Source organism: Galeopterus variegatus, unplaced genomic scaffold (genome assembly GCF_000696425.1).
Source record: "Galeopterus variegatus unplaced genomic scaffold, G_variegatus-3.0.2 Scaffold3979, whole genome shotgun sequence".
Taxonomy (NCBI): domain Eukaryota; kingdom Metazoa; phylum Chordata; class Mammalia; order Dermoptera; family Cynocephalidae; genus Galeopterus; species Galeopterus variegatus.
This window is the reverse complement of record NW_007730090.1, coordinates 23,673-95,761: the sequence shown is the minus strand read 5'-3', so window position 1 is coordinate 95,761 and position 72,089 is coordinate 23,673. Positions and strand designations below refer to the sequence as shown.

The 72,089-nt window shown below is 36.3% G+C and overlaps 1 pseudogene; it reads left to right on the top strand.

The window, feature by feature from the left end:
• Nucleotides 1–29,556: 29,556 nt before the first annotated feature.
• LOC103602015 lies at nt 29,557–51,576 on the top strand (annotated as a pseudogene).
• The last annotated feature ends 20,513 nt before the right edge of the window (nt 51,577–72,089 follow it).

The window sequence follows — 72,089 nt, the reverse complement described above, 5'->3', positions numbered from 1 at the left end:
AGACGTGATGATTTCAATGAAATATGAATAGAAAGTTATATGGAGATAGGCTGAAATTAAAATATAAGACTTAAAAGAAGAGTAAGACAAAGAAGAATCAAAAAGGAAACTAATAATATAATATTAAATTTAAATTTGCAATGTCACCAAGGAAAAGTAAATACATAAATCAAAAAGAATAACTTGAAAATCTATTACTTTCTGAAAACAAATGGAAAGGCAAAGGAAAAAACTGAAAAAGGTCATACTTCTGAGGAGACTTGAAAAGAGTGAGGGACATAAACATTTATTATAGAAGGAATATTAAAGCACATACTCTAAAAAAAAGTCTAAATTGGAAAAACCTATGGATATCTAACACAGGATCATAACGTTCCAGGTCAAGAAAGTAAAAAGAGATGATATTTTATCAGGACGAGAAAAAAATTTTTTTAAATCCTGCAAGCCCCAGACAGACAAACAGGTTCCTTACAAAAATATAATCTCAGACTTTTCCTCTGTCCTAAAGTGGAGAGTAGGGACATAGTATATTCCTTTGAGAAAATGAGTTGGGACAGAAGAAACAGTCGCTAATTTAAACAGTCTTCTACTGATGAAAGCCAAAGAAATAAATACTCAGGTACACAAATGCTCAAAGAAGATCATCACAAACTTTACTCTGAAATCAGACAAAGGTACTCCAGATGACTTAGAGGTGACACAGATTTAATAACTCAAGGATACAGAAGGTTTAGAATCATTAAGAATTATTACTAGTATTACTATTAAGAAAATAGCGGCCAGCATTTATTGGGTGCTCATTTTGTGTTCAGTACTTGATGTGAATTATCTCTTGTTAACTTCACAATTACTTTTTGACATAAATACTATTTTCTCTCCCCATTTACAGTGAGTTCACTGAAGCTTAGGGGCTTTAAATATTTTCTCCAAGATTGCTACAGATAATAAATATCTTGTCTGAATTTAAGCTCACAATTTTAATCATTACACTAAGTACCTTCTTTACTAAACACATCAAGTTTAGATAAATTAATGGTAGCCTGGTGTCAAAGTGAGTTCAGCTGTTTCTTTTCTATTTTGACTCCTTTCCCAGTCCCTAACAAAGTGTTTTCCTCTACTGCATAATTCATTCAGTGTCTGTTGAAACACACAACCCCTTTTAACAATAAAGAGGCTATTCTTTTCCAGAACTTACTGGTGATGGCTAATCTGTACATAGCATTTCCCAAGTGATAGACATTTTTCTATAGTTCAAACATATGAACTCATCCATCCCCATTTTATAAATAAGAACACAAAGCACAAGGAGATCAAATAACTTGTCCAAGGTCATTCAGCTCCAAGTAGGAGAGCCTAGGTTTGATTTTAACCTCCGTGTAATATTGCTTCCATTAAAATGACTGGAACACTAAGGGATTTTTTTTTCTTTTTACAAAATCAGAATTTTGTAGATAAACTAAAGACTATTTTCATTTCCAAGGAACTTGAGAAATTATTTTTCGTATATTAAAATCTTATGTTGAATACTTAATTTTTTGATTTGTTCATTGAGAAAAACCAGTGAATCACCCAATCACAGAATAATCTTCCTCAACAAGCCCCAATGTATACTTTTTTCCACCAAAAATATACCTCTGATGACTATTCTTCACAGTCAGAACATAAAGGACAATGTCAACATGCATAGAAAAAAGAAAATTAGAAAGCACATTAAAATGTTAATAGGACATTTCTTTTTACAAAAATCTGGATATTTTCTTCCTTATCCTGCCTGTGTTTTACCACTTGAATCGTTTTCCATCTAAATTACTATAAAATTATGTATATAATAAGTAAATACAGCTTCATACAAAATGATGCATAAAAATACTGAAAAGAAAGAAACAGAATGTTAAGAGTGTTTATTCCTGGATGGTGAGGCTATACAAGGGCACTTCAAAAGGTTCATGGAAAAATGGAGTTAAAAGATAGTTCAAATATTTCCATGAACCTTTTGAAGAACCCTCATAGATGAAATTTCCTGCCTTTAATATTTTTTTCTGATTTGTTTGAATTGCTCCTAGTTAGGATACCTTATTTCTGTAATGAAAAAAAAATCATTTTTAATAAAAATAATTACAGCCTATTATTGTACGCAGACTTCATACATGTTATAGATATCCACAGACTGCTAAAGCTTTGCCTGTGTAATGCACAGCCTTTAGGTTTGCTTTCAATTCTCTGTGGTTTACTAAGACTGTAAATATTACTTATGGTGTTAAGCCTACTATTACACTAAACCACACTGAAAAATCCTCGAGGGGTTTCAAATCTCAAATATGCCATATTTTAACTTAAGCTTATTTAAATAATCTTTCCCTCATATAATCTTAACCTTTTTTAAAAAAGAAAATAATTCATCAAAAGTGATACTGAATATTACATATACATTTGTATATTTAAAATATTTATTAAATATTAAAATTACCTAGAGTAAAGCAGCTGATGTAGTCTATATTATTTCTTCTGTGTAATTTACTCAATCCACAGTGATGATAACTATTGCATTGTTTCAGTTTTTAAGTTTAAAATTATTTATCGATCATTTTTTAATGATTTCTAGGTAGCAGGTACAGGGCTAAAAGAAGAGAAACATCTTATTTGTTGGAATTCCCATAAGTGAAAAAAAGCAGAAACATTGCTTTTTAATATTAATGAAAACAAATGGAGTACACGTAATATTCTAAATAATTTTAAATGTGAATATGATATTTATTGAGGAAGTTCCAGAAAGGATATTAAATGTTTGTGTTAAAGAAAATATCAAACATAGCTTTAACCATGCACTAAACAAACATGGGTTTCTCCTTCTTTGTTATCTCACGACCATCACTTATTGGCTCAGAACTAAGATCCTAGGGGATATTCTCCATTACTCAGAATTTAGTGATCTATTTGTCATTAAATAGAAGTCTTAAGATAAAGAATCATCTAAATTTAACTTCATACAAAGTGCAAATGCCTGTATAATCATTATTAGTTACTCAAGCAATCGGCATAAGTTTGCCATACATATTGTGAATGATCTCCTGCATTACAAAGTCTATGAATAAGGCAATCTACTTAACTTCATTCTAACATAAAATAAGATTAAAAAAAATTAATGCATTGAGATTTTGAGATTAGAACATGCCTTGAATCTCGATGATGAATTTGGACATCAGGAAGGAAAAGAAAGGCAAGGGAGAAAAAACAGGGTGGAAAGAGGTAGTTGTCTGGAGGCTGGAATAAGAATAAGAAATTTTTGGTTTGACTTTATTCATTTATTTGTCCATTTAAAAATAATTTTGAAGGATCTAATATGTTGTTGGGGACTGGGGATGCCAAGGTAAACAGAGCAGCCAGGTGTCCAATCCCTGAGGAGTTAATAATCTACTTAGCAGATACATAGATTACAAGGTGTGGTTCCTTACCCCTAATTTCCTTTGCCCAAAAGTTAGAATACCTAGTTCTTTTGAGATGCCATTAAAACCATTATCCCTCAGAATAGTCCTTGCAAGCAAACTGAAGAAAGTTTTATTCCCGTTACTAACTGGGATGCAGCTCTTTTTAAATAAAATCATTCTGACACTTGCTCATTGTACAGTTCAAAGATTTGAAAATGTATTAAAAATGTTTTTAAAAATTCTGTGGAAATAGTGATCTCCTTAACTTGTCTGATGAGTTCTTCCTCAAACTCATTCTTCTTATGGTCAGAAGCAGGCTTATCTTCTAAACTAACACATCTGATAATATAGATTACCTTTAAGACCATAACAAAAAAAAATCCAGTACATTCAAATCCATTTGATCTCTACACTTTTGAACTGGTGCATGCTGAGCACTCCAGATGGGTGGTGCTACTTGGTCTCCTCCAATCACAACCTGCTCTTGTCTACTTACAGTCTTTACACAGACGTTATCTTCCCCTGATGTCGTCTCTTTCTGTATTCATCCATCAATCCTATTATCCTAGAGCCTACCTTCTCCAAGAAATCGCTAAGCCACTAAAAAGAATTAACTGCTTTCCTTATATTCCCTGGGACATGATTTGAGGCTCTGTGTCTTTTTTCCTTCCTTCTTTCTTCCTTCCCTCCCATTTCACTTAGAATAAATTCAAATTTCCTACCATGGCATATATGAATGAACCTTGTGGCAGAAATACACTAAGGTGGTCCCCAATGAGTCACACCCTTGCACAATCCTCTTCCTTAAAATATGGTGGAAACTGTGACTTGCTTCTAACCAGTAGAATTTGGCAAAGATGATAGAACAGTCACTCTGCAATTAATTACATAAGATTCCACTGTAGCAAGCTAGAGATATAGATTCTCTTGCTGGCCTTGAATAAATCAGGTAGCACGTTATGAAGGGGCCTATGAGAGGGTCATGTGGCAAGGAACTCTGGATGTCATATAAAAGCTAAGAGTGAAACGTGGCTGCCAGTATGCAAGAAAATGGAGACCTCATTCCTACAAGCATAGGGAATTGAAATCTTCCAATAGCCATGTGAGCTGAGCTCCAGAAAGGAATACACTGGCCACCAACATGATTTGTATAAAAAGGACTAACACGATCAAAATTGGTTTTAATAACTAGAAACAGAGTGCAGAATTTTAGAACATCTTATTTCTCAACTATTCTACTAAAATGCAATGCTATGCAATGATGAATTTTGAGATACATTTTTAGTAAACATTTCTTTTTTTTCCTTTTTGTAGTAAATATATATATTTATTTGTACATATTTATAGAGTATAGAGTTGACTCTCCGTATTTGTGTACAGTATGTGATGATCAAATCAATATTAGAAGCGTGTTCACTACAAATCATAATTACTTTTTGTGTACCCCTATCCAATTCCCACCTCCAGTAATATAGATCTGTTTGCTCCTTCAGAAAATTCAATGTTTTATTACAGTTTCTTTCTTTCCTTGTTTCTTAGGTCCGATTTATGAGTGAAAAACGTAGTATTTGGGTGTTTTCTTTCTGTGTTTGGCTTATTACCCATAATATAATTTTCTCCAAGCTAATCCATTTTTCTACAAATGACATGATTTCATTCTTTTTCATAGCAGAGTAGTATTCCATTGTGTATTTTCTTTATCCAGTCATCTGTTGATGGAAATTTAGGTTGGTCCCATATCTCAGCTATTATAAATAGAGCTTCAATGAACATGGGAGGGCAGGTATCCCTTCAACATGATTATTTCCATTGCTTTAGGTATATACTCAGAAGTGAGGTTGCTGGATCGTATGGTAGTTCTATCTGTAGTTTTTTGAGAAACTCCATACTGTTTTCGATAATGGCTGCACTAATTTGCAGTCCTTCCAACAGTGTAGAAGGGTTCCCTTTTCTCCACATCCTCATCAGCATTTGTTATTCTCAGGCTTTTTGATAATAGCCAGTCTAGCTAGGGTGAGATGATATCTCAGTGTTGTTTTGATTTGCATTTCCCTGATGATTAGTGATGTTGAGCATTTTTCATGTACCTGTTGGCCATGTGTATGTTCTCCTTTGAAACATGTCTATTCAGCTCCTTTGCCCATTTTTTAACTAGATTATTTGTTTTTATACTGTGAAGTTGTTTGAGTTCCTTGTATATTCTAGATATTAATCCCTTGTTGGATATACAGTTTGCAAATATTTTTTCCTATTCAATAGGTTGTCTTCTCATTCTGTTGATTATTTTTGTTGTACAGAAGCTTTTTAGTTTGATATAATCCCATTTATTTTTTCTTTTGTTGCTTCTGCTTTGGGGGTCTTATTCATAAGATCTTTGCTCAGTCCTACATCCTGAAGCGTTTCCCCCAAGCTTTTTTCTAAGAGTTTTATAGTTTCAGGTCTTATACTTAAGTCTTTAATCTATTTTGAGTTGATTTTCATACATGGTGAGAAGTATGGGTCTAGTTTCATTCTTCTACACATAGATATCCAGTTTTCCCAGAACTGTTTACTGAAGAGGTTGTCTTTTCCCCAATGTATGTTCTTGGTGCTTTTGTTGAAGATTGGTGGTCTGTAAGTACCTGGGTTGATTTCTGGGTTCTCTGTTCTGTTCTGTTCCATTGGTCCATATGTCTGTTTTTATGCCAGCACCATGCTGGTTTGGTTACTATAGCTTTGTAGTATAACTTGAAGTCAGGTAGTGTAAGCCTCCAGTTTTATTTATTTTTTACTCAGGACCGCTTTGGCTATTTGGGATCTTTTGTTGTTCCGTAGGTATATGTGTACATATATACTAAAATTAATGATTTTTTTCTATTTCTGCAAAGAATGCCATTGGTATTTTGATGGGGATTGTGTTGAATCTGTAGACTCCTTTGGGTACTATGGACATTTTCACAATGTTAATTCTTGAAATGTCTTTCCACCCTTTGGCGTCCTCTTTAATTTCTTTCAGCAGTGTTTTATAGTTCTTATTATAGAGATTTTTCATCTCTTTTGTTAAATTTATTCCTAGGCATTTTATTCTTTTTGTAGTTAATGGGCTTGCTTTCTTTTTCTTTTCTTGTTCATTGTCACTGTATAAGAATACTACCGATTTTTGTGTATTGATTTTGTATCCTGTAACTTTACTGTCTTTGTTTATGAGCTCTAGGAGTTTTTTGGCAGAAGTTATGGATTTTTCTATATGTAGGATCATGTCATCTGCAAATAGAGAGAGTTTGACTTCATCTTTTCCAATTTGGATGCCCTTTATTTCCTTCTCTTGCCTGATGTTGAATAGAAGAGGTAAGAGTGGGCATCCTTGTCTTGTTCCTGTTCTTAAAGGTAAAGTTTTCAGCTAATTAACTACAGCAGAGTCAACATTTTTTCCATGTAAATGACATCTTCCCACCCTTGAATTATAAAGTTCTTTCATGGAATCACAAATGAAGCCCCCAAAATTGCACAAGAAATCTTCAGATGAATATACCTTTGAAAGTGCAGACACATTGGAGTTGAATGATTTGGAAAATATTGCACAGGAATAATTGACAGAAATTAGCAATAATAACATTTGAGAAAGGAGGAGCTGTCAACCATGACAACAGAATTTCACCTTGGGAGACTGAGTGATTGGTGAATTCATAAACTGAGGTAGGGAATAAGGATACTGTACTGCGGAGCTGGGGAGCAGCAGAGAGATTAGTTCAATTTTAGTCATAATGGATGCCAAGAGTTTACTGGTAGAAATCACTATCTTACCTGAAATATTTTCATTTCTTGGCTCCTGAGAAGAGTAATGCATAAAGAAAGCTTTCAATATGTTTGTATATTTGAGCAGATAAGCCACTTGTAGGGAAAAGGAAAAAAAAAGGCAAGCAAAGAATCATATATATTCAAATTCAAATCTACTCACTCTTTATTGTGTAAAGCTCAAGGGACCAAAAATCCACATCACCTAAACAATATCAATAATGTATGAATGAAGCTTACTCTCAAAATAACTAGAGCCAATGGAATGTTTCAATAATATCAATGCACTACAGACATGGCCTAATAATTCACAGCTACAATCAGACTGTGATTAGCCTCAGGCTGAGCCCACAAATGCAAACCAAAGTCAAGAACTGTAAATATATACATAAAAACTAAGACAAACTAATCTTAAACATTTTGCCTCAATTATAAAATGTTTTAGACAAAAGCAGAGGCATAATAATTTTCTTCTTGTCTCCTGTAATCCATAGGCAAATAGATGACACACTTGAGATACCTAAGTTATCCAGATAACTTTATTTTCATATTTAAGCTATGGGAAATGTAGGTTATTAAAATACTTTTATTGATATGTCTAAACTGTAACACATGTTCATGTGCTATCCCTAGTGTTATACACATGTCCATGATTCTACAACTGTATATGACAGCTAATTCTACTCAGAAAACTTTCCTTTTCCTGGCCCCAAATGTACAATAATTCAGTGCAAGGGGATCTAATATGTTGAAATAAATATTTTTTAAAAGCTTGCTCAACATAACCTACTGCTCTTGGTACACTCAGGCTTGCTTAATCTGAATCACTTTGCAAATTTCATCTTCTTGTGCATTAAAATGTGTCTAAAAATTTGAAATTTAATGGTATCCTAGTTTCAACTATCTAGTTACTATTTAAATACAGCAGGCAAGAAAACTATAAAAATAGACAAACCAAACTTAGAATCCAATTGATCCTTTCTATTAAAATAAATATTTCAGATAATTTTTTTGCTCTGAAATGACACTGTGTGAAATTATTTGTAATGATTTTCAATAAAGGACTCTCCATTTTTTTAATATTAAATAACTTTATTAGAAAGTTTGGCTAGTTAGGCATAGTGACAAATTTAGAGCATTATTCACCAGTAAACTTGAAATATACATTATTTTTCCAATTCAAGAGAATATTATTAAAGATGGTAAAATTTTAGACCTAAAAAGATTATTAACTTCATGAAAGCTGATATCAAACAGGCATTGTGAAATAACTGTAGAAAATATAATGTGTAATCAACCAGTAATATCTATCCGCATGCAAATTTTATGTAAGACCCTTTTAATTAACTTCTGGATTAAACAGAAAATCCAGATAGATTACTTTTACAGAGTCAGGTACATGCTAAGAAAAAAGCATGGTGATTGGAGTCATGAGAACTGAATTCAGAAAAATAATTCTACCCTATTAGCTTAGTGTTCTATAAAACAGTAATTCTGCCATACACAGATGCTGTTCCTGTAGTGAATTATATCTTTTCAGAAATTTGCAAAAAACATAAAATAAAATGTTATGTATTAAAAAGTAATCAGCCTCTACAAATTATTACTATGTGGCATATCTGAAGGAAAGAAATGGTCCAAATGAAGATGTTTGCAATATTTTTATAAGATTTTGTCTGTCAGAAACTATTTTTTTATATCTTCCACTAAAAGATGCCTATAATGAAATGAAACATTACAGATACAGTGAAGTTATCTCAAGGTCACTTTCTCTCGGATAGACTGCTCCCTGCTGACAGCAATCAGTGACTCATAAAAGTGCTGTGCTGATTTTTACTTGATACTCCAGTGGTGATGCATCTACCTTGTTTCCATGTTCAGTAATGATGCTAATATAGAGTGTGAAAATCCACTAACAAGACCCACCTGAAGAAACAATTACTTCTCATAAAAATGTATAATTGTGTCATTAAGATATTTCAAAGTGTTTAATGGATCCCTAAACTCCTACCCTTAATGATGCTAATATAGAGTGTGAAAATCCACTAACAAGACCCACCTGAAGAAACAATTACTACTCATAAAAATGTATAATTGTGTCATTAAGATATTTCAAAGTGTTTAATGGATCCCTAAACTCCTACCCTGTAAATAGCCAAACCACCACTCATTCATTGAGTGAAAATAAGTGAAAATCATTGACACGGATGTACAAAAAACAGCTAACTTCTTTTAGATATTAAATGCTCTTGACCTTTAACTCCAACAAGTTCATAAATATTTCCTTTGGTAGATTTTTTTATATTCTCACAAATTTTTCTGTTTGTGGTTAATGGTGTAAAACTTTCACTCTTTTAAATGTCAAATTATCATTCTCTATTCATACTTCTTGACAACTGCTATGCTTGAAATATACTATTTAGAATTATTTGCAGAGTATAGCAAAATTGTGTAGCTACTATTCTATTAAAAGTTTTATACAAAGATATGTTTCCTTAAATCAATTTTTGTTCTTAGCATGGGGTACTGCATGATAACATGCTGCTAGAAGATTAGTATGAAATGTCAAAAATCTATTAGGGTCCATATTGCTTTTCATAATAATATGTATTTTTTGAGTATTGCACTGAACTGCATATTATAGCAGTGTATAGAATGTGTAGAAAAGTTCCTGACCTTGACAAACCTGTCATCTCCTGACATGCTAATTGTAAAAGCATATTCTAATTAAAAACTGATAAATAAGATGCAAATGAATAGAAATAATGGTTATTTCAATGAAAACATATTATTACAATATGTATGTTTTCCAATATCTGAGGGCAAAAAAAAAATGTTATTATTCTAAACGTAGTCAGAATTTAGTCTTTATTTTTCTAAATCACAGTAAATCTAGATCAGTCCCTAGTCACCTCATTATTGGGAATTTCAGGCAGATCTCTATAAATAAACAGATAATTTTAGAGGGAAATTTAGTTTACCAAAATTAAGTCCAGTAAGGTTGGAAAAATTAAATAGATTGATTTTTTTCATAGAAGAAATAAAACTGCAAAAGAACTACTCCAGAAAAATATTACCAGGGGCAAAGTTTCACCAAATAATTCTACCAAATATTTAGAGACAAGTTAGAACATAAAGAATGACTAAAACATTCATATTCGTTTATGAAGCAAGAATAACATAATCTGATAAAGACAGTGAACAAAGGGAATTATAGAATAATATTCCTTATATGTACTGCAAAATTTTTAAATGAAATATTAGTGAGTTGACTCCAGTGCCACCAATAATGCATCATGTCTGTTATGGACTGAATGTTTTTGCACCTCCAGAATTTATATGTGGAAGCTTTAACCCCCAAAGTGATGGTTATCTTTTTATTTATTTATTTATTTATTACGAATATTCATGAGATACAAAGCTGATTGTCCCCCCTCCCATCCATGATGTGGGGGCCAGATTCATATTGGGGACATACCCATTACCAGAAATTACTTTTGTACCCTTTGTCCCCTCCCAATTATCCCCCAACCTCCCTCCCCTTCCCCCTCTCCCCTCAACTTTAATTTGTAACCCTGGGAATGTTCCCTCCCTCTGTTGGATCACTGCACTACTGTGGTCTTTCTTCCCTGCCTTCCTTTCTCTCTTACCTCCCCCATATGAATGAGCACATGAGGTATTTATCCCTCTGTGGTTTGTTTCACTCAACATAAGTTTCTCCAGGTTCACCCATGTTGTTGCAAATGGAAGTATTTCATTCTTTTTTTATGGAAGAGTATTATTCCATAGTGTATATAGACTGATTATCGTCAAAATGATGGTGAATAACAAATGCTGGTGAGGGTGTGGAGAGAAGGGAACACTACTGCACTGTTGGTGGGACTGTAAATTAGTACAACCACTTTGGAAAACAATTTGGAGGTTTCTCAAACAACTACTGATAGATCTTCCATATGATTCAGCAGTCCCTCTTCTGGGTATATAACCAGAGGAATGGAAATCATTATGTCCAAGAGATACCTGCACTCCCATGTTTATTGCAGCTCTGTTTACAATAGCCAAGATATGGAACCAACCAAAGTGATGGTTCTCAAGATGAGGTCTTTGGGAGATAATTAGGGTTAGATGAGATCATGAGGGTGAGGCCCTGCTCTGTTAGAATTAGAGAAGAGACTTCACAATGAAACCTACCTTGCCAGCACCTTGACATTAGACTTCTCAGTCTCCACAAATGTGAGAAATACATTTCCTTTGGTTAAGCCACCCAGTCTATGGTATTTTGTTATGGCTGCCTTCACAGATTAAGAATGTCCAGGTAGGATCCACACCAGGCATGCAAGTGTGGTTCAATACTAGAAAATTAAACAACAAAATTAAACACATTAATAGATCTAAGAAGAAAAATTATGTTTGTGTCCATTGATGCTGAAAAATTTAATATCTATTTGTGATAAAAATTATTCAGAAATTATGACTTGATGGTACTTCCTCAATGTTATAAAAAACAACTGATTTAATTTTAAAGCCAGTGTCTTACTTAATGGGGAAACACTAGAGGCTTTCCCACAATGGTCAGGAGCCAGCCAAAAACCACAGTTATATCCACTACTATGTAATTTTATGTTGAAAGTATTAGAAAGAAAGAAAAAAAGCATTAGCCAATGCAACTGAAGGATTAAAAAATAAAGAAATGAAAGTTAAAAACAAAAAAAGTAAAACTCTGTTCATTTGAAAATATGACAATGCACCTTGAAAACCCAGAGAAGCAATGATAAAACTAATCCAAAATAAAAGAGAATTTAGTAAGGAAGTAGAATAGAAAATTAACAGACTTTAATTAACTAATTAACTCTTTACATACATAAACAAAAACTAGGCAGAAGAGGTAATGAAAGAGAAAATTCTTTTAACAGTAGCATCATAAAAATACTTAGAAATAATTTTAGCAAGAAATTTCAAAATTGCATGAAGAAAATTTTAAAGCCCTCTTTAAAAAGACAAAAGTAACCTTGGACAAATGAAGAGACATCCCTTGTTCTTGGATAAAATGACTCGACATTATAAGTATATGAGCTCTACCTCGTTAATTTATAAATTTAATTTAACCTACACAAGTTGATTTTTTAAAAAGCATTCAGAAATATCTAGGAAAGCATTACAAATGACATGCTATGAGAGAGAAATAGTTTCACATACTAAAACTAGCTATAGAGCCTCTTTAATTAAATAGCTTAAACAAACAGATTGAGCAATGGTAGAGAATAGAAAGTCCAGTAATAGATTAAATAAGCTAAAGGTGAAAATTTAATATTTGGCAAAGGTAGAATCAAAAATTACAACTGCGAAGATAGACCTTCTAATAAATGGTCTTTTAATAATGACCTATTAATAATGTGTCAAATGTATAGACATTTGACAAAAGAAAAAATAATATCCATACCTCAACCATACACAAGAATGAGCTCAAAATTATTAAAAAAATACAATTGTAACAAAAATAACATAAAAGTACTAGAAGAAAATGTGGGGAACTCTTTAATAAACCGGTTGTTAGAAAAGTCTTTCTAAATATGTTTCAAAATCTAAAAAGTGAAAACTTTGATTATAGAATAAAAATTAAAATCAAGAAAAAAATTATTTTTGCATGACAAAACATATAGGCAGAGTTAAAAGACAAACGACAAAGTGGGAAAAATATTAGATGATTAGAGAATATATAGTCTGTTCAATTACTCTCTTGTCTAATAGACTATAAGCTTCAGAAAGCAATGACAGTGAATATCTTGTTCACAGTGTTTTGCATAATACCTGGATCATACTCGCTAAATATTTGATGAGTTAATTTATGTTTGTATACTGTTTGAAGTAGGAGCTACAAGAGAGTGGGACACAGGAAATAATCAGTAGAGGAGCAACCTTGAAGGTAAATGGATAATATGTAAAATACAAGCAGAGAAACTATTCCTAAATCAAAAGTGAAGGTGCTTCATACCACTGTGATAGGATGGAAATAAGAAAAGAAGATGTAAATGCAGCAAAAAAATTAAATAGAATGTTAGAAAATGAAGAAAGTTTCCATCTGTTGGCTTTGTTTTCCTTTATAAAGTAGGAGGATAGGTAGCATTATGAGTGGGGAGGACGGTGCGGGAGGTAGGAACTTGGAACATAGTGGAGAAGGTTTGAAATAGTCACCAGGAAGAATCAGGAAAGTGATGACTAGGGCTGCTCGAGGCAACAGTTTATGTAAACCAAGAATATGAAGTAGCAACAATCTGCCTTCATGTAGGATTTTCCCCAGAAACCAAATGTGAGAAATGAGAAAAGGGACATTTAGTCTGACACAGGATTGAGAAGTTTGGAGGGAAGTATGATAGAAGGACAATGAGGCGGAGATTTGAGGACCAATTCTATTTTGTTAAACTCTGTATAATTTCTGACATGTGACTATTTTGAAATTGATAGTCCTGTAATTTCTAATCTGTAGGATGAGTTAGAGAGAAGAAAGCTGAAAAGGAGTTGGAGTAAAGTTTGGTGGAGCAGAGAATATCAAGTAACTGAGTTTTAAGTGTGTTATGGGTACATTCACATGAGTCGAAATTAATAGGTTTTGATGAATGAAGGAAATCAACTAAGATTGAAGCAACAAGAAAGGAAGAAGATGGTTTAACCAGTTGACATGAGTATCAAGTAGGATATTTCAATACAAGATTAAGAAATAATGGTCTGGGTCAGGGATAATTGGGTGGGGGACACGGGGTATAATCGCAGTTTGTGGTAATGGGCATGCTGCCAGTATGGATCTGGCCTTCACATCTTGGGCACGAGAGGTGACAATCAGCTTTGTACCCCATGAGTATTCATAACCAATAAAAAAAGAAAGAAAAAAAGAAATAATGGTCTGGAAGTGGCACTGGGAGAGAATGTGCCCACACTACCCCACAACACCAAATATTATAGAATATGTGAGAAGGACTGTCATCCTATATGTAGGTTGACCACTGTTGTGAGTTGAACAATGTCCCTCAAAAATTCATGTCCACCCAACTTCAGAATGTGACCTTATTTAGAATAAGGGTCTTACAGATGTAATTAAAGATCAAGGTAAGATAATACTTGATTAGGATGACCCTAAAATCTAGTGTGATACCTAAAAGGAGAGAAAGAGAAGACAGAGACACAGATAAGTAGGCAACGTGAGGATGTGAGCAGAGATTGAGATGACACATCTACAAGGAACACTGAGGATGTCAGCAACCACCAGAAGCTAGGAGAGAGATGCATGAGATGGCTTCTCCATCAGAGCGTCAGGAAAAAACACAACCCTGATGACATCTTGATTTTAGAATTCTGGCCTCCTGAACTACAGGCAAATAAACTTCTGTGGTTTCAACCACCCAATGTGCGGTAATTTGTTATGGCAGTTCAAGGAAACTAATATAGACATATATCCTGGTTTGTCAGGGGTAGTCCCGGTTTGTGCCTATTCTCCTATTGTAACTATTAATAGTGTATTCATTCACTCTCAAAAATCTCCAAGTTTAGACAATAAAACATACAATCATTTCAGCTTTGAGAGCAGTATGGGCATTGAGAAGGAGCAGGTATCAGTAAATGCAATGAAGTAGATGAAATGTTTAATGAAAAGTTTTAGGATATAAGGGATTATATTTAGCATGAAATGGAGTTCCAGAGGAATTGCGGGGAATTTTGAGAGGGAGAGAGTTGGTGGGGGGTTGGGTCAGAGGATGTCAGCATAGCACAGTGCAAGCAGGATAACACGGGTAAGTATAAGTGAAAAGATGTATAGTTTGGGCAAAAATGAGAAGCATGAGGGGCTCATCACTGATTAAGGAAGGCCCCTAATGTTAGGTGTAGATTCTCTGGTCTTAGAAAGTAGCTTACCAAGCCTGTTTGCTACTCAGGGAGTTAGACTCCAGATGAATTGGCCAGCAAATTGACATTTAAATAGATCCCAGGACTTTTGACGCATACTGTTAATAACAATGAAGGCTATAGAAAGACTTATTTGGATGGTGCTTGTGAGGAAAGCCTAGGCCAGCTGAGCAGGCCAATATCAAGCTTTGCTGAACTATCAATGCTTGTCATTAATGAAAAAGAGAAGACTTGAAACTGTATGATAAATATCTAAAAATAGTCAAAGGCATCTTATGTGGAAGAGGCCTCAAAAAGAAAAGAGGAAGCAATTCAAGAAAACTAGGAGTATATAGAGTTTGGCCTAATAAAAAGAATTTTCTAGCAGTGAGAGTCAAGAAATGGTGTAGACCACCGTCAGATTCAATAAATTTTCCACCACTTGGAAAGATTTATTTACTTTTTTCTGGTAGCCCCATCAACAAATATTCATGAAAGTGCTGACAGATGAAATAACACTTGAAGAATGGGTAGTTTAAAAGACAAGTATAGCATTCCTGACAAAAGTTACACTATCAGAAAGTGAGTAGGGGTAGAACCACTAACAAGGAGGATGTTTATGTGGAGCCAAAAAGGTGGAGGAGTCATGCAAGATGCTCGGGGGCTGGGTGACAATTTGCAAGCATGGCCAAAAAGATACATTCATCTTTATCAACACAGCTGCAGGTCACAGACCTCTTGTGTTTAGGGATCTCTGAAGTATCCAGTAGAGTCTCTAAAAAGAGAAAACAACCTGTCTTAGAGCTAACTCACATAAAACAACATGCATTAGAGCAGACCTCATAAATTGAACCCATGGTTTTCTCTAGCAGTGTTTAACTTTCTACATCATCAAGGACAACCTTGCCTTTTCAATCTACTGTATTTGAGCTTTGGAGTCCTCTTTTCCTCATTCCTCACATGTAATCCATTGTTAAGCCCTGGAATGCTACCTTTCCATATTTACTGTGATAGGAATTCCAGCCATCCCCTCATACAGCATACACACTTTTGGGCTGATCTCTGCAGCAAATGAAGAACTACCTGCTCAATAATTTATTTTCTAATACTGCCAAATGAAGTTCTCAATACTGTGTGTATCACCAAGTACTTGAGCTTTTGCTGTTAGAGTAAATAGTGCAACTGCATGTAATAAATCACACAACTTTGCCCTTGTTTCATTAACTGATTTAATCAGAGACTTATTTAGTAACTCATCCTAATGAAAGTGTCATCATTTTTTATTGGTGACCAATACCTTGTAAACAGTTGATTGTGATTCAGGAAAAAAAGAGCCCTACACAAATTTTATTCATTCATTCAATCATTCATTCAGTTTAGTTATTCATTTATTCATTCAAAAATATCTTCTTGTGGGCCGGCCCGGTGGCGCACTGGAGAGTGCGCCGCTTGGGAGCACGGCGGCACTCCCGCCGAGGGTTTGGATCCCATGTGGAGACCGGTTCCTGCTCAGTGGCTGAGCGCAGTGCGGGTGCAACACCAAGGGTTGTGATCCCGTTGCCAGTCAGAAAAAAAAAAAAAAAAAAGACAAAAAGGAAAAAAAATATATATATATATATCTTCTTGAGCATCAACCACATGCCAGCCACTATTCTAAACACTGGTAGAAAAACAAGGCCTGTGTCCTCATGGAGCTTGCATTATAGTGAAAGGAGGCGGAAAGTAAACAGAAATCATGAAAGAAGACAATTTTAACTAGTGAAAAATGCAATGAAGAAAACACTAGAGGGTAATGCATTGGAAAAGGATGGGGTAAATCTACCTTAGATTGAATGGTCCAGAAAGAGACAGCAGTATTGAGCTTAGACTTGATAATTAAAATCAAACATGTAACTGAGGATTGCAAATGCAAAAGTGCTAAATGGGAGAATTATTTGTTTTATAAAAGAACAGACTGAATGTATAAGCAGAATCAGATTACAGTGCTCCTTTAGTTTTCTGTTTCCTAAATTTTGATGACTGTAAGGGACATAGTTGATATGTCTAGTTCAGATAATGCTAATGTGTAGGACAAGTTTTAAAACTAATAAGTCCTACAAAAGAATCATGACGAATTCACTTCAGGATGATATATGGATAGCATACTAAAATGTATTGCAGATGTGAAAAGACTCCTGGTTTTGCCCCAGTGAGTATTCTCACATCTAATTAAGCAACCTGACTGCTTTTGTTATTATACAATCAGTCTGCACACATTTAAAGTATGCATCAATCCCAGACTACTCCACTTTCCCTTGAAATTAGTGCTTATTTTAAGCTGAAGCTTAGTTCTAGAAAAAGCTTGCTCCATCTCTATCACACAAAATTAAGGAACACAGTGTTTACAAAGGTAAAAGAAAGTAGAGAGCTGGTTTTATCCAGGGAACTGAGTTAGCATAAAGATCCAATCTAGATAATTTATAAGAAAAGACTAGTTTCTCAAATTGCATGTTTGATTGTCAACTCTTTATTTGTCTGTGCAGATGCAACAAGCAGTCTACACTCATTTACACTGGAATCTTTTATAGTTGTTTCTTCACAGTATTAAACAGTTGATGGATTTTTTTTAAAGTTCAATAGAAAAGTAAATAGGTTATTTACATGTATTTTGTCAAATTATGTAATGTTTAGAAATATCTAAATAACAACCTATATTTTTATATTTTATTTTCATATCTGATACCCCATATTTATAACTTTAGTGTCTTAATAACATAAAATAATGGTATAGCAATGGAGAATTTAATATCAAATACAATCTGTTAGTTTTTCCCAGTGGAGTAATGCTATTGTTGGCATAACATGACCATGCTATAATCTGATGAATACTTAGTTTATGCAATGTTTTGAAATTTTCCTAAAGGAACTGCTTTTAAAACATACTTAGGGGCCGGCCTGGTGGCGCACTCGGTAGAGTGCGGCGCTTGGGAGCGCGGTGGCGCTCCCGCCAAGGGTTCGGATCCCATATAGAGACCAGTCCGCTCACTGGTTGAGTGCGGTGCGGGCGCGACACCGAGGGTTGTGATCCCATTGCCAGTCACGAAAAAAGACAAAAAGGGAAAAAAAAAAAAAACCTACTTAGATAAAATGTATTTCAAAGACAAAAAGGAAAAAAAAAAAAACCTACTTAGATAAAATGGGTTTTCTTTTTTTCCACTGGATCTATAAGTCATAAAGTCACTTAATATTCTTTTTTCTCATTTTTAGCATGTTATTATTGAAATTTTAGCATAGAATTTTAAAAGTAGAGAGAATAGTAAAATGAACCTCTTTTCCAGTTTCCACAATAAATAATACATAGCAAATCTTGTTTTATTTAAAGCCACACACAGGTACCCTTCCAATCATACACTGAATTACTTTCAAGAAAAAAATCCTGGAAATTATAAAGTTGTGTATTTAAATTTAACATTTTTCTTAAATTCCTGAAAGTTTCAAACAGTAGATATTCAAGAAACGAATATCAAATAATTTTCCAAGTGATGCTGCACTTTTTCTCATAATATCTAAGCTGTTGAGATAGGGTTAAAAAATGAAATATATCTTAAATATCCTTTTTCTGGGTGTAGTGGAATATAAAAAGAAAACCTAAAGAACTTTGCCTCTAGCATTACAGTTTGCATTTTAATTAAAATTCTACTGATAAAGTAATCAAAGTGTATCCTAGCACAGTGCTTATGTTGAGTGTATGAAGTTTTTCTGTTGATAAATTGCTATGCAGGCAATCCATTGCTGGTAACTAAAAGTTAACTACAGTTTAAAAAAACAGTGATAAGAATTATTAATGTTTATATATTAAGAGATTGCATTGGATTTAAATGCTGCTTTACAAAGTTTTTACTTTTCTCTAACTTATGGATATGTGGTTAAATTCTTTATGCCATTCTTTTCAAAATGAAATAATGCAATAATGTTACATCTGTATAGTGTTTTATCATATCCAATGAATTTTCTTTTAGAAAATCTCAAAACAACCTCAGTAGGTAGGTTAGGGACATGAAATGATTTTCCCAAAGTCACATAGCTGATGGACGAAAGAGCTTGTGCAATGCTAACATACATGCAAATAATTTAATTTTCCTTTCAAGTTCAATATCATACAGGTCTACAGATGTTTATAGAAAGAATCTAACACTCTCTGAGGTTTAACTGTTTTCCAGAGATATGATTTTTCTGTGCTCATTTCTATAATTATGTATGGTGTTGTCTTTGTGCTAAAACAATTCACAAAATCCAGTGGTCTGCAAGAAATACAGGATTCATTTTCAAACTTTGCAAATTCCTGTTAGTACTTTCTTTTGTGGGATTCCAAAGTAGGAGCTGCCTGGATGGCAGCTTGTTTGTATTTGTAGTTACTTGAACTAACTCAAATTTCAGACATTAAACATGGACTTGGGATATGCAGACATGGTTATTAACTTTTCCATAATAACTTTGGTTATAATGGGCCACTGCAAAGTTATCAAATTTCTATTCCATGTTGCAGATAAAAAAAATGTCTTCCCATCAAATCTTAATATTTTACTTTCACTTTTTTATTCCCCTATCATCTCCAAGTTCAGTGATATTAATGTTTTGTAAAATCACTGCAATAAGAGTGTTTTGGAAAACATTAAGTGCTTTAAGTTTTCTTGGGTCATATTTCAGAAAGCTAATACCATGATATCCAGTTATGAGTTTACAATTTAATGTGCCAGACCATGGCTTTAGCAGCCTCTAACCACTTCACAGTCATTATAAAACAACCCATAGTCATGCATGAGATTTTTCTTCATTTCTTATTTTATTTTAATTTCAATAATTTTTCTCATTTTAATGAGTCTCTCAGCCTATTGGAAGCCATCAGAAAAAATATGTACTCCAATGGTGTTTTATATATATATATAAACTTTATATATGTATATAAATACTTAGTTTATGCAATATATATATATATATATAATATATAATATATATATATCTTTACTGTGTACAATGATATTGGATTTTTGCTTGTTTGTTTGTTTGTTTTCAAATAAATATACAAAATGGCTCCAGAGTTTCCCAAAGTACTACTTTGGACTTGAGTACAAATAAAATTAGCTTTTTATTTTACTATTGCAAAAGGCCTGAAATAATATGGTCAGCCTACAACTGAGAATAAGCAAAAGATCACTGCTTCTTGATTATAAGCATGACATGATTTTTTTTTAATGATAGCCTTTTTAGATAAATATTAGAATTAGTTGACATTCCCTGTCACATACATCAACTGACAGCACAGAAAATATGTGGATGAGCAATCAGAGAACCCGAAAGAAGGCAAACTTAAATTCTAAAAAACAGTTACAGGTAATCTACCTAGAGTCAAGAAAATACAATATAAAATTGTAAGAGACTGAAGGGATTATGAGCACTGCTGCTTCAATTTATCGATGGTTGAACTGAGGCCCTTTAACATGATGACTCTGTGACCAGGGACAAGTTTTCTTGTTTAATGTCATAATACAGTTTAGAATCATAGAAAATACTGAAATGTAGCATTTTTAAAATTTTAAGACTTACTCGTACATACTTATAGGGTGCAGTGTGTTGTTTCAATACATGCATATACTGCACAATGATTCATTTAGGGTGGATAGCGTAGTTTTGTACCCATTAGTCCACCACTTCTCTTCCTTCTCACCCCCCTCCTTTTCCAGCCTCTGGTAACCATTATTCTACTCTATTATTATGAGAACCACTTTTTTTCCCCCATATTCCACATGAGTGAGATCATGCAGTATTTGTCTTTTTGTCCCTGACTTACTTCACTTAACATGATGGTTTCCAGTTCCATCCATGTTGCTGCAATGATAGGATATCATTTCTTTTTATAGCTGAACAGTATTCCATTGCATATATATATACTTTTTTTTTTTTACCCATTCATCTATTGATGGGCTATTAGGTTTATTCCATCTCTTGGCTATTGTAAATAGTGTTGCAATGAACACAGGAGTGCAGATGTCTTTTTGATATATTGATTTCATTTCCTTTGGGTATATACCCAGTAGTACGATGGCTGGTGGTAAGGCAGAACAATTTTAATTCTCTGAGGAACCTCCATACTATTTTCTATAATGGCTGTACTAATTTACATTCCCACCAACAATGTATGAGAGTTCCCTTTTCTCTGCATCCTTGCCAGCCTTTTTTATTTTCTCTTGTTGATAATAGCCATTCTGACTCAGGTGAGATGATATCCCATGGTGGTTTTAATTTGCATTTCTCTGATAGTGATTTTGAGCATTTTTTCATGCGCTTATTGGCCATTTGTATGTCTTCTTTTGAGAAATGACTGTTCAGGGGCCGGCCCGGTGGCACACTGGATAGTGCGCCGCTTGGGAAGCGCGGCGGCGCTCCCGCCCGAGGGTTCGGATCCCACATACAGACCGGTTCCCGCTCACTGGCTGAGCGAGGCGCGGGAGCAACACCGAGGGTTGCAATCCCGTTGCCGGTCCCCGGTCCGGTACGGGGGCAACACTGAGGGTTGCGATCCGTTGCTGGACACGGAAAAAGACAAAAGACAAAAAAAAAAAAAAAAAAAAAAAAAAAAAAAAAAGAAATGACTGTTCAGGTCCTTTGCCCATTTTTCAACTGGGTTATTTGGTTTTGGCTGCTGTTTTAGTTTCTTATATATTCTGGACATTAGCCCTTGTCTGTGTAGTTTGCAAACACTTTCTCCCATTCTGCAGGTGTCTCTTCACTTTGTTGATAGTGTCCCTTGCTGTGCAAAAGCTTTTTGGTTTGATGTAGACCCATTTCGTGTATTTTTTAAATTTGGTCCCTAACTTGTTTATTATTTACCATGTTCCATGAATTGTGTTCTACCATTATCTTATTTATGTTCTCAGTTTTGTCCTTTCAATTGATTTTGCTTTATAATAAAAATAACAGCAACAATAGGAACAGCCTTTTAATGAGCACCTATCACACACCAGATATTTTATACATATATTTCAAATTTTTACAAATATGCTATAAGGTAGACATATTTGTTAATTCAATACAGCCAAACATGAGTTTATGAAGTTAAATAAGTGAGAAATGGAAAAGTAATGGTATAAAAAGATTCTTAGTATAATTAAAACTACAAAAATGTAGAATTGATGCCAATCACCGGGTAAATTTCAGACATGGGACAGAATGTAAGTGCTATAAACTTTGACTGTTTAAAAAAGAATAATATGATTAATATAAACTATGAGAAAAATGGAAAGAAAACATGGAAGTGAGCTTGTTGCTTCGTGTTTTCTATTTTGGAGACAATAGCGTGAGTTGGATACTTCATACTTCATACTTGAGAGACAATGGACTCCAGTTAATACTGATAAGTCAAGAAATAGAAATTTATGCATACTATTTAAAGTGAACTATATTATTCAAAGCTATGCATATTATTTAAAGTACAGAAGAACACAAGGTGATGAATAGGAAGGATTGGCTTGCTCAGCATTTATATATTTTAAGTGCCTCCCTAGATTGCAGAGAACAGACAGCTAAAATCTCCATTTCTCAGACTCCCATGTGCTGGGCTTCCAGATGTGGTTTAGGATCTATCAGACATATGCATTCACTAAGGTTCGAACATGGAAGTGAGTAAGGGAGCAGTGGAGTACAAAGCATCTGTTTTCTGATAGAGATCACATGGAAGCACTGCCTCCCAGGAAAAAACACCAGCCACAATGAGAATGGCACTTTTCCTAATGCCTGTTTCAACAGCTTTCTGTTGACATCAGTTCAGGTTTCTCAATCACGATCATGGTTCAGGCAGTGCAATCCCAGGAGCAAGAAACTCAGAAACTCTGCCCAGAGCCTGCTCTTCTAGCATTTCCAACAATTTTACGAACTAGAGTAGTTTCTGCTGTCTGAAGCTGTATCCTAACCTTTCTCTCTCTCTCTCTCTCTCTCTCTCTCTCTCTCTCTCTCAAACACACACACACACACACACACTCACACACACACGCATCCGATAGAGCAAAAGATAGTTACAAAGAAAAATATAAAATGACAGGTTTAAGATTAAGCACAATAATTATAAAATATAAGCAAATGAGATAAATTCACCATGTGAATATTTTTTAAAAATATGTAAAAAGAGATGCAACCATAACAAGGTTGCTCTAAAAGGCTAGGTAAAGACATATCCTGAGAGATAAAAACAAAGAGAAATTAAGAGTTGATAATATAGATATCAAACAAGGTTAAATTTCATTGCAAAACATATATTAATTAGGAAAATAGTGCCATTTCAAAATGATAAAAATTATCATTCCCAAAGCTATACCTGTACTCCAATGTTTATTGCAGTACTATTTACAATAGCCAAGAGTTGGAACCAGCCCAAATGTCCATCAATCAGATGAGTGGATAAAGAAACATGGTATATATACACAATGGAATACTACTCTGCTATAACAAAGAATGAAATACTACCATTAGCAATAACATGGATGGACTTAGAGAGAATTATATTAAGTGAAATAAGTCAGGCACAGAAAGAGAAATACCACATGTTCTCACTTATTTGTGGGAGCTAAAAATAAATAAACACACAAACAAATATAGAGTTGGGGGGGAAGAAGACACAACACTCACAACAATTCCTTGAACTTGTTAAGACAAGTGAATAGATACGATGTGTGTGGGGGGGGTAGAGAAGAGAGGGAGGGGGGAAAGAGGAACAGGTAAAGGGTCAAGAAAATCAACTACAATGTATATTGAGAAGGTAAAATTTTAAAAAATAAGAATAATAAAAAGATAAAAATTATATCCCACAACAAATCTTTAAGCGTCAAGTAGTGTAGAGCCAAAATGTGAATAGAGTAGTCCACCCGTTATTAGTGGGGGATATGTTCCAGGACCCTCGGTGGATGCACTTGGTGAGCTTTGTTCTTCTGTAGTTGCAGTTATATAATCTTTTCCATTGATAGTTATGCGCATGTGTTCTTTCTCCTTCTTTTTTTGCAACCCACTGAATAAATGAACTTATTCTAATTATTCTAATTTTAAAATCACTTATGTCATAACAGTAAAAACATGTGCGAGGTAAACATTCATATAAGAATTAAGTTTATTGTGTTACTTTTCTCTTCTTGTAATATGTTGAGTACAGTTTATCAACCTTTCTTATATCAGATGATTATTTTAGGGACATTTTTAAAGTTCACTCAAAAGTGGCAAAGATCTATTTGTCCATCTATCTGTAAGTACTTCAAAAAGTTCATGGAAATATTTGTATTATCTTTTAATTTATTTTTTCACAAACTTTTTGAAGTATCTTCATATATATGTATATAGAGAGATAGGTATATTTATGAATATGATGTAATTATTATGTATAATGGATAAGTTATATACATATATCTTTTGTGTGTGTAATGTGTGTGTTTACAAGTATATAAAGTATATAAAATGTAATTCTTGGTAAAGGATAGTCTTTCATTCAGGAATGTTTAAATCTATTCCAACTGTCACAATGCCTTTTGACAGTCCAGTGACTATGTATGTAATTATTTACATTGAGAAGGGGAAATGTGGTAGAAAGGTGACCAGGAAGCTCCACATGACTCAGTTGAATTAAGTAGTACAGGACAGAAATGATCTTAGATTCTCTCTTGGGCCAGAATTCCCTCTGGAAAGTTTTCCCATCAAAGTATTAAGTGGCAAAATGCAGAGCTATGATGGTCACGCTGAGTTAGCACTGCTGCAGCACTTATAAACTGTAACTTGCTCATGTAGTTTGTGAAGCAGCCTTTCCAAGAGACTTGAATGAAGGAAATGGTTAATGGACTTCTGTGAACAGCACCCAAAGACGTGTTCACTTGGTGAACTCGCAAACGAGTTAGCCAAGAAATGTCAAGGATTGCAGACAATCCTTGACAACGCTTGAAGTCGTGAGAACACTTTCTTGGGATGTTCCCAGGAGACACAATATAGATAACCAAGTGCTTCAGAAGGGAGGTAACGGCCTTCTGCTCTTGAGAATAGTATAGCAGAATTTATGCATTAATGCTTATCTTGCATGCACTAGCTTGCTAAATGTAATAAAAGCTGTAACAGCGGCTGGGTCGGTGCTATTTGCCTGAGAGAGCAGTGGCCCCCCGCTCTTCACCTGCATCTCGTCTGCTGCGTCTTCCTTCGCGTCTCCGATCATTTTAATCAACACTTGAAAAGCTTTCTGTAAGCAATTTTAGCAGTCATGTATAATCACAGTACCTTATGTAACAGATGTGCCCACTCATTTAATATGAAGAAAGAGAGGGGATTCATTGAATTCAGTTAGAGTAGCTTATGACTAAATGAGAGATTTCTACAAAACTACCCAAAATTTCTTCAAGAGAAGCTTCCCTCACCATACTTTTCCGGACTTGTGAGTAAATATAGTTTTCCTATGATGAAAAAAAAAAAAAAAAAAAGTTTGCTTATTGTTTGGTGGTGGTGGTAGCGAGTGATTCCTGGCCTGCAGGCTGACCGTGGTCTACCTCTCAAAACACCCATTTTCTTTTACCTTCCCCCATTTTGTACTAGACAGTAAGAAATCTTGTTAGAAAATGCAAATTTAGAAGTGAAAATAAGAACTAGAGAGAAAGCTCGCTATTCCTTATTTTCAAATATGGAAAAAATATATGTTAAATTGCAAATTGTCTTACAGGCTTTCAGGATTCTCAGTGCTGGGATTGTGCTCTAATGAGTGGATGAAAACAAGTTTACTCAAAATGAAGAGGTTTTGGTTAGTTGTTCTTTTTATCTCTCCTTTTCCTAAAGGCAAAGGACAATACTTCATAAACATTAGCTTATTAATCTTCACACCTTTACAACGTAGGTTTGATAAAAGAAGCCAAAATCTTTCCCAACTTTCTAGGGACAGATGAAACATAAGCATCTTTTTTTCCACAAGTAAAACTGTCTTGAAAACTACGGTCCCTCAGGGATATGGCTCTGGATCTATAAAACAAGAACAGAAAACTTTTATGTTTTTCTCTAGGGAGTAATATATACCAGAGGGGAAGACAGATAAGGCCTTTACCCTCACCCCTCCTGCAGGACGCTGACTAGAAAAGCCTATACAGACAGTGGTAGAGAGAGGATTGAGCTAAAAAATATTTTAGGAGAATTCATTGAGTAGAATACTGGAGATCCAGTGAGGACAGAAATATACTTCTTTGTATTCCTCATGTGTAGAATAGAAAATGGTAAAACAGGAAGGGACCAGAGGTCACTCCAGGATGACTGGTAGGTCGCAGCTTACAAGCTAACTCTGAGCAGTAGGCACTTAACTTCTCTGAAAGAGTGTGGCAAGGACTTCGGGACCACAACCAGCCTCGGCAGGAATAGTAAAGGCTACCTTTGGATAAGGAGACTGGAGTCGACACACATGAGCTGCTCTTGATTTTCCCAATTACTTATTTTAAAGATAAGTGCAGGAGTTTGCCCCAGGTCACAAAGCTGGTAAAATCTCATTCTTCTGATTCCTAATCTAGCATTCTTCCAAATCTGCCACTTGAAAGTAAAAAATCTATATGTAAAACAAATAGGAAAAACTGTTTACAAATAAAATATACCAATTGTACTTCCACAGAACAGAACTTAATAAGGCACAAGGAATGGTCTGCTTTCTTACTTTTACCATTTGGAATGATAGGAGCACAGTAATAATAATAATAGCAATGGTAATAATGATAACAGTAATAGAAAGAATAGTGAGTACAAATAATATCATCACTACTTAGAACAACAGAGCAACTAATAATGAAATTAATAACTAACAACAAGAAACTGCATTTACTAGGGATCGTTTGCCATGCAGAATTCTAATCATTTTACATATAGTATTGCAATGAACAAAATGAATAAATAAAAAACACAACATGTTAAATTCTTATAAATGCTGAACAGAAAAGTCAGACAAGGGAGTTCCAGTCAAGATGGTGGAATAGGTGGTCCCCAGTGTCACTCCCTCCCACAAATCAACAAATTTACAACTATAAAAATGTAACATCATCCAAGCTAGGGTGGCTGGAGCTCAGTGGAAGAGGAGGAGAGACCTAAGGAGCTCATGAAGGTGGAGAAATCACGATGAGAGAAAGAAAAAACTGCTCTCAACATTTTGGGCTGCAGTTGCTTTAATGCTGGAGCACATGGAGCAGGAGCTGGCAGAAGCTGCAGCTGTGCCCTTCAGATGAAGTTACTTGGGAAGGGGAGGGGAGAAGAGGAATTTGGTGGCCCCCAGGACAGCAATATCACTAATAGGGTTCCTGTGGACCCACACAGGCATGAGGAGCCAGAACAGCTGAAAAGGGGGAGCCATTCAGAGACTGGTGAGTCATCACAAGGGATCAGCACAGGGCCCATCCCATGGGCAGTGTCTGGAGCATGGGCGGTGGGGGAGACAGGCCCATCGGGAGAACACTGGGACACAGCAAGGACAGCCAATCCGACCTCCAATCAGTGCAGGACCACTCAGAGGAGACTGGTCAGGAATACAGAATTGCAGGTGCAGTTTGATGAAAAAACTCCGGCCCAGATCAGAGTTTTTCACAACCCAGGCGCAGTGAGTATCTGGAGAGCTGGAAGTACCTATAAGGTCAACCATTAAACCCTGAGCTGCACAAAAAGCCTTCCCTAGGCAAACAGCAGCAAAGCAGCAAGTTAGCTCAACCACAGAGCTCAAGTACTGGTCCCCACAGGAAGTTCCCCCATGTAAGAAGTAAGCAAAGGACAACAAATTAGTTCCAGCCCAGGCACACCACCAATGCCTTGGGGCCCACCAGGGGACATAAGGAATGGAGCCAGGGATAGGACCCCCACCCACAACCTCACACCACCAGCATGTTGTGGTCCCACCCATGAACCCAAAGATTGGAGCTGAGGACTGGACCCCACTCCCACATCCAGTCACACGACAAATGTGTTGGGGCCCACCCGAGGACCCAGGGCTAGCAGCAGGGGACTGGACCCCCCCTTCCCACAACCAGGCACCCTGTGCCAGTGCCTCAGGGCCTGCCTGGAGACCTAGGGTATGGAGAAGGGGACTGGACCCCCCTCCTACAACCAGGCACACCATGCCAGCGCCTCAGGACCCACTTGGGGACCCAGGACATGGAGCAGAGGATCAGACACTCTCTACAACCAGGCACACTGCCAGCACCAAGGAGCATGCCGAAATCATCTCCTCCATGTGGGTAACCCACCACAGCCAACATGATAACCATGGCTGCCACGAAGGCGGCTAGATGCCACAACCACCATGCAAATGGTTTGCCAGCCACTGGAGTGAGATGACATAAGGAGAGTCACCAGCAGAGATAAATAAAGGACGAGAATGTCTCTCTCCACAGAGCTCATTTCAGAGTGACAGAAGACACATCTGCTCTGTGATAGTATTGGGGGACCTTATCATGCCTTTCAGCATTGGAGAGATCATTTGGGCAGCAAATCAACAGAGTAACCATTATTCTTTCAGAGGTAGAGAAGAAATCTAGGGTAATTAGAGGGGGGAGGGGGAGGTATTGAACAAGGGGCATAAAGAATAATTACGATTTGTAACAATATATATACTAATAATATTGATTTGATCAACCTATCTCAATGTTGAACTCCAAAAATATGTATAATCAATTTTTATTCAATAAAACTTTAAAAAAAATTTTTTTTTAAGTCAGACAAGATGGGACCATGCCCCTGTGTGTGTGTATATGTGTGTGAGGGAGAGAGTGTGAGTATGTGTTGAGAGTTTCCAATTTAGAAAGGGTGGCCTGGACAGGCTCATATCTATCATTTTGAAACAAGCATTTATTGAGATGCTATTAAGAACAAGATACTAATGCTACAAGAATGATTAAGTCATATTCCCTACCCTCAAGGAGATCACAGTCATGGAAAACCAGAAACATAACATCATGATCATAATCCTGCACCTAACTGTGGGATTGGGGATGGGAGGCAGGAAGGCTGCAAAGTAAAGATAGATGTTATCTCAGAACTGAGATATGCACAAGAGAGCAGAAAGTCATTTCAGGCAGTGAAAATAGTATGCACTAAGAGATGTGGGCAGAAAAAAGCTATGTTTTCTGGAAACAGCAAATAGATCAATTTGGCAAAACACTGAGTGATGGGGGAGGAGAAAGTAGGAAACAAGAGGCAGGAAAAGTCGATTGGAGCCAAATCATGGCTTGTAATAACATTTAGCATTTTCTAAATACTTAATGATATCTACATCTAAGTACTTTACATGTATCAACCCATTAAACCTTTTCAATGTCCATATGAGTTTGATATTGTTGCTATCCCCTTATCGCAGGTGAGAAAATAAAGGCACAGGGAGCAAAGTGACTTGCCCAGAGTCACTTTTAGGGAGGGGCAGTGTCTGGGTTTAAACTAAGGCTAGCTGGCTCCAGAGCCCTGTCTCTTAGCATTGCATGCCATGCTGAGTCCCCATAGGATCCTTGCAATCAAACCTTCAACCTCAGAGGAAGTACAGCGTGGAGAAAAGGCCATGGACGAGAAACTAGGAATCCTGGCTCCCAGCATTCGCTTCTGCATAACGTACAGGAAACTTCATGGTGCTTAGGTTCACTATCAGTAAAGCAGAAGGATGCTAAGGTTCTTTCCAGCCTGGCTTTCTAGGTTGTATGACTCCTGTGCTCAAAGTCTCACTTGGTTGCAACTTCAAAATAAAGAAATTACTTTCTTCCATGAGTTCTGCATGGCCAAATTATGAGAATTCACCTCCCTTCAAAGTGCCCCGTACCCTGCCCCGTGGCTCTCTGAGTTTCTCTGCTCTGTGGCTCTACCTCTGTTTTCAGTCTCCTCCAGTGGTCCCAGGTCAGCTGACCCCAGTGCTCTGTCTTTTGCTGGAGACAGCCCCAAAGCGCTGCCCTCGCCTCAGGGAGGGGCACTGCTTTTTATTTCTTGTAGCAGAGCAGAGGTAAGTGGGTAACTGTGTGACGTTTCAAAAAACGTTTCTGAAGCTCTAGAGCTAAGGAAAGTATAACATAGAGAGTGGCCTTTATTGGCCAACTGAGCCCAAAGCCAGCCCTGAGTGGGCCTCTGGGCCTTCAACCCCAGTCAGAACCTCCTAGCTCGGGCCACAGAGGCGTAGGTTTCTTTTTACCACTGGGTCCTAGAGTATCTTTTCTTTGGAGCTCAACTATATTATTTTTTTTTTAGTTTTTTACTCAATATAATGTTTGTGGAGGGAAGCTCATCCTGCCATGTTTTGACAATCCCTAAATATAGTCTTTAATTCAACACTGCGCTCTAAATACTGATTATGTAGTTCAGAAGTTAGCAGCTTTATCCTTACCTCGTTTTAAAGTCTGCTGAATTAAATAACAATTCCTTCTAAAGTTATTCAAAGTCTACTGAAATAATTTTTAAATTATATTAAGCAGTATTTTTCTTCCTTTTTTTCCCTCTTAGTTTTGAAAACATTCCTGGTTCAAACTAATCTGAAAAAAAAAATATTAGGAGAAACTTAAGTGGTTTATCCAAGTCAATAAGTCATGGCAGCTCAGGCTTTTCTCTTCTGCCCCTGCTGCTGCAAATTCATCATTGTGTGTCGGTGACATCTGGACCTTTCTGCACAATGTCCAGAGAGCTGGATTGGGGGACTGTCTTTCTAGACCTTGGCTGAATCCATCTGGTCAACACAAATAGGCCAGACAATGACTATGAGCTGGGAATGTGCTTTTTGCTCTGTTGCTTCAGGCTTGGTTGGAAGTAAATAATTCATGAGTTGAGGAAATTAATATGTGAATAAAATTGGGGTGTACTTTGACCTTGGTCTCAGAGCAGAAGTTTGTCAAAATAGAAATCTAGCCAAGGAAGAATAAAATAAACAATACAGGTGCCAGTTCATTGCACCTTCTTCTGATTTATAGCAAGGAAAACTATCTACTGTGTTGTGCTCTGTCCTTTGTGAGTGTTCAGAAGACTCAAACACCTGAGCTCTTGCAATGCTGAGGACGAGCAAACACTCAAAGCTAATATTTATACAATAGTTGCATTCAGTGAATTCTCACTGGTGTGCCTTTTATGTGCTAGGCCCTGTGCAATTGCTGAGAAAATGATGGTAAGAAAAAGAGTCATGTTTTCTGCCCTCATGAAGTTACAGTTCATTGTGAGAAACAGACATAAAGAGAACAACCACACAGATGTAAAACTAACCGAGGACTTAGTTTATACAATTTGATGCCATCAGAGGAAGACGTGATCCTGTGTTCAGATCCGAGGACGAAGCTGTAACTCTACAGAGAGAATTTACATTTAATTTTTAAACGTTAAATTTTGAGTATATCAATGCAGATGGAGAAAAAGAGACGAGAAACCAGAGAAAGCAAGAATAGCACAGAGGGCATTCACTTCTGCAGACTGAGTTTTAAAGTACATATACAAAAGAGAAAACAAGAAGTCCGTACCCAATGATGAATACACGGGAGTATTATGATACTCTGAGCTCTATCTGAGAAATGTTCAAACCCAGAATAAAGTATGACTTGAAAAGAATGGCAAGGAGTTAAAAGCTTTACTTTAACTGTGTTTGGAGCAAAAAGAGACGAAAAAAAAAAAGAGTAGCCTTAGTATTTTGAACAGATGGTCTAATGCTAACAGATAATAAGGAAAACTAAAAAAATTCTACTTTTCTCTACTTAAAAGAAAATATTTTCAAGATGGAAACAATAAACCAAATAAAATAGAGAGGACACAGAGCAATGAAATGGCGAGACCATCTAGATATTTTTTTTTTCACCGAAATTTTAGATGAATTTAGATCAAAGCAAGTGATACTCCTATTTTGAAAAAGAGAGGTAAAAATTTTATAAAAATAACTTATTATAACATCAGGCAAAATTCTGAAATAAGTTATTAGTGATCATCCAGATGGACTGTGGGTATTAAGAATATAAGGGTACTTCCAAAAGTTCATGGAAAGATTTGTTTTATCCTTTAATTCTGTTTTCCATGAACTTTTGGAAGTACCCTTGTATGTTGGTCTTTAAGGGCATGACATAACAAAACAAGTTATGTCAAAATAACCATTTATTTTTACATAGCTATGACACTGGTAGATCAGAGAAAGGGATCAGCAATATCTTAAATCTTTAAATACAAGAAGAAAAAAATGAAGAAAAGAAGGGAAGAAGGGAAAGAGAGAGAAAGGGAGGGAAAAACTAAACATTATCTATTTTTCCAAAGACAAAAATAAAACTAATTAGTAGAAGTTACTCTGAGGGACACTTTGGATAAACAGAGAAGAAAACAGCATTTAAGTTTGACTCTTTAGCAGGTGTTGCACGAGGCAATTACATACATTATTTCAATCATCCCTAACAGCTTTATGAGGTAGGCATTTTATCTGCTTTTTATACATGAATGATTTGAATCCCTAAAAATTTGCCTTGTAAGTTTACATATCCAGAATGGGATAGAACCGAGATTAATAATTGTGTCTCTCCAACCCCAAAGCACCTGCATTTTGCCACCATAAGAGATGGCCCCCAGTGGAGTGATCTGCTGCCCAAGTAGGGAGACTTACTGGGAGTATTTTGCCTGGAAGACCACCTGCCTGAGATACCAAAGAAGGGCTCTATGCATTGGCTAAGGAACTGAACTAAATGCTGTAAAACAACCCTGCAACTCTCAGGTACTGTATTTCTATGATTCTGCTTTTACTGAGGCCTGTTAGCTTTCTTGCTGTCATAACACTTCTAGAATATTTACATTTTTCAAGATCAGCTTGTTAACGAAAAGAAGTGATAAAGTTTCAGTAGAGATATTTTGAGGAAGGAAAATCTGATCATCAAATTACACCACGTAGGCAGCTGCCTGCATTGCCTTCATTAAGAAATGAGTTTTGATTCCAGCTCTGCTATGGTTCTCTGTGTGACTAATGGCAACTCACTGTATCTCTATTTATTTACCTTCCTGTGATGTTTGTTACTGACTTCACAAGAATACAGATAGGCCAATAATTTAATTTGCAATTTAAAAATTGCAAATTGCACAAAAGGTTTTTCTACATATGGAATATTATTTAATATGCAAACCTATATCATCTATTGCATGTTTAATTTATAACAAGTCAGGATTTAAGTTGCTGAGTGCTGAAGCAAAAATAAATAAAATATCAGAATCTCCTAAAAGAAAGAAAAGAAAAAGTCAATAAAAGTCATGCTGCTACTACTGATGTATCTTAAAATCCCGACTTTATTTTTTAAAATGACTGTGAATTATAATTCTTCTCACCTCTTATTATATTAAAATGACAATTAACATGAACATGAACTCCATATATATGTCTTTTTCTTAGCCCAACTCATCAGGTTTTCTCAACCATATTAACCATATTTGCCTAAGCCTTCCCTCTGTTGTCTGGGGTTACTACAATTCTGTTTTCCTCTTTCATACCCAGAAGGTTGGATGAATAGACCATTGGAGAAAACACTTCTAGAAAGCAGTAAATGGCTAATTTTGCAGATGTTAAAAGAAAAATTTGAGTTATCTCAATTAGAATCCAACTGGGATCTAAAAAGATTCATTTTCCACTCTAAGTTGAAAATTCATACTTATTAAGGGGATTCTTATTCTAGTAATAAAGTGACATCAACTTCCCCTTTTTTTCATATCCTGAAATGAGGGAAAAGGAGCTAAGATTAATCAACATTGGAAAATAAACCACACAACCCTAATCACTGCTAGGCACTTTCCATACATGATCACACTTAATCATGACAATAACCCTTTGACAGATGAGGACTCTGAGTTGGGAGAAGTTAGGTTACATCTCACAATCACAAATCTAATCAGTGCTGAAATTAGAATCTGAAGTCAGGATTAAAACCCAAACCAGTGTCTTTTTTATTGCACCACTTGAAGATACTTTCATTATTCAGATCTTAGCTAAATTTAATCTACAGGTTGGGAAATATGGGATTTTTTTTCCTCTCTGAAAGCCTAGAAAAAGGTGAGAGGGTAGTAGGAATTGGATTCCTGAGTAAGGCATAAGCACAAATAAATAAAAATTTTGTTTGCTGTCAAATCTCAGCAAACAAAACCAGAGGTGCATCTGTTGGCACTAGCAATAATGAACGGGTAGGCATGCCAGTGCTGGTCAGAAAATTACCACAGCAAAGAGTTGAGCTGGTATTCCCTTGTCAGGAGCTAGAGGAGAAGACCTCAGGGTGGTGATGTCAATGGTCTAGTTCCAGAGAAAAAGACTGATAAAGGTAATCGATGCTGCAGGGCTCTGCCCACTTAACAGAGATTCAGACCATGTTTTAGGCTGGACCAAGACAAAGAACTAAAAGGGAAAGGAAATAAAAGGAGGCAAGGAAGGTTGTTACTAGAGTGGGAAGGTACCAGTTCCGCAGGTGTAGTGAACGGGAAGAGAGCTTTGCAGGAATGATCCAGAAATGTGACCTACTTCTAAAGCCAACAGTGTAAAGCCCTGAGTCATGGTTGAAGTAAACTTGGTGTGTAGGGGTGGGGAGCAGATAAGGAGGGAGGCATTAGCTCTAAAACCAGAGATTAGGCCAAAATCAAATCTATTCCAAATTACCCTAGGAAATCCTTTAAATCACCCATAACATAATTCTTTTTTTGTTTGTGTTGTTTTGGTGTTTTTTGTTGTTGTTTTTTGGTTTTTTAGATAATTTGTTAACATACATGTGGGGTACAGCGTTGATTTTCAATAATTGTGTACAATGTGTGGTGGTTAGATCAGTATAGTTAGCTTATTCATCATTACAGTACACAATCATTCTCTGTGTCTATTGACCAATTCCTCATTCCCTGTCCTCCCCCCTCCCTTTCCCCACCTCTAGTTTTCTAAAAGTTCAATGTATTACTGTGACGGTTGTTTCTTTCTTTCTCTGTCTCTATTATACACTATAAGTCTGAGACCCATTAAGCTACATTAAAAGATGTGAACAAAACATTCATCGATTTGAGCCAGACAAAAGTATTCTTGCTTGTCTTAAGGTTTTACTCAATTTGTTTTAATTTTAACTTTGTGTGGTTTTAAAATATGGTAATAGATTTGTTGGTTGTTGAAAGAATTGAATGTGATTGTGGTGTTACATCTTACCTTTTATTGAAATCTTTAAATCTAATATGTCACATGTGGTACTGTATCAATATGTCAAGATTGCTTCAGAGATAAAGTGTTAGTGAGTTGTGGGAGCTGTCAGGGGTGTAGTCATTACGGAGCCAGCTAAGGATGATAAAACAGAGAAAATGAGAAGATGCCTGAATAACATGGGTGCTAGATCAAATTGGTGGTGGTAAAATTAGGTAATGATCTCTTTGCAGCAAGTAGAGGATCTTTGGAGGTTTGGGGGGAAAAAAAGTTCTGAATTAGAAAGCAGCTTCATATAAGAATCATAAGATGCATCATTCTGGATATATTTGTTCTCTGATGAGTATCCCATTTCTATCAATTTCTCATTATAAGAATATGTAAAAAATAAGACTATAAAGTAATGGTAATAGTTGGGTTAATTAACATATCAAAATATACATAGTCCAAAGGGACATAATGACTTGTGAGATAATGTAAAGGGGAATGTTAATTAACATATCAAAATATACATAGTCCAAAGGGACATAATGACTTGTGAGATAATGTACAAGTGTATAAAAAAAAAGTCACATTTCATTAGACAAATATCTAATTTTTAAACAAAAGTATTATAGTGGCTGATATAATCGATATTTGTTTCAGATGGATTTTGGTTAAGAAAAAATGTATCTTCTCTCAAAGATTACAGCTATGGTATCCAATTAGGATGGTCCAAACATGTGTGAAGGCATTTCCAGAAAAGGAATACCAAAAATGATAATTGGAATTATTGCTCCAAAAGGGGATACTTTCATAGCACCTGGAACTAAATCCTGTTTCCTTTCTCAAGAAACAACCAACTGGCAAACTTTGCAAAAGCATTCTCAGGTCAAACTGCAGGTGAATTACTTTCTCTTCACCAGTCCTGCTGCAGGATTTTGAATGTGGGGAACACTAGAGTCCGGCTTCTAGAAGTGATTGGACTCAATGGCTGGGTCAAATCAGTCTCCTGGCTGACTACAGTGGGCACACCTGGATGAACTCATTTCTTCCCCTTCATCCCTTGCTCTCTCATGCATTCTCTTTGCACCATCCTCCATAAGGTCCTGTTCCATACCACCATTATAAATGAGATCGCTTCCTTCCTGAATTTCAACATTGTTTAACTTTTATCTTATTCTGCTTTACATTAGATGAGGACTTTTCTTTCTACTTGATCATATGTCTTAGAGAACAGGATCTATGACTAATAACCACAGCCATCATTTGTTGAGTGGTCACTATGTGCTAGTCACACAAAGCACACCACAAGTGTCCTCCTCTTTCACATGTGGACACTGGTGCTTGGTTAATTATCTTGTCCAAGTTCACACAGCTGGTCAGTAAGAGCAAGGGTTGGAACTCAGGACATCTTTCTGGAATAAATGCACAAATGACAGAAAAATTCACTCTCTCCTGACCTCAGTGTAGGGAGACATTGTGAATACATTAGACAATAAAATTTGATTACTGTAGAAATCTACCTTTCCCTGATTTTTATGAAAAATTTTGGCTATAAGGAACTATATGATAATGAAATACGTCCATACTCTGATTTTTGTCTGAGGCAATCAGACACTTTTCATGGTTAAACTCAGTGTTTTATAAAAATATTTTATTTCTAATTTTTAGGTATGTTAAACAAATCTTTAAAGGCATTCAGTCTGTTGCATAGAATGCTGCATCCAAATATTTAGTTCCTGATTTATTTTTTCTTCCTTTTTTCTCTGATGATTCTTTAGGTTTACAGCAATGCTGAAATTCTGGTTTGGTTTTGCTAATGCTTGCCTGGTAATATTTTTCTTTCTAATTTGCAAGCAGCAGCTGTGTGATGGTGTGTGTGCATGCTGACATCCTCCATTCCTACTTTATAGCTCTCCTTAGCTGCCAAAAGCTATGCCTCATTCATACAGAGTGATCCCATTTCTATATCCTGCCCCCTCTACACACACTTAAAACTAATTGAGTGAGTTATTTTAAGAGAACTGCAATCATGGATTCGGCATTTATCAAAGTCTTTAGATAAATCTCTTAGTATCTAAATAATATAAGCTTTATTACTGGTTAGACTATGAAAGACCAAGTTAAAATACATTGTAACATGCTTTATTCACTGTTTAGATCATTAGCCCATTTTTCCAATTATACTTTTTAGCATATTTTTTATTTGATGATCTAAAAAAGACTTTAAATTTAGAACTTACCACATCAATGACACTTTCTACTGTAGTATAGTGGCTAATAATATATAGCCTTTTGCACTTTTGAACATAGGGGATCAGATCCTTGCTTTGCTCAATTATAAACAGTTGCTACCTATTTTTCCCAGGTCTCTTTTTTAAAATATAAAATAGAAACATATTGAGGGTTTGCATGAGATAATGGCGGAAGAGCCCAGTGCTCAAAGTGCACTAGAACTATTTCTTCAGCCCTCATTCTGCCATGTCTGCACACCTCTCCCCAAGGCATTAATATCACTTGGCTTCTATCAACCCTAGAATTTATATCTCTTCCCTAAGTTCAGGATTCATGTATCCACCCCTTACTTGAGATTTCTACTTCAATGTTGAATACACATCTCAGACTAAATATCAAAAGAGAATTATAACTCCCACCCTCCACTCTCCACTCAGAATCCGCTGCCCCCCAAATCTGTTAACTTACCTTCCCCATCACAGCATATGCATCATTCACCCATTTCTCAGTCCCAAACCCTAAGAATTATCCAAAATTTCTATTTTTTCTTATACCACTCATTCAATTTCCAGCAATGCCTATGGCTACTACCTCTAAAATATATCCCAAATCCTGACCACTTCTCATTTTTCTGTTGCCAATCTCTGTGCCTTGGACAACTGCAACAGCCACACAGCTGTCTCCCTGCCCCTCCACCCTCAACAGGACTATGGCTGATCATTCACACAGTACCTTCCCAAAGCATAAATGAGATCACATCATTCCCCTGCTGAAGCCCTTTGATAACTTCTTATAGCAAAAAGAATAAAACTGAGAATTCCAAACTCTTTATCCTGTCCTTTGAAGTCCTCCCTCATTTAGCCTCTGCTTGCCTCTCCAACCTCATCTCTTTCCACACTCCCCACTGTCTACTGAGTTCATCGTTCACACCAAGCTTGTTTCCTTCTTGTTCATGCACTTGTTCTTTCTTTGGCTTGGGAGAATTTACCATTGAGTTTCCATCACCGCCTTCCCATCTACTCAGTGCCCACTGCTAATATGACCTCCTCAGGGTGGGTCTCCCTGACCAGCCCTGCTAATGGAGTTTTTCTCTCACTTATGACCACTTTACCCTATTTTTAACATAGCACTCATTGTATTTAAAATTGTGTTTAGTTGGTTTAATTCTGCTATGGAATAAATGTGTCCTTCAAAAGTTCATGTATTGGAAACTTGACTCCCATTGTAACAGTGTGAAGAAGGTTGGAAATCCAATTATGGTATTTTAAAGGTGGGGCCCGTAAGAGGTGATTGGATTGTGAGAACTATGCCCTCATGAATGGATTGATCCCTTCATGGAATAATGGGCGTGGTTCTGGTGGCTTTAAAAGGAGAGCAAGTGGGAATGTCAGCTCACTTTTGCTCAGCACGTTCTCACCATGTGACAACTGGTCACCACAGGACCCTGTAGAGAGTTCCCACCCAGGAGAAGGCCCTCACCATATGTGTTCCCTGGACTTTGGACTTCCCAGCCTCCAAAACTGTAAGAAACAAAATTTCATTCCTTTATCAATTACCCAGTTTCAGGTATTCTGTTATAAGCAACAGAAGTGGACTAACTCAAATTCCACATGCAATGCCTCCAGCCACCAGACTGTCAGTGCTAGAATAGTACCTGAAACAAACTTGGATCTCAGAAAATATTTGCTGACTAATTGACTGGACAAGGAAATGAGAGAAGGAAACTTCCCTAACTTCTTAGGGAACAAAGGTAAAACCCACTTTCCAAATCGTTGCAAACTGTTTTGAAGCCAGGCCTGCATTCCAAATCTTGCTTTATTTTTTTACTTCTTTTTTGACTTTAATAAGTTACAAACCTCTTTTAAGTCTCAGTTTTAATATCCATAACATAGAGATAATAATAGCATTTATATCTTAGCTTTTCTTTAAGGATTAAATAATAATATTGTGTATAAAGCCTTTAGCACAGTGCCTGGCACATATTAATAAATAAGTACACAATAAGAAAATGCTAGTTTTATTATTATCACCATTATCACTACAATCATCATCAACACTGTGCTTGAAATTTCTGGGAAGAATATAGTGATCTTCCTTGGACCCCTCAGCCTTTGGGGGAAAGAAAATAGAAGAAAACTGCTGTGTTATTAAGCAGATGCACAGACAATGGCAAGCTCATCACTATGGCTTAAGCCAGTAATTCTGTTTTTGTTTTTGTTTTTTTCTTTTTACAGTTTTTAGCTTTACTTGGGGTTTTAATTGTCCATATTACTTAGCACCAGCCTTTCTTAAGGCACAACTGACATAATCAGAGTCACAAATTCAAGACCATTGGAAACCAAACTGCAAAGCAAGGAATGGTATACAAGTATTAAAGGTCTGAAACAATAGCATCAGCATCTCCTGGGCACTGGTAAGAAGTGCAGATTCCTGAGCCTATGCCAGACCTACTGAATGAGAAATTCTGAGGGTGGGGTCCACAAGCCAGTTTTAACAAACCCTGTAGGTAATTCTCATACATGCTTCAGTTTGAGAACAGCCAGCACAGGCTGTAACAGACAGGTCCGACCATTATATCAGAGCAATAGGACAGAGTTGACCAACCCAGAGCCCATCTCAGCCTATATGCAGCAGAGTGTGTGCAGGTGCAGCATAAGAAAGGCCCCAGCAAGAAGACCCGCCGAGCTCTCTGTCCTGTGTGGTACAGCTTCAGATCTAGTGCCCAGGCCACAGGGAAGGTACAGTGTCCTGCAAGGGAGACCCGGTGAGCATCAGTTTTCTATTCTCTGATGCAGAGACAAGTCAGAAAAGAGTTATGTGGTGAAACAGAAAGGATGTGGAACTATCAGCTCACAGCTATAAAGAAAGCAGCTGGTTGGGTTGACAGCTGCCTCAGGGACAATTTCTCAGCCCCATGAGAACCCCATTAGGGACCAAATTATCTTGGGGAAGGCAAGAGTCTTACCAACTACTCTGGTTGAGGCTAAAAAAGCAAAAGTTATTTACCAAAAGAGATAGCTTTCAAATGTTTCTTCCCAGTGCCCCATATATTCCAGCCCAAGCATCTGAGCTTTCTTTACACTCTTCTTTATTATTTCTCTTTCCTCTCTGTCCTCTCCTTTGTTTCATTGCTCTTTCTCCTTCTCTTTCCCATTCTTCTATTCTGATATTATGAAGTTGAATAACCGGCAAAGAAAGGAAATGTTTGTTCCTAAACGATTCCATTTGATGTTGCTAGGAGGTGGTCCCCAAACCTCCTTCACTTGAGGGATCTCAGGTGGTCCTGCCACAGCAAGACCAGCAGGAATCAGTGCTCCTCATAAACCTGATCTGGCGGCTCTTCCTCTGATATCAGGTGAGGCTCTTTCCTCCATCCCAACAAGACAATTTCTAATTCTCTTCTACCACATCCTCAGCTGTTTTCATGTTTTCGTGGATGCACAAGAGAAAACCAAGAGTTGAAAGGGAAAATCATCCTTAATGTTTAAGGTGCAGAGGAGAACCTCACGATAACCTTGAAATCATAGGGATCATTTCCTATAGGTTTAAAAGGAGGATGTTTAATCTGCTTTCTGGTTGCTTTTTGAGATACACCTTCCATTCTAACACTTAGTTGCATGCCCTACTGTAATAGCCCAGAATAAGCATGCAGGTACCCCCAAGGTGCCACTGTTTGACACATATATTATGTGTTTATTGGTTATCCCCTGATACTCTCACTCTTCCACTAAATTCTTCCAAAAAATGGACCAAGTCTTGCTTATCTTTGAATTTTTAGCCCAGTTCCCAGAAAATAGCAAATGGTCAATTTGAACTTGATTGAATTTAGAGGTAATCTAAGTAAGAGTTAATCTAAGAAATTAACTTACAGTTAGTTTTTTATAAATTCAGAGAGTAACTGCCAAAAGGCAAATTATTTGACAATTTCTTCATTTTTTATCTTCTACTTTGGAGAGGCTAGTATCTGCCCTACCCAGCAAGTCCTCTTCCTGACTTTCCCTCATATTTTCACCCCTTTGGAAGAGATCGTGCAAGGATTTTATAATTAATTTATTAGTCATCTATTTTACTTATAAAGTAATTTTTCAAAGAAATTTTTTATATATATTCTTAAATTTAAGGTAATCTGTATAATATTTTTACTGTTTGACTTTATTCAACAAGATTAGTAAAATCATAGTAAGGAGATAAATTTTCATACTGATAATATTTTATTATAATTAAGCCCCTATGACAAAAATAATATAACGTATTACTTGTTTGTATTTTTGCATGATGAATTGTCTCAAAACTTAGCAGATTGAAACAACAAAAATTTATTATCTCACTCAGTTTGTGAAAGTGAGGAATCTGGAAGGTTGATGAGCATTTTTGGCTCAGGGTCTCACGTGAAGTTACACTCAAGACGGTGGCCAAGACTACAGTTATCTGAAGGCTTGTCTGGGGCTGGAGTACATGCGTCTCCAAAATGCTCACCCACTGTCCCTTAAAATGCTCACCCACTGTGGCTAGCTGAAGCCCTCAGGTCTTTGCTGACTGTTAGCAGAAGGCCCCAGTTCCTTACCATGTGAACCTCTCCATAGGGCTGCTTGAGTGTCCTTATAATGTAGCAGCTAACCTCCCCCAAAGTAGGTTCTCTGGACTGAATGTCCCCCCAAAACTCATTGAAGCTTGATCCCCCATTGTAACAATGTTAAGAGGGTAGGAAATCAGACTACAGCAGCATCGAAAGGTGGTATGATTGGATTGCAAGAACTGAGCCCTTATAAATGGATTGATCTACTTGTGGAGTAATGGGTTGATGGTCTAAAGGGTTGTCATGGGTGTGGTTTGGATGGCTTTCTAAGGACAGCAAATGAGAAGATTAGCTCTCTAGCCCATGCCATTATTACCATGTGATACTCTCTGCTTCCACAGGACTCTGTAGAGAGTTCCCACCTAGAAGAAGCCCCTCACCGAATGTGCCCCATGAACCGTAGACTTCCCAGCCTCCAAAACTGTAAGAAATATATTTCATTTCTTTATAAATTATTCAATTTAAGGAATTCTTTTATTAGCAACAAAAAACAGAGGAATATGGTAAGTGATCCAAGAGACAGACAGAGAAAAATTGAGGGGGAAAAAAGTCACAACACCTTTCATATCCAGTCCTGAGAACTATACTGCCACTTCTGCCACATTATATTCATTAGATGCCAGTCACTAAGCACAGTCCACATTCAAGGGAGGAGAATTAGGTTCCACCTATTGAAAGGACTAGTGACTAAGAATTTATGGACATATTTAAAATCCACCACAATTGGTTTACAACTTTAACTTAATAAATACATGTTTCTTTTTGTTTCTTTTTTTATTTTACAAATATTTCTTTCTAACATTCTAACAGATGTAGTTTTCCATGACAGAAATTATTTATGTTTTCAAGTTCACAATTCAACAGATGATAGAATGATTAAAATACACACCTCAGAAACCTCATTATGACAAGATTCAGAATAACATAGATTTAACTTAAATTACTGGAAATTGGTATGTAAACAAGTGGAATGGCAAGTAAAAAGTTCCTGATATTGTAGAGGATTCTTAAAGCAAATGTACTTCACAGGGCCTGGTTTTCCAAAGCCTTGCAGTTTCAAATATAGACTTTGCAGAGGACAGGGAATTTTCCTCAGGCTATAAAGTCTCTGGTATAAGATAAAGATTTGTGGCACAGCAAGGTTGCTGGCTCAAGGACAGACTAGTTACTGATTGATATATAAAGATACTGGAATATTACTGGAGGGAGAAGGAATGTTTGCTAAGATCAAGCTTTTGTTGGTGGATCACTTAATTATCTAAGGGAAAGTCATCTGACTTGTTTCACTGAAAGTTACCAGCCTATATTGTTAAACTATAACCCCACCTATGTTTTCTTCCTGTAACTTCCTGGTCTGGAAAATAAATGTAGGAAGAGAACACCAATTCAGAGTTAATTTCCCAAAGAAGGGATGCCTCTCACTTGAGGGTTCTGGGGAAGCTAACCACTTCAGGGCTTCTCACTGCTCAGAAGAGATGGGCTTTGAGTAATCCTTTGTGGCTCCATCACCCATGGGAAGAGGGGTGGCAAATCCCTGGGGGTAAAGCAATATGATTTAGTAGCTAACTTGTGTTTAGGTGATAGAAAGAGATGAACGTTTGAATCAGTGAGTTGAGAGAAAGCATCGTGGTAAGTAGAAATGAGATCAGATCATTCAAACTGAGTCTAATGATATAGATCTTGTAAGTTATGTAAGTACTTTAAATTTTACTTTATATACAGTATTAAATATAGGTATATAGGTAGAAGGATGAGAGTTATTTCTTAAAGATTGGTAAGGTCTAGGCTGATCATGGGAGTAAATCTCTCAGAATGGAGGACAAGATCTTTGAAAGAAAGGGTTGAGGATCTGGAAGCCAAATGTATTGGAGGAATCATAAGTGTGGATGTCAAAATCCCCAAGTCAAATTTTGGTAGTAAAGATGCCAGTGTTGAGAGAGAGAGAAAATTGACAAGGACACTCAAAGTTAAGTGGGACTCCTCCTTAATCATGGGGATGGTGGTGTCCAGGCTGGTGGTTTGTTTTCTTTTAAAGGAGAATGCTAATACACAGTGGGAGCAAGTAAAGAGGTAATAACATTCTTTTATCTTAACTTTTGCTCTGATGAGGTGCTCATGGGATATCCAAATGGAGATGTCTCATAGGTGGTTTAAATGGGACTGATCTTCAGACTAGAGAGTTGTGATGGAGACATATATTTGGATATCCACAGCACACCAATAGCAGTTATGGTCATGGAGATGAATAAGGTTGGCACAGGAAAATATACTGACGTGGGGAGAGAAAAGAACCAAGGAAGGAATGCTGAGTGACAAGAACATTTAAATGGTATGTGAAGGATGAGGAAAAATTTAATAAAAATGATCAAAAGGAGGAGGGGTATCAGAAGAGAATAAAAATTAACATTTGGCTCTTTGGAAGGTGATGCAAAACTAAAAGGCTAAGGTAAGTTTGAGAGGATAAGGAAGCCTGAAAAAAAAGTAAGTGAAAAGAAACTTGTTTTAAGTACTGAGCAGTAATTGAATAATAAGTAGGTGGATAATTTGAAAGAGTCTTACCAACTACCTTTTTTTCCTGATTTTTCCTTTGCAAAAGCTAAATCCCCAGACTGTATTAGGCATGTGATACGAATGGCCTTGCCATATCATTTAGCCATGGCTTGTTCCACTTAGGGACCAAGTGGATTTCTGTAAGGCTGTCTATAAATGTCATACTGAATTTTAGCAGACCATATCACTTTGGTAAACAGTGATGCCATCTTCTGTAGCAGAGGACAGCACTTTAGTGTGTGTAACCTTAAGAATCTTCACAAAGGCTCTGACATGTCAACACGAGTAGAAGGTAGAGTGTCATAGGAATCCATTCCCTGCTGTATTTCTTACTTTGCAAAGCAAAGCAATTTCATATGCTGTAATGTACTGTCATTTATGGATTAAAACCTGCTAAATTTTAATTTCAGTTTGTTGTATATACTTACATTTAAACATAAATGTATGACATCCTAAAGAGGTATGTGGATACTGTTAGAGGTTAAGAGGCTAAAAGCGGCTTTTTTCTGGGTCTATAGGCCTCATCTTTCCCAGGATTCATATTTTTATCTTAAATTATCACATATTTCAAGTTTACTAAAACTGTTCTCTTGGAATTCCTGTTAAGAAGTACTTTCAGCATATATAAACAGATACAGTTTTAATTTTCAGTCAATCCTAAAATATCTGGAAAAATCCTGTGAATTATCCAGCAAGTCCCCAAATAACCACATTAGTTCATATTAGGACAATAATCATATGTAATACATTCTTAAACTTAAAGTAAATAACAAAACACGGCCTGCAAGTTTGCTATGTCTTACCATATGAACCATTGATGATTACCTTCCCAATAAAAAGTGTACCATAGGATAACATTCTTAATGAAAGATTAATATCAAACATTACAGTGTTAATATTAGTTAACATGTGCACACATAAAAACAATTTATGGAGTTAGTGGCATTTATACTTAATAAGTATAATATTTCTTAACTTAGTACAGTTCATGGAAAATAGTTCTATTTTAAACTCATAGAAAGCAATATTTTTAAGTATCTGAGAAAACAGCTGGACTCTTTTTCATTGACATGCAGAAACTGAATAAAATGTCTCTCTTTTTTAATTTTTGTTTTATTTACTCAAGATAATTATTTGACACTGAATTTTGCTCAGTTTCTTGAGTAGATTTTCAACATATAAGCATTTTCCTTACAATTGAACTGATTTTTTTAGAGTAAGTTTCTTGGAATCTGCAGCTTTCATCTGCACAGTCATAGGCTGCACACTCAATTGAGATTCCCTTTTTACTGAAATTTGATGAAAAACAAAATGTTTTTATGTGGAGACTTGGACTATGCTATCTCTACAATACAGTTTTACTAAAAATTGTCTGTATTCTAGAGAACAGTATTATTCTTGATTAACACATACAGCTGTCTGATTAGGCTGGTTTTGTAAAGCTGGGCTGTTCCATGATAAAATATGGCAAGAGAGACATTTCCAGAGTGTATCATCACTTGAAGTGGGTTGAAGAAAGAGATACACGAAGCAGGAAACCCTAAATGTTGGATCAATATAATGACACAAAAGTGATTTCACATGCATTTCCTTTAGTAGTTCCAGGCGTGCTCTGCTATTTATAAGGTGGAGTTGTAATTACTGTCCATTGACTTGAAGATACTTACCTTGACCTATCACTGGTTTAATGGTTCATTCACCATAGCTAATCTTCTTTGTCCTTCAAGTAGTTGACAGCACTTTACCGTAGCATTTCTCACTTTCTAATGTATTCATCTGCTTTTACGTCTACCACCCTGACCAGACTAAGATCTCTCTTTTTTTTTTTTTCCTTTTTGTCTTTTTTACTGACCAGTAACGGGATCGCAACCCTCGGTGTCGCGCCCGCACCACGCTCAGCCAGTGAGCGGGAACCGGTCTCCACATGGGATCCGAACCCTCGGCGGGAGCACCTCCGCACTCCCAAGCAGCGCACTCTCCAGTGTGCCACCAGGTCGGCCCCTAAGATCTCTTTTAAAAGAAAAGAAGTCTTCCTCATTTTGTACCTCCAGTTCCTAACAGGGTTTGCACTGAGAAGCAGCTCCATAATTGCCTGTATAATAATAAAGTGTATTAATGTAAGCACAAATTGTGTGTGCATGAAAGACAGGATGAGTATACACACATACACATTACACATTCACATATGCACTTATACCATAATGATATGTGCAAATACATTTATAACAGGATGTCAAAAATACAGGACTTTCTGACTCAGTTGAAGTTGAGGCCTTAAAACAATAGCTGGCATCAACCTCCTATACTACACCACTTTAACAAGATTAAAAAAAAGATAATCAAAAATTATAATATTCTGATCATGCCTTCTTACAGCCACATGAAGGCTATTAAAGAACTAAAGCAGAGGAGTACAAGAAGATGGGAATTAAGGAGAGGTTTACTTGGAAGAGGGTTGTAAGCATTTTGCATTCACAGCTTACCTCCACTGGATAGGGGGAAAGGGACTTTTCTGTCATCTCACACATCTTGAGGGGACCTTCAGGGAAATCACCTGAGGAATGTGATATGCATTGCCTGGATTTTGAGGATGCACTGGATGGATGTCTGACTCGTGAATGAGATGCTGGCTGAAGAGATATGTGGCACCCAAGTAGAGGGCTCCATTTGGGGAAAAATTGTGTCTCCACTACAAACAGGTCCACAGAACAGGTGGGTAACCTGCAACAGGGATGTCATCTCAGGAATGTTTTAAATAAAACTCTCCAGAAAGGTTTCCAGTACAGGGCAAGAAGACCTCAGCAAAAATAGGCTTAATATTAAGAGTATGGGTCTTACAATGCCGGCCCAAAGGAAAGGCAGCACCCATACCAAAAGTGTGGAAGTTAGAGACACTCACGAGAGAAATCTCAAGGAGCCTACCAACAAGAACAAGGTTCAGTTTAAACATTAGTCATGGCTAAAGATATTCAATGACAAATTCATGGGTTTCAATCAAGTAAGATCTGTGCTTGCCAGGCTTCAACTGCAAAGAAGCCAGAGGCATCCAGAGGCTGGGCAAGCAGAGTCAGAAGCAGAATGCACGAACTTAGAAGGAAAGCTTCCCATCCCTTCTTTCTCACTTGCAAGGAGCTCAATTCAAAGCAACCGCTAACTCACTGCAGGGAGAAACTTGAACTTGCAACAAAGTTCATAGTTTCAATTATCACCCAGGACTGTGTATAATATTAAACTGAGACTGACTTTTTCCTTTTTCTTTTTTTGGCAACCGAAGTGGCCAGAAGACTCTGATGTTCCAAGAGATCCCAAAAGTCATGGGAAAATTCCAAAATTTTATAAAAGAAGAAAAAAAAAAAATACTTGAGGGTGGCTTTCACGGGTTGTTGGGGAAAACTTGTATTCTGATTGTATCCTGAGTCCTGATGGTTCAGTGTAAACTTTACACATATGGTTGCCACTTAATTTAGGGGGAAATACATTCCAGTGTAGTAGCAGAACTTTGGAAATTTGCTTAAATTATTACTCCTCCAAGAAAGTTTACATAATTAAGTTTAATCTAGCCACTAGCCCTCTGCAGACAAACTACTTTGGTAGTCTATAACCTTCTCGTAGTATGTCTGTATGCTTCTAGAGCATTATTATCATCCACACAATCTACATGTATGTTTATTTGATTAATAAATCAACTAATATAATTTATTACAAAATAATAATTTAATTAAAATTTAAGTTTCTTGGAGGAGCAAGGTATTGTCTAACCAAAACCTTGTTCCTCTTGATCCTCAATAACTGATGGCTTTAGATGACTACAGGATGCGCACTACAGGAAAGATTTTGTAGAAAAAACATTCAGACTGAAGCATTTGTTAAATAACTGCTTTTCTAGATTCTGAGCACTAGTTTCCTTATCACCACTTATCATCCCATGCTTTTTTCCTCATTCGCACATTGTTATCATTTAATGAAACAAACATATAACCCCAAACATTTGAGATAAACAAAGTTGGTAATTCCAGAACTTAAAAAAAAAAAAAAACTCCTTGAATTTTAAGATATGATTTTATGACATAGATTTTGACTCCTTTAAAATGATTTTTAAATTATTTAAAAATGACTTTGCCAGAGAATGTAACAAACATTTTGTTTTAAATTATTTCTCAAAATGTTCATTTCATAAAGAAAGCATCTATTTTGCATATAGCACTGAGATCTGCATATCTTCCCTAGTGAAATGATTCTAATATACAATTCACTTTTAGACATGTTTCTTGTGTTCTGTCTTTTAACTTAATCTTTTCATTATCTGCCCTGATGGAACAATGCAAATCAAGCTCCCTCCTGTGTTTCTTACATCACTGAAGTTAACCTTACAAATTGCTTTATAAAATTTGTCATCTATACAAGCTTTCTCCAGCTCACTTCTATTTGTCAAGGCCACCTATCTTCCATTTTCAACTAAAGTGCAGTATTAAAAAAAAAAAAATTTGCCTTCAGGAAGGTGGAAATATAATTTAACCATAGAAGAAATTTCCAAACTGAGCAAATAAATAAAATATCTTTGGAAAAGAAGTTTACCATGATGTTAAAGATGTTAGTTATCATGATGTTAATTTCTTTGGGATTCAGGCTCCTTGCAACATGAGACCGTTCGTATACATCTGGCAGATTTACAGCCCTCAAAATTTATTTTCAAGTGTCCTAGATTATATTGAATCTCTGAGTTTAAAAGATTATTATTGCTCTATCTTTCCATCTATTTAATATTTTGTTATTCTCAGCTGCTAAAAATGATATATGTCCATAAGAGGAAATTACATCTGCTTTTGCTTTATTTTATATTCAGAGAGAAGCACAATGCCTGGTGTATAGTTTTGCATTCTTTTGAAAAAAATTTTTTTAATTCAAGGAAAATAAAAGCTTCATGAAGAAAGCAAAACTTCCCAATCCCTGCACACAAAATAATCACTGTTGTATTTTGGAGAATTACCATCGCTTTATGCATTTGTTTATATGATATACATATTTATATCACATGTAAAATTTTATGTACTGTATATATATTTATACTATTAACACAGTTTTGCTTAAATGATATCACATTACACATGTAAACCATTTTTCACACGGCAGTGTGTGAGGTCCAAGTCTTTTATATTTCCGAAACAGGGTTGGCTCTAGGCAAAATCATAAGATGGGTAAAGCTCTATTTAATTTTTTGGCCTCTCTCTTTTCCTTCTTTCTCAACTGCTTCATCCATCTAAACATACTGTCAGAAAAGGATCTAATGTAGATACTGTTTTACTGTTTCATTGTTTTGTTTTGTTTTGTTTTAAAAAGCAGTTATTTGATACACAATGAAATTCCTCTTCCATTTTTTTCATTTTCTTGGGTCTTCTCACAGCCCACCTTTTTTATTTTTGGTCTTCAAAGGTGCTTGCAATCAACATTCCTTACTAATTAGTCTTTAGGGATGAGAATATCAATATGTCTGAGTTATAAGCAGAATGTCATTTTACAAATCAGGTGCCCAGGGACCTTCGTTCTCTTTCCCATCTCACAAGATGACGGGTGAAAAGCTGAAAGCCAGATGCTAGGGAGAAGAAACCTGAAGCCAAGAAGGCTGACGCCAGTGCCGAGGTTATAAACCTCAAGGCTAAAAAGCCCAAGAAGGGGAAGCCCGGCTGCAGCCGAAACCCTGTCCTGGTCAGGGGAATTGGCAGAAATTCCCGACGTGCTATGTATTCCAGAAAGGCCTTGAACAAGAGGAAATACTCAACGAATAAGTCCAGGATTGAAAAGAAGAAGGCAGAGAAGGTTCCTGCTACTGTCACAAAACCAGATGGTGGTGACAAGAATGGTGGAGTCTGGGTGGTTCAACTTCGCAAAATGCCTCGCTGTTATGCTACGGAAGATGTTCCTCGACAGCTGTTGAGCCACAGCAAAAACCCTTCAGTGAGTGGGTGAGGAGACCGCGAGCTAGTGTCACTCGGGGACCACTGTGACAATCCTCTGGCTAGCATCACTCAGGGACCACTGTGACCATCCTCACTGGTGACCCAGAGGCAAGAGGGTGGTTTTCACAAAGCAGCTGAGCGGTGGCTTGCTACTTGTGACCGGACCTTTGGGCCTCAGTCAAGTTCCTCTGCATAGAACACACCAGAAAGTTGTCATCGCCACCTCCACAAAAATTGATATCAGCAATGTAAAAATCCCCAAACATCTCACTGATGCGTATTTTAAGAAGCAACAGACACCAGGAAGGTGAGATCTTTGACCCAGAAAAAGAGAAATATGAGATTACAGAGCAGCGCAAGATTGATCAGAAAGCCAAGGACTTGCAAATTTTACCCAGAATCAAAGCTATTCCTCAGCCCCAGGCCTATCTGCAATCTGTGTTTGCCCTGATGAATGGAATTTATTCTCACAAACTGGTGTCCTAAATTTCTAGCCCAGAAGAAAACTGAATAACTGGTATGTTTCAAAAAGTAAAATAAAATAAAATGCTACGAAACTGGAGTAAGTACTCATATTTTGCCAAGAACAAAGCACCATTAAAACTGCTGAAATTAGGGCCGGCCCGGTGGCACACTGCTACAGTGCACCGCTTGGGAAGCGCGGCGTGACCCAGAGGCAAGAGGGTGGTTTTCACAAAGCAGCTGAGCGGTGGCTTGCTACTTGTGAGTGGACCTCTGGTCCTCAATCAAGTTCTTCTGCTGAGAACACACCAGAAATTTGTCATCGCCACCTCCACAAAAATTGATATCAGCAATGTAAAAATCCCCAAACATCTCACTGATGCGTATTTTAAGAAGCAACAGCTGTGGAAGCCCAGACACCAGGAAGGTGAGATCTTCGACCCAGAAAAAGAGAAATATGAGATTACTGATCAGCGCAAGATTGATCAGAAAGCCAAGGACTTGCAAATTTTACCCCAAATCAAAGCTATTCCTCAGCTCCAGGGCTACCTGCAATTTGTGTTTACTCTGACAAATGGAATTTATCCTCACAAATTGGTGTCCTAAATTTCTTACCAAGAACCAAATTGAATGACTAATATGTTAAAAAAAAAAAAAAATCAGGTGCCCACATGCTTCAGTCATTAAAAGCAAAAATAATGAATGTAGGTCATTATCCCCTAGACTGAGTAAACTTATTTGTGTATTATGTGACCTTGGACATTCATATTTTCAGCCTTATTTAAGTCTCAAACTACCGCTGCCCACCTATTAAAGGAATATCAGAAAGAACAGCTCCTCTCTATTCTCACACTTGATACAAATGCTGTTACTGCAGCACTATTACACTGCATAGTGGCTCCATTTGGGTGCCTTTCTTTATTCCTTCACTCCAGCTCTGGGTGGCTGAAATAGTGCCTTAGTCATCTTTGCTTCTCAGCACCTAACACCATGCCAGGCTCATAGTACATACCAAAAATGCTTTTATTAAATGAATGAAATCACTTCCCGTAAAGTACTTGTAGAAGGCTGGGTTGTTTCCAATAAAATACTTATTTTCTTTCATTATCTTAAATCTGAATTTCTGAGGAAAACATGCTACTGTGCAGTACCTTCCATTGAGAATATAAATACACTCTTTTTGGCAAACAGATAACACAACAAGCTAGGCTGAATTTCTGCAATAATTTGAGAGATGATAAATATTCACAGGAAGGGGAAAAAAAACAATGCAGTAACAGAGGCATGTATACTATGATTAAAGTGAAAGCCAAAGGTGTTTTAAGGTGACCTCAAAGAAAACATGAGCCCTCTAAGAGGGGATTGATCTTTTCTGTCCCAAAGCTGAAAAAAATCAAAGGGAACTACAAAAAGCTAGGTGATCCGAGACTAGGCAATCCTGAAATAATCATCAAAATAGAAATTTCGCTACAGGAAAAAAAAAAATAGGTGCAGCATTGATTCTTCTAAACCTTAATTAGAGTGAGTGGGACCGATTCAGGTGAGATATCTGTAGCATTTCTGCAACAGAAATTTATCTGTAACTACAGCATTTTTTCAAAAATGAAGAGTTGAGCAGTGCTAAGAAATGCAAAACAAAAGGCTTGAACATTTGCACATCAGAAATTAGTTAACCAAGAATTAGCCCATGCCTCCCAAGGAAGGTAAAGTTGGTCCCAGCAAGCACATTCAAACCTGGGACCTTCTGCCCGCCGTTCTGTAGATCCGAGGTAAAGCTAATGAGAGCTCCAGATTAATGCAGTTAATTAACTATGTGAGGAAGATGTGGGGTCAATGCTATTTTCATCAGTGAAAAGAACTAATGTCAAAGTGGAGGGGTTGCCCTCCACACCCTTTGGTCTCTAGTTTCTTATTTTTTGAGATTAGCTAGGGAAATTTTTTTTTCTTAGATTTACTATTAGCTATGCAAATTCACATAGGTCTATAGGCCCCAAACCAGACAGAAGTAAGATGAGCCCTAATGAAATCAAACTAGAAAAATCATTGTACGTTTAAATGGCACTCACACCACTGGGAATGTGCTTTTTCAAAATTCTCTGCCCTCTGCCAAGAAATGCACCATGGTGTGAATAATGAAAATAAATAATGCAAAGCAGAATGCAGCACCCAATTTGCACATCAGTCACATTTTCCTCCTCAGACTGATGGGCTTTGGAAATCATAAACACAGCTATTTAAAATCCAGAGCAACAAGAGCATTAAACTGGAAGAGAGGCCAACTGGATGTGGGAGCCCATGAGTAATGGAGTTGAGTGGACTCATCTGAAGAGAACCGATAATGGAGCCCCACAGTGACTGGTAGGCAGCACAAGGGACAAGTGATTGGCTTAGAAGATTTACATGACAGGAAGCAGCAGGGAGAGCTATTGGTTCAGTGCAGGACAACACGTTTGGGAAGTCTTATACATCTAACGTTTTGAGTTAGCATTTTCAAAGAGTTTGGAACTCAAAAGTGATACAGACTTTTTGATCATGAGCAAGATTTTTCCTGACCTGTGATCCAGGTCATTATAATTTGGTCAATCACTTCAGCAAGGTCGTGCTCCTAACATTTCTTTATATAATCAGATGGAGAAAGGGCTTAGGTGATAAAACGGATTTTAATCTTAGTGAGAGAGCTGAGAAATAATCTTAAGAGATCTGCAAAAAGAAAATGGAGGTCAAGGCCTTCTCTGAACAAGAACAAAAATCCAAAATCTACTTTCCACAATTAATTACCTCATTGTCATATAGACTAGTAAAATGACAACTATCCCCAACTGTTCTTTCCTATATGTCCTTTCAAACATGCACTATATGCAATAAAGAACATTGCACATCTGCTCTTAAGAGAAATGACTTTAATTGCTAAGTTGCTAATGGGGCATTTTCTGTCATAGAATTTCTACCCATCTGCACACTCTGATTACCACATCCTCATCAGATCTTGTCTACTTCAATCTTTTTTTCCTAAATTATCATCATTAATCCCATCCATGGTATCACTAAATGTGGGAAATGAGTCTGGAGAAATAACGATGTCTGATTGTTTTGCCATCTTCCCTGAAAGAAAAAAAAGATTGAAGTTTCAAACAACACCCCGCTGCCAAACAAAAATCCCAACCAACCAAAAAGCCCTCCAAGATGGATAGGCAAATTCTAGAACCTGGTGGGGAAAAACGTCAGTGGACAGCTTGAAATTATAAAGACAAGCTTAGCTAGAGATAACTGTTAGAGAATTCTGGGTTCTTATGAGAGGGTGTTAAACTATTCCTGGAATACTAGGAATTTCTCTTTAACTTGTGGCAGAGAATTACACAAATAACATACTCAAGAGAATCTTCTCACTTCTTTTGGAATAGAAAATACATGGATAAAGCTAAAATAAACACAATTTTAAGTTCATTGTATCTGACCTAGCCTTTAAGCATCATGAATGAGTTTGATTCAACTGGTGTTTGTAAAAGTCACAAACAGAAGAGGCAAAAAATAAAAAGACTTTTATCTGCTTCTCTTTGACACATAGCTTTGTTTTTATGGTAACTGTTAAAAGTGAGAGTATTTTAGGAAAGGAAAACATCCTAATTATGTGTAATTACCTAGACTAATACAATTTTCTCCATTGATAAAAATACTTTTAATGGTAAAAAAAAAAAATCAAGCCATACTCATATCAGTTAGAATTTGGTAGAGAAAACAGAAGCTGTTCTAAGAATTACAATGAGGAAGTATTTTAATACAGAAATTAGAGTCTATACACTATTGGGAGAGCCGAGGGAGCAGAAATTAGCAAAGCTGCTGCCACCAACATCAGCTGCCTGCAGCACCAAAACAGCTGATTCTTACCAGCTCACCTAGAGGCTTTTGTAAACTTTACTTTTTGCCTGCACCTGTTAGCCTCCTAGCAACTGCTGCTGGAGAACAACGATTTCTCCTTCTCTATCATCTTCCAAATGTCATGAGAATCTTTCATTGGCAGACTCTAAACCAAAATCTTGGGAAAAGAAATTCTGCTAACTGGAGGTAGAGGTTCTTCCCCCTGCAATTCAGAAAAGGATACAGAAGAATTTGGCAATAAATATTTGTTGCATAAATGTATAAATGGATGAATAAATAAATGAATGAATTCTTGTCTTGGAAGTTTAGAGCATTTCTGAGCCATATGGAAAGAAAAATTATAAGTAAAGTGAGAGGAAGAGGAGTTAGTTATGTTATTTGAATGTTTAATGGCTATAAGCTAATGCAGCCTGAAGGATTAACTTCATAAAAGGCTTCCAGCTACTATGAACTGGGATTGGTTATGTCTTTAGCTAGGTTCCTGTTTTATCATCTATATTGGCCACCCATTTCTAATAACACAGTGTTTCTCCAAATTCTGTAATATTGACTCATTTTCTACTTAAAATTGAAATCACAATGCAGTTTTGTCTTCCAAAGATTGCTCTCCCTTACCATATTGACTGAAAATTTGGGTTCCCAATCTTTTCAGTCACATATTCATAGCGAGCCTTTGATCTATTCCTGGAGATGGCTTATCACATCCCAGGGAACAGATCTTGGAAATTTAACTCTCAGAAAGCAACCTGATTCTCCTTATTTCTGTGACTATTGCTTTATGTGCACCAATAACTGAAAGAAGTATGCTATTGATTGGTTCTGCAACTTTCCTGGTATTTCCACATTTTCATTGGTTTTCTTAAGTCAGCAATTATTCCCTTAAGACATAAGCAAATGATATCCATAGACTGAAAGAAAAAGCTATATTCCAGTTTCTAAACTAAAGGTAATAAAATTTCTGGAACTGTGATTACAATATCCTGCCACCACAAAAAATGACAGTTCTGAAATATTACCAGTCAATTAATATTTTTAGTGCAAGGGGATATCTTTGTTTTAATACTATAATAATATTTCCATGGACACTCCACTGTATGTTTTACTGCCACATAAACTTCAGCTAATGTGGTTCTTAAGATGAAATATGAATGTACCATGATAATTAATTTAAAGTAGCTCTAATAGATACTGGATATTTCTTTTAAAAAATTTAACCAAGTAATTAGATCATCAAATGACAATGTTGTTGGCAGGAGTATGGAGTCATGGTAAAAATGCCCAAGAACAGACTTCTATCACTTGGTTTGGAGCTCATGGAGGTCACAATGTCACTCTACATCACCGATTTTTCTTTGCCTCGATAAAAATCACATCAAAATTCATGAACACATGGCATTTCAACAGGAATAGTGTTCATGTGCTCTGCAGAACAGCCTGAAATTTCACAAGGTGTGAAGTTCTGCGGAAGTGTTTCTCATGGACCACATAATTCTTTAACTAGCTCCTTTATTCCTCTTCTCATTCAGCACATGGTAATTACTGAGGTCCAGAGAGGGGTTGTGGAATACAGAATTAGACATGGATGAAAAATTTGGTTTACAATTTTTTTTAAAACTCCACATTTATTTTTATGGATATTCTTTAAAGAGAAATAGCAATTTTGGTAAGAATGAGAAGAAAGGGCATCTGGGAGCTACTCATTTGAAAAATGCAGCCAGTTATGTGCATTTATGACATGCATAAATCTTTGCCTACATTTACTTCTGAGCAATTTGGTTCAGTTCTTTTATTGAGAGCATCCTCTTCAGAGGCTTGTGTTAAAAGGGTTCTCAAGGCCACAGAAGCATAGATTGCTCAGAATTTAGGATGATTTTTTAATAGATCAGTGAGTGTCTTGAAAATTGGTCAGTGCTCTAGGATTCAAAGCCTGGGTGGATCCCAGAATGAAGGCAGTCCAGGCCATCCAGATGAGCTGACTCAAAGTAAGAATTAAAGAAATGGGTGGTTGAAGAAAATTATTCAATTCACGTGTCTGTGTAGGCCACCCCTCAGCAAAGAAAATATTGGAAGACAAGACAAACTGACCAAAAAAAAAAAAAAAAAAGGAAAGAAAAAGTTGAATGGGACAAAGGAAAGGATATAAGAACAAAGTGTGCATGAAAACACTGTGCCCCATTTTCAAGAGTTGCTAATTTAACCATATCATGTTTGCAGATGCCAACCCAGATTTGATGCTTGTGCCTTTAGCAAGACTTCACAGTATTATGCTTGGCAAAAATCTTATTATCCGTCAGGTACTATTATCTAACAATAATTAAATGGTATTATTTATAGCTTGAGTATATTTTGATGCATTTTTTGGAGACAGAAATATTTGATTATGAGCATATATCTATGCCATCTAGATATACGTATTCACATTCAGAGCAAGATATATATCAAGAGGGCACTGTCATTGATTAACTAGTTAAAATGCAATTAAGTTTATATGCTTACTAATTAATTATATTGACCAATATCTCATTAACCATTCCAAGCACAGCAAACAAATACTCTTTTGGGGAGCAAAGGTGGGGAGGGCCAAGAGTGGGCATTGAACTGCTAAACATCAAAACCTTGCCCATGAAAAGATAATCAATATCAGGAAGAAGGCAGCTATGATGACCTTAGAGGAAAGGGCTTTTGTACTAAGAAGATCACGTGTATCTGGGCTTGACTAAAACACAGAGTAGATTTTATTCTTCTCAATGAATCCTCTTGATGATGGGCCCAAATTTACAAACATCATACTCTTAAAATGAATCTCACTACTTCCAGAGGTGGACCCACTCTCACAGGATTCTTGCAGCTGAGTTTCACCCAGTTTTCAGTATTATGATGATTTGTGTAAGTATCATTAGAAACAAAAAGAGCAGTGATCCTGGAAATAGAATTACTCATCTCTCTTTAATCAGCATGGAGCTCCCGAAGCTGAGAATAGGAAGCGTGACTATAAAAGGTCCCAATCTCTCATGAACTTTCGAGAGTCTAGCTATTGCCCTAGATTTCTGATTCGGAACACGTAGTTAATGCTGTAGTTAACCCTGGATATTATCATAAGTTAGCTAGGAAAAGCTCAAGGTTCTTGGGGGTTACAATATGTAAATGTAAACAAATAATATACAAAAGAATAAGTACCAGTATCATAAAAAAATATGGACTAAGCTCCTTTAAATTCTTTTAATATGTGTCTTTATAAAAACTAAAGTGAAAAGAACTCTCTTCAGGTAGTGCTAAAGAGATTCATATTAACCAGATGTGCCTAATCTGGACTTTGAGTCCTTGTCTTGGTGCACTGACCAGACAAACAAAGCTTTTAAAAATAGCACCCAAACAACTAGGACAGTTCCCACCTTAAGTGACACAGCACGATTTGCTGCGTTTAGGGGAAAAAAAAGAAAAGAGAAGAAAAACTACTACTGAGAGCAGTAATTGTCCAAATGAACAACTGTATTTTAACAAATGGGTCACCATTACTATCAGACATGATCCATGGGCCCTCCAAAAAGGTTTAGAGTCTCTGGACCCCACACCTGCCTGAGCTCACCTGGTTAGCATCTTATAAATCCTATTGGCCTTCCACAGGTTCTCTTCCATTGTCTGAGACCCTCACACTCACCGTGCTTAGTTATGGCTCTCCAGGGGCTGAGCCTAGGCCTGCTCAGCTTCTCTGGCCAGGCCTGCATCCCTTTCGCAATCTCCCAGCAGGCAACCCTGCTCCATTTCCAAGGTCTGGCCAGGTTATTCCCCGCTCTGGGCTAAGAATGAGCTCATTCTAATTACGCTCATACTAGAAAATAAACTCTTTTACTAGGTTTCAAGGACAGCATTGTTTTAGTGTCTTATCATACTGGCATTACTTTTTTAAAAAATATTCAATATCATCATACTGTTGGCTTTTTGAGGAATGGGCAAATCCACAGAAGTATTTATATAACTATCAAGGCTCACCTGCCCTTAATTTAGCTTTACTAACAAGTTTGACTGATAAAATCATTATGCTTTTGTACTAATAAATCCTACCCGGCACTATCAGAGGACTTACTAATTAAACTAAAGCATAGTATTGATTTAGGTGTTCTGCTGCTATTCTTGTCAGCATCTCCATTTTTTTTGCTAGTCTAACTTCCAGCACAACAGATTCCTTTGTAGTCAGGAAGAAAAGACTTTACAATGCATTTATTGCCATCTAAATATCCCCTTAGTGGTTTTAAAAATTGCATCCAGACAATAAGAAAATAATGATGTCTTTCTTCTAATTGGCTTCAGGTGCAATACTTATTTTAAATTTGAACTTCCCTGTATTGAACACAGTAATCGGTTATAAAATAAAGGGTAGAAGTATTATCCTGATGACTTCTTTTATTTTTTATGCCCTTTTTAAGAATAGTCCATTTTGAATAAGGCAGATACACCCAGTGGAAGTGGTCTGAAACCAAACTCCTGAATATCAAGGAAATCATAGACTAGAACATTTAATCGCAAGATTGGGTCCTCGGGTCACAGCCAGAATTCGTCTTCCATCCCCTCCCAAGCAGCAGTGTTTAGTTAAAGGACACCTCTGTAATTATGAGCCAATTTAGTACACCAATATTCAAAGGGCTTTGTGAATGTTTGGCCCAACCTATGTGTCCTCCCTTGAGCAGACAGGATCACACAGCCTTTGTGTGTCATTATCTTCTCCAGTGTTCTTTCCATCAGGACTGGAGATCACCCATACTCACTTTTTTAGGCTTAAACCACACATCCCGGACATAGACGGGGAAAGTGATTTTTACGTTATAATATCTTCTTTACCTCTTACTTTCCAAATGCAAAGGAAACATCAATCCTCTTATTCTTGTTCTCGATAATGCTACTGTGAGACGAAGTGATGTTCTGTTTTACATGACAATCCAGAAATACTGTCCCTCATATGCAAGAGATATTCTGAAAAATAATACTTGAACTTTCTAGAAATGTTTCAGTGATAAAATTACATTTATGAAAATTTAAATGGCACATTCTCATAGCAACATTAGGTTGAACACTATCGTATTAAAGGCTCTTTTTAGTACACTAATTAGTCATGGAAACCCTATATATGTGTGATGTGGGTGAGTTCACATTGCTAAGGGAACTTGTGCCAATCATGTTTGCTGGACTTGCTTGATTTGACGTTAAGCAAAATTCACATCGAATCCATGTGAATTCATTTGGATGTATCAGCTTCAAATTGTACATTTAACCAGTTAATCCCACTACTTCTCCAAGGCTTCAGTGAGATTCTCAAAGGAGATCTTTATTGTAGCTGTGGATTTCAATATAAGATTTAGTGCTCCATGTGACAAAATGCATGACCTAGGTCTGCTTAGAAAGTAATGTAGGGCATGTAATGATGAATAAGACACAGTACCTATCCTTAAGAAACTCATATTCAAGAACAGAAATAAGGCATAGATCCCAGTCATTTTAATATGAGACAGCATAATGCCTTTGAAACTATAAAATTTTGCAGCAATATCACATGAGATAAAAATCTAAATTCCTTAGCAGAGAATATAAGACCCTTTATGATATTATTTCCACCCTTTCTAGTGTTATCTTCATCCATTCTCTGCTTTATCGTACATTAAGTCTGAATGGAGATAATTCTTGGACTTCCCTTAGTAATTTGTGCTTATCTCTAATATAATGAATGTGATATAATTTAATAAATGTTGTTTGAACGAATAAATAAGTGACTGATGTTTAGAGAAGTGATTGCTTCCAGATGGTGAGGTGTAGTATTTGGTCAATAAAAGGCAGGATTTTGATAGAGATGAGGCTGGAGGGTGCTCAAGACATAGAGGCTGGAAATTTCAGGTCCAAAAAAAGTAGACGCTGTTTGGTTTCTGCAGCCGAAGAATGAAGGTCAGACTGAGAAGGCAGATTAGAGCTAGAAAGAGATCATTTATTCTGAAATGCTGCAAAGTATCATTGTTGGTATAACTGCAATATGAGATTATTATTTAAATGCAAAAATTGTAAGCTTAGCTAGAGATCTTGAAAGATTAGATTTCCTTGCATCCTAAAAAATGTATTTACAAAAAGTGCTATTTTGTATAAGGAAATGAATTTTATGATTGGGAAATTTGGTCAGGGAATTGCAGCAGCAAGACTGTGCATTGCTTTATTTGTCTGTAAATTTTTCCCTGGATGTTTCATGTACTCTTCTTGTCCCCCTTTCAACATAGCTTGTAATTGTTTCAAGGGCAGAGGCTTTAAATTTCCCATGATACCCAGACCAATATGGGCAAAACAGAAGTGCTTGCTTAGTGCAGCAAACATCAGCTTTCAAGGAGGACATTAAATCTATGATCACTAACATCAGAGTCAAGGGGTGAATAAAGTCGTATAAAGATACATCCAACTTCTCATTTTTAAATTTCTTCTTCATGGCTTCTTCCCCAACAATGGGGCAGAAGTGGGTACAGCAAGACTGTAGGTGCTCAAGATATAGAGCCTGTAAATTTCTGCAGCAGAAGAATAAAGGTCAGACTGAGAAGGCAGATTAGAACTAGAAAGAGATCATTTATTCTGAAATGCTGCAAAGTATCATTGTTGGTGTAACTGCAATATGAGATTGTATATGCAATATATCAAGTTCTGAACTGAAGAACTTTGACTAGATTGCAGACTAAATTGATTTGGAGAAAGTTGAGATTTTCATCCTTCTAAAAACTCTCCTGATATCCTCAGAGTATCATCAACTGGAGATTGTTTTCAAAACTTCTGGAACAATGGCCAAGTATTGAAAATCTACATTTGCTGTCCTATCACTAGCCTTTCTGAATTTTTAAAAATTTTCTTCTGTCTTCCTGTTGACGCATGTGTGCTCATGTTCCATCTGGCTATTGACCATCCTCCTATTCAACCATTTCTATTTTTCTATCCCAAATTGTCAACTGGTATTCCTTACTCCAGTAAAAAATGTTCTACCCTGATTAAAGGGATGGATACCGACATTGAATGATTATAATTCTTTCCAGAAGACTTTGTATCATAAAAGACGCCTTTGGTGCATTTCTACGGGGTACACAGGAGAATGGAGAGAAAAGATTTTCAAAGTCAGCTCTGCTTGTCGCTGTGTTGTTGTTTTACTATTTTGAGCCTCAGCAGGATATTGTAAAGATTACAAATTATGTACGAGTTTTTCCTGAGTATATATATCATAGATGCTCAGTAAATAGTAACTATTATGATTACTATCCTGAATTCCAATGTTATACTTACCCATTATAAAAGAGGCTACATAGTGCAGTGATTGAGTTGAACTTCAGAGTTAGACTAGCTGGGTTCACATCCAAGGGTTACTACTTACGGGTTATATGATCCTGAGAAAGCCTCTTCATTCTGTTTTCTAATCAATAGAAAAGATAAAATAATAGTATCTACCTTTTAAGGTTGTTGGAAGGGTTAAATGAGTTAATGTGTGTAAATAACTTAGAATAGTGCCCTGAACAATGTCAATACAAGTGTTAGCACTACTTTTTATTTATTTATTTTTTTCAGCAACCCACTCTCTGCACAACTTCGTCACCCAGAATCACTCTGTCTTCAAAATCCTGAACTCCAATATCCTATTATTTACAGACAATCATTTATTCTTTAAGTTCTCTTTATTCCCCTACTCACAACCCACCTTCTTAGGGATCTCGATAGAGGTCTCTTGAACTTCCTTTTTCTCTTGGTCTCTGTGTTTCTACCTAAGTCTACTTTCATCTTTGTCACTGCACGACTCCACATCATTCCTGTCCCTCCTCCCCATTTATGCAGCATGTAAATAATTAAATTCAAGTTCTTAGTTTGTAATCAAAATGGTTGTATGCACTCTTGGCATTCTTTTTTCCTTTTCCCATTTTTCAATAAAGCCATTTTATTTTCTTTGTAAGATTTATTGTTGCTTCAGACAATCACCATATTTATGCAAATGTTACTTTATTTCAAGGAAAATTTAAAGTAGTTTTTTTGAAGTTGGAAGAGACTTGAGAGTGGGTGCAGTAATATGCAAAATGTTAAATTTGGCTCAATACAACTGATATATGTTTACGATATAGACAACCACATCCACTTTCCTCTCTTTGCTAATACTTCGGTGGAGCAGCTGGCGAGGGAACAGAGAACAGCAGCTCTGTTGTGCCCATCTCTTTGTAGTTACCCTTTTTCTTCTTGTGGTCACCAGCCTCGAAAAGACTAAGGACCAAGTGATCCTGGATGGAGGAGGATACACTTTGAAGCTTTTATCATCTTGCCTCTTTTCCTTCCTGCCTTTCTCTATACAGTCAGCGAGGGGGGTTGTTTTGGGGGTTCTTTTTTAGTGGGAAAGGTGGAATAGATTCTTGAAGGCCTTTTGTGTATTCCAACGAACACAAAACTATTGCGCATTTTTTAATGTTCAATTTATTCAACTTATCTATCTGATACACTAATGTGGAAAGTCACTTTTCTTGAGCATTTAACACTTATTACAAATATAATTAATTCAATTTTATCAATATATTTAAACTCGAATCTTAGTTTTATTATGGCTGGTTTGTTTAATCACTGCAAATGCCTTAATAAAGATTCAAACATATGAAAATTACGATAATTTCAAAACATGTTACCTAAATTTAAACATGCTAAAATGTCCATATTATGTGTTTACTCTCTTTATTATTTACATACTTCTAAAATACTTTTTTATTTTTATAGCTATTTTTATTTTATCTTCCTAGGGCTGGGTTTCAGAATATTATTTTGATGCCGTTCTAGGGCTAGAGAATCTTACTAGAGCCTGAGAAAAAGAAAATCTTTGTATAATGCCTAAGGTTTATCAAGCAGTTCATTATTGGTTGAAGTACATGACATGATTGCTGCTCTTTAGGTGAATTTTTTGCACTCTGGTATTTCCCCCTAAAATTACATATAATTTTAACCTCACTTTGAATTACTGAGTTTAACTCATTGACTTGTTATGAGGATTTATGCCGTGCTTTATTAATGTTATTCCTCATTAATGTATAATGTATTCCTCATTGATACGTTATTAAAATTTGCAGGGCTGTGCAGAGCTTTTGTGTGCTAAATGATGAGAGATGGAAACCTCTTCTCATTAGGACTCTTTTTTAACCCTGGTATTTATTATACGCAGCCTCTGGTGCTGACCAATCCTGCCAGGTTTTGGTACCTGAATTTTGAGGGATGGTTGGCTTCCTCATGATTCTCTTTGTCTATTATTTCCTGCTTATGTAGATAAAAACAAGTGCAGATTTACAAATGTGAATAAATATATATAAATATCATTATATTATATTAACTATATATAATAATTAACAAAAGAAAAAAACCATAGATGTTAAACAGCCCCTACAAAGTAAATCATAAATGCATCTTGTTTTAGGCACCCTTTTCATGTATTGAAACTAACATTTTTCTTTCAGAATCATTTGATTTTTATGAGTTTTGCATAGTTAATAGTGGGATTTTTGTTTAAATGCTTTGCATGTTTTGTAATTCAGAAAAGTTGTCTTTTTTCTAAAATGTATCAATATACTTTCTGTTCCATTTTTTCTGTTTCTTTATTAAAACATTAATTATATATCCAAATATTATCTCTTTTGGCTGCATCTTTTTCTAATACTTTTTAAAAATGGGTTTATTGTGGTAAAACTGACATACAATAATCTTCACATAAAGTAAAGTGTATAATTGGATAAGCTCTGACATACACCTATAAAACCATAATCATAATCAAAATAATATTCGATACTTCCCAAAAGTTTTCTCCTGTCCCTTTGTAATCCTCCCCTTTCCTTCCTTCCCCTTGTCCTCCCTTTTTTGTGCCCAGGCAACACTGACCTGCTTTATACAATGATATATTTGTTTGCATTTCCTGTTATTGGAATCAAATAATATGTACTCTTTTTTGGTCTGGCTTCCTAAACTAATCATAATTATTTTAAGATTCGTTCAGCTTGTTATCGGTATCAACAATTCAACTATATTTATTGTTGAGTAGTTTTTATGATATAAAAATATAATTTGTTTATCCCTTACCTGTCGATGAATATTTAGGTTGCTTCTAGTTTGGTGCTATTACAAATAAAGCTACAATGTGCACAAGCCCTTGGATGAACATATGCTTTCTTTTCTCTTTGGTAGACATCTAGGAGCTAAATGACTGATTCATTTGGTAGGTATGTGTTTAAATATTTTAGAAAACTACCAACTATTTTCCAAAATGGTTATACCAGTTTTCGTTCTTACAGGCAAAATATGAAAGTTCTAATTGCCCCATATCCTCACCAACATTTGCTATGGTTAATCTTCATAATTTTAGCCAATCTAATTGAGTGTAGTGGTATCTCATTGTGCATAGTTGGTTTCAAATTGCATTTCCCTAACGACTAATGATGAACATCTACTCATGCTTAGCATAGTGCCTGTTCAAATTATTTTAATGTTTTCTTTTTCTTATTGCAGTTTTTAAAATAATTTATATAATCTGGATACAAGTCTTTTATAGGATATATGATCTGCCTGTCTTTGACTTGTCTTTTCATAACAAAGCAGAATTTTCTACTTTTGATGAAGATTTTTTTTAGTGCACTGTGATTTTGTATTTTATCTAAAAAGTTTTGACTAGTCTAAATTCAAAAATATTTTCTTATGAGTTTTTTTCTGGAAATTTTGTAACTTTAGTTTAGTTTTAGGCTTTAGGTTTTACAGTTGGCTCTATGAACCATATAGTTCAAAGTATAGATCAAAGTTCATTTTTCTGCACACTGCTATTAATAGTTCTATCATGGCTTTTGACAACTCTGGCCTTTCTCCACTGAATACTTTTGCACCTTTGTCTAGAATCGGTTAGGTCTTTATGTGTGGAGTTATTTCTGGACATTATATTATGTACCATTAATCTGTCTATGTGTGCGTGTGTGGTGGGTGCATTTGATCCAGTGCTAATACCAAACTGTTCTGATCATTGTAACTTTGTAACAACTCTTGAAATTATGTTGTATTAGTTCTCCAACTTTGTTCTTTTTCAAAGACATTTCAGTTATCCTAGGTTCTTTCTATTTTAGAATCAACTTGTCAATTTCTATGTTTAAAAAAAGCCTGCTGGGAATTTAAATCTACAGATCAATTTGGGGAGAATTGACATCTTAATAATACTAAACCTTCTAAACATAAATGTGGAATATGTCTTCATTTATTTAGGTCTTTAATATTTCTGGATCTGAAAGTTCAGACAAATTCATCAGGCTCTTTCTCCTAGTTCTGTTTATCTCTGTACAGTTTCCTTAGATGCACAGGTTGTAATTAAAATGTAGACACCATAGCTGCCATCCAGCTGAAGCCTTACATCTTTCTAATTTTAATATATTAACCTTAGAACAGAATTTGTTATAACCTCTTTTAAGTCATCTGTTCAATCTGTATCAATTACTGTGCTAGAGAACCAACCTTCTTCCCCAGGGTAACCTCTTCCTCCATCCACTCAAATGTCATTGTCCTCCAGAACTTGCCAGTGGCTCTGTTTTACTCTACCCAGAATATTATGACATCTATACTGATCACTGTCAAATCTGATGCCATGGACCAGATTACTCTCCTTTGTCCCAGGCCCATAACTCTCATTGCCTAGTAAGCATCTCTTCCGGAATGTCTTACTGTCTAACCAAACTTGACACAACCAGAACTAGCACCTCATCTTCCCTCTAAAATTGACTGCTCTTCCTCTGTTTCCTTAAATTTGATCATGTCATTACCCACCTTAAAAACCTCCAAAGTGCTCTCACTGTCGTTGGAATAAAACCTAAATTTCTTACTTTTGGCTACAAAACTACATAATCTGGAGGCGATATATATCCCCCGCTTCATCTTGTTCTATCTTCTCTTCTCCTTTTATACATTGAACAACCTCTAATGAACTGTATTTCTGGACCAAGGCATCTGTCCTGCCTCAGAGGTTTTGCCTTTGCTGTTCTTTGTCTCCATCTCTCTCCCTCTGCCTCTTCACAGGGCTGAGTCCTTCTCATCACTGTAGTCTTCTCCAATATCCACCTCCCAAACAGGTCTTTTATACCCCTGCCTTCCCAGCTGCAATAATATCCATTTTTATCCTTTGGGTGTTTTTTTGTTTGTTTGTTTGTTTGTTTGTTTTATTGCACTTGTCGCTGTGCATCATCTTGCTGAGTTATTTACTTACTTCATTATATGCTGTTTCCCTTCTCTGGGATGGAAGCTCTAAACACAGAGACTGCCTGGGCTTTTCAGCATCATATCCCAAAACTTTGCACAGTGTCTGTCACGTGAAAGCACTTGATAAATACTTGTTGCCTAACTGAATATATGAGTGGGTAAAACTTACCGCCATCCATTTAATAATCCTGGACTCCTATCTTTCCCCTTAGCCTGTGTCTGATTTGTCACTTATTGTCTGAGTCATAAATTCAAATTCTTTAACATATTCTATACATCTTCACTCTTCCTCTCCACTTTTCCTACCTTAATTCAGAGCCTCTTCTCTCCAATGTGGCTTAATTCAAAAATCTGCTAATTGATTTCTCTGAATCCATTTTCAACTCCCTGTAGTTCATCCTTGCATATTTCTAAGACACGAAATGGATTAAGCTCTGTCCTACTTAGATTCCTTCAAGGTATCACCATTACTTACAGGTTAAGGTCCAATTTTAGTACCATGATTTACTGTTTACCACCATGAACTGGCTCCTGGCTACATTTTCTTGCTGTGCCTTCCACCCACCTGGAACTCTTCACTTAATTGATATATAACTGCTTGCAGCCTGAAACCCCAAAAGGTTCTTTAACTCTGGTGTCCTTCTCATGCAACTTCCTTTTCCTGGATTGCCCTTGGCACCTATTTTACCTGGGAAAAAAGACTATCTCATCACAAATACACCATGAGACATTAATCTAATAGTATAAAATCAGCTCTGAGTCCCAATACCCTTGGTTTATTCACAGTTCTAGAAAGCTGTGTAGTACTCATTAAGTTTCATACACTCTCTGTATCTCAATTTCCTCTTCTGTAAAATAGGAAGGAAAAGAATATTGGCTTCATGAGGTAGTAGTAAATATTCCATATGTGTTAATTATTGTCATTAAATGTGACTACTTCCCCCTTTGTGCCCCCTCCGCATCCTCTTCCATACCATCTACAGTATCTGCCACATTATGTGCTCAAACTGCAAGACAGTAAATGCTTCAAGGACAGGACTCCTATCTTTGCATCTCATCATGAAGACGTGCTCAGTTAACAGTTGTTAAAAAGGAGGATACACTAATTAGCAATGAAATTGCTACCGAAATCTAACTGGTTTGATACAGAGAGAAGTCTTTTTCCCCCTTAGAAGGATTGCCTAACATTCTTGCTTATTCCAGATAATCCCAACTACCTTGTCTGTCCAGAAATAAAACCCAGAGAATCCATCTTTTAGCTATACTAGTATATTTAGCATACTCTGACTCTGAAAATAGCTTACAAGACTATGTAATTTAGGGATTAAAATGAATAGGGCCTCATATATGTACTTGTTTAATGAATAAATTTGATCAGTAAAGCAGGACTATTTTTGTCTCTGTTCTCTCCAGCTTTCTGCCTTGGTCCATAGAGACTGGGGATCTTCCACTAGCTCCCCGACCTGCCATGGGTGTGTTGGAGAAGCATTTTGGGACGCTTTCTATCTACTGAGAGCTCCTCTTTACAGAAAGGGGTGTCCCTAAACTGACTGATCAGACCCAGGCAACAACTGGATCGCATTTAAATAGAGATAAGTCACTGTATCTTAATGACAGAGTCTGAGGCTGGAACCTCTCTCTCTGACTTCCAGCAATGTGAAACTCATTTGGGTAATAGCTGCCAAATTCTTATTCTTGGTTCTGGTTTCTGCTTCATGTAGATGGCAGGGTAAACTGAGGTAAAGCAGTGATTATCAACATTTGCTTTATATTAGATTCTCCTGGGAGCTTTAAGAATTCCATAACCCACACCATCCATACCCCAGACTGTCTCACAGTGTCAAGAGGTGGAGCACATTCATCAGTAAATTTTGAAGGCCCGCAACTAATTACAATGTGCAGATAAGTTTGAGAAAGACTGCCCCAAGAGAAATTAAGAGATTTGGTTCTAACCAGAAATACCATTCAAACATAGCAAACTTACTTTGTCACTCCAAGTACAGTAATTGCTGAACATTGCATGCCTCAGCCATCTCCTGAGTTGGCTGCAGGAAGAGCACCTTCAACTTCCTCTTCATTCACTTGGCCCCCACCCCCCAGGGAACAGACAAGACCTGATAACACTGGCTCTGCCTGGAGTGGGACTGATGGTGCCCTTTCCCCAACTTCTTCTAACACAGTATAGGTGAGAAATGGTGCAGCAGTATCCGACGTGTGATGAGAGAAAGACAAATACTGCATGATCTCACTTATATATGGAATCTGAAAAAACAAGTCAATATCATAGAAGCAAAAGAGCAGAACCATGGCTACCAGCAATGCGGAGGGGAAAGGGGAGGGAAGGATGGGGAGACGTTGGTCAATGGATCCAAAGTTACAATTCAATAGGAGGAATAAGTTCTGGTGTTCTACTGCTCAGTAGGCTGACCATGTTAACAGTAAGGTATTGTATATTACAAAATTGTTAGAAGAAAGGCTCTTGAATGTTCTCACTACAAGGCAATAATAAATGAATGAGGTGATGGATACACCAACTACCCTAATTTGATCATTATATAACATTTATATGTACCAAAATATCAAATTGTACAATTTGTAAATATGTACAATTACAATGTGTCAATTTTTTTTTAAAAAAAAAGAAAAACAGTGTGGACTTTCTTCAAAAAACTAAAAATAGAACTACCATGTAATCCAGTAATCCCATTTCTGGGTGTTATCCAAAAGAATTGAAATCAGGATCTCCAATAGATATTAGCACTGTTATGTTCACTGCAGCATTATTTATAATAGCCAAGATATGGAAACAACCAAATGCACATCCACAGATGAATGAACAGAGAAAATGTGGTGTATACATGCAATGGAATAATAGTCAGCCTTAAAAAGAAGGAAATCCTGCCGCATGCTATGACATGGATGGACCTGCAGGACATTATGCCAAGTAAAATAAACCAGACATAGAAGGACAAAAACTACATGATTTCACTTAAATGAGGTATCTAAAGTAGTCAAACTCATAGAAATAGAAAAAGAATGGTTGTTGCCAGGTGCTGTAGGAAGGTGGAAACGGAGGGTTGCTGTTCAGCTAGTATAAAGTTTTAGTTTTATAATATGAATAAGTTCTAGAGCTCTTCTATGCAACACTGTGCCTATACTTAACAATACCATATTGTGCACTTAAAAATTTGTTGAGTGTAGATCTCAAGTGCTCTTACCATAACTAAAAATTAATTCAATACATTTTTTCAAAAAAGAATTAGGTGTGTCATAAGTATGCTGTGTACTTGGGAATGTAAAGTTTGAATGAGGAGTGTATAACATACATCTAACAAAAGGTTTATTTTGTTTTCTTTTTCCCAAAATACTTAAAATAAATAAGATGTTGGCCCATTACTAAAATAAAAAAAAAATCTGGTGGTATCATTTACTCAGAGGGAATGAGCCTGAGAAATAAATGAGGAACAGCTGGGAAAGACAAGCTAGGTTATCTGCTTTCTCTTTAAGAAGCAGTTAGAACTACTAGGGGAAAGAAACAGAGAAAATGTCTGGAGAAAGAGGGATTATACTGGGAGAAACAAAGAATCACTTGAGGGACTTCTGAGCTCAGAGCAGTAGCTGAAAAGTGCTAATGATCAGTTTAACACCTGCCATTTTAATTAGCACCTGAGGATAAACTGAAATTGAGAGAGAGGGTTGGAAACAGTAAAATGGCCTAAGAAGCAGCCTGAGGTCAAGGAGAAAAATAAAGCAATTTTGTTTATAAAAGGAGGTGATTATAATTTGTTAGCAAGAGGAGCACATTTTTTATTTAGGAGTTGTTTGTTTTTGTTTACTAGTATATGTTTACAGAATAAAATTTGGAACTAAAGCTAATTGTGAATTGTCTCAAGAAAATTAAATTCCACATAAACTGTTTTAAAACTGTCCCTTATGTTCCTAAGATTTTAAAGAATCAAAATAGCAAAGTGTGCATAAGAGTACATGAGCTGCCTGTTGCAAAACACCCAAACTAGTTTTTCAGCTGTCACCCTTCTATTAATTTGAGCTACTATCCAACTATTTAGTACTAGGTATATACAAACTCATTACTTAAAAGCCTAGTGGCCAGGAAAAATCAAATTTAAATAACAAAATTCATATAAATAATTTTGTATTTGACCAGGCTGCAGGGTTGGGGGAGATATAATCACAGTAATTCAAGGTCACATCATAAACATCCCCAGTGTCACAGACTTTGGGAAAATGTTGCCTCATACTAGGACAGATTATCATATGTACTTAATTTCTGAGCTACTGAGACTGTTTGATTACTGATTTACTCCAATTCTGCAGGATCTGTACAGGAGCTGGTACAAAGTCCATTAATACTGGCTGTTAAGCCTTTCGATGTGAAACTATGCCTCTCTTAGGACAGGTATCTTTCACCAGCCATGAACTCATGCTCAAGAAAGAACATTAAAGCAATAGCCCTTCTAAGAAAGTGAGAATGAAGTTGAACCCCAAGTGGGGTCTGGAAGGTCCCTGCTGTCCAACACATGATAAGTGTGATATATTTATTGATAGTGCTTAGGAAGAGAGAGAAGCATCAGGAATTATCAGAGGCTCACATCACTGGTGGATCTCTTTTCTATATACATTCCTAGAAAAATAGAATCTATTAATTAAAGTTAATTAATAGATTGATATATGTTCACATATGCAGATAAAGAAAGTGAGACCTGAGATTACAGCCTAACGGCAGAGCTGAACCCGAGCACTTATTTCCAGGCTCAAGTCATTTCCTATCGGAGAGTCTGTATGCACACATCCAGGAGGGTGTACTGGCAAGGCCCCTATATCTACCACCAGCTAAAATAATAAAAAAAATAAAATAAAAATCCCAGAATTTTAGATATCTAAACAAATCATCATTGTAACCATTCTCCAATAACAATATTTCAACAAAAAGCAGTTAAAGATCAAGGCTACTCTCACTAAACCTAGTTGTATGGTAA